General features: G+C 37.3%; 4 protein-coding genes and 1 non-coding gene across 6 annotated transcripts; 2 read left to right on the forward strand and 3 right to left on the reverse strand.

Annotated features, from left to right (window-relative positions):
* Nucleotides 1-16,467: 16,467 nt before the first annotated feature.
* Nucleotides 16,468-19,867, reverse strand: LOC149416249 (uncharacterized). The gene is made up of 4 exons (XM_089641925.1): nucleotides 19,714-19,867; nucleotides 18,939-19,091; nucleotides 18,000-18,153; nucleotides 16,468-16,477 (listed from the first exon to the last, which is right to left on the reverse strand). Exons 1-4 carry the CDS (start codon nucleotides 19,865-19,867, stop codon nucleotides 16,468-16,470), a joined length of 471 nt encoding a protein of 156 aa, XP_089498051.1.
* Nucleotides 19,868-21,580: 1,713 nt separating this feature from the next.
* On the forward strand, nucleotides 21,581-22,833 carry LOC149416250 (uncharacterized). 2 transcript variants are annotated; one of them, XM_089641608.1, is made up of 4 exons: nucleotides 21,581-21,661; nucleotides 21,753-21,937; nucleotides 22,291-22,531; nucleotides 22,678-22,833. In XM_089641608.1, the coding sequence occupies exons 2-3, from the start codon at nucleotides 21,874-21,876 to the stop codon at nucleotides 22,527-22,529; spliced, it is 303 nt and encodes a 100-aa protein (XP_089497734.1). In that variant the 5' UTR covers nucleotides 21,581-21,661; nucleotides 21,753-21,873; the 3' UTR covers nucleotides 22,530-22,531; nucleotides 22,678-22,833. The 2 variants fall into 2 exon arrangements, with proteins under 2 accessions (XP_089497734.1, XP_089497733.1); XM_089641607.1 differs by having other exon boundaries at nucleotides 22,291-22,833.
* Nucleotides 22,834-33,278: 10,445 nt separating this feature from the next.
* On the forward strand, nucleotides 33,279-34,608 carry LOC149416251 (uncharacterized). Its single transcript, XM_089641606.1, has 3 exons — nucleotides 33,279-33,328; nucleotides 33,417-33,578; nucleotides 33,779-34,608. The coding sequence occupies exons 2-3, from the start codon at nucleotides 33,433-33,435 to the stop codon at nucleotides 34,095-34,097; spliced, it is 465 nt and encodes a 154-aa protein (XP_089497732.1). The 5' UTR covers nucleotides 33,279-33,328; nucleotides 33,417-33,432; the 3' UTR covers nucleotides 34,098-34,608.
* Nucleotides 34,609-66,829: 32,221 nt separating this feature from the next.
* Nucleotides 66,830-66,902, reverse strand: TRNAK-CUU (transfer RNA lysine (anticodon CUU)). Its single transcript has one exon. It is a non-coding gene; the product is annotated as a tRNA-Lys (tRNA).
* Nucleotides 66,903-67,370: 468 nt separating this feature from the next.
* Nucleotides 67,371-71,609, reverse strand: LOC149416253 (uncharacterized). Its single transcript, XM_089641926.1, has 6 exons — nucleotides 71,456-71,609; nucleotides 70,945-71,097; nucleotides 69,211-69,363; nucleotides 69,040-69,091; nucleotides 68,013-68,604; nucleotides 67,371-67,592 (listed from the first exon to the last, which is right to left on the reverse strand). Exons 1-6 carry the CDS (start codon nucleotides 71,607-71,609, stop codon nucleotides 67,371-67,373), a joined length of 1,326 nt encoding a protein of 441 aa, XP_089498052.1.
* Nucleotides 71,610-72,089: the final 480 nt, after the last annotated feature.

The raw sequence follows: 72,089 nt of genomic DNA on the forward strand, positions 1-72,089 counted from the left end.
TGGAGTCAGGATTGGGGTCCTTCAGTTTACGTGACGGTAACTGGGAGAACTTCAAGGTCCGTCTCGAGCAGTACCTCCTTGTGAATGATGAGAAGTACGCATCGGATGTTAAAAAAAGAGCTATTTTCCTAAATGCTTTGTAAGATGATTGTTTTTCTCTACTGGTAAATTTGTGCATTCCAAAAAAAGTAACAGAGATAGATTTAATATCTAAGCTCAATGAATATTGTTGTACGACAAAATGTTTTTTTGAAGAAAGGTCGCATTTCTATTCAGCTAAACAAAAGAATGACGAATCAGTTCGCGATTTTGCTGTTCGTTTAAAATCTCTTTCTAGCAATTGCAAATTCGTGAATAGTTTATCAGAGAAATTAGGAGATTTCTTTGTATTAGGTTGTAAACCCGGTAAGATTAGAGAAAAATTATTTCTCGATAGTGAGTCATATACTTTCGAAAAATGTGTGCAAGTAGCAGAATGTATTGAACTTGTAGCTTCAACTCAATCTCAATCAGCGGATAACGGAGTTTTAGCTAATTTAAGAGTCGGCGGAGGTCGTGTCTCACCTAATACGCATGTAAAAAAGAGAGATGAATATAGTTTCAAGCGAAGCAGTAGCTGTAATCGGGCTAGTTCGCCGGTTCATCAAGTTACAAAGCGTAATTGTACGGTTTGTGGTTATAATAATCACACGGCGGTAGAATGTAGATTCAAAAATTATGTGTGTAAAATTTGTGGTACTAAGGGTCATTTAGCAAAACGTTGTAAACAGGTAACAACACGTAAAAACGTGAATATTTTGTTATCAGATGGAATGGTTGGTGATGTACTAAGTATTGAGCCATATTATATTGAAGTTTCACTCGACGGAATAAATAATAAATTCATGGTAGATTCTGGAGCATCTTGTAGCGTAATTCCCGAAGAGTGTTATTTCAAAAAATTCAGCAGTATAGAGTTATTGCACGAAAACGTGAGCTTACGGAGTTTTGACAATACACTCATTGGTGTGGTAGGTACTTTCACACCGATGCTAGAGTATAACGGTTTACGACACCCACTCAAAATTATTGTCGTCCGTAGTTCGGCACCTTCGATTTTAGGACGTGATTTCATGAATCTCTTTAACGTGGAAATAACTGGGATCGTTAATTGTGTAAAACAAAATACATTAGAGGAGCGGTTAGTAAAAAAATTTCCAGAAGTTTTTACGGATAAATTAGGAAAGTTTAACAAGTACGAAGTGAATTTAACATTAAAGAATTCTGCCGTTCCAATATTTCGTAATCACAGGGTAATGCCGTTTGCTTTGAAGGAAAAAGTTGAAAGCGAATTAAATAATTTACTTTCTAACGGTATTATAGAGCAAGTTCAGTATAGTGATTTCGCGAGTCCCATCGTGCCAGTGATAAAGAAAGATGATAGTATTAGATTATGTGGTGATTATAAATCTACAGTGAATAATCAGTTATTAATTGACAAGTATCCGTTACCTAGAATTGAGGAATTATTAACCAAAGTGAATGGAGGCAAGGTTTTTGCTAAAATTGATCTAAAATCAGCTTATAACCAGTTTGTTTTGAAAAAAGAGTGTAGACGTTTCACAACAATCAATACCCACTTGGGATTATTTCAATATAAACGATTAGTGTTTGGGTTATCACCAGCGCCAGCAGTTTTTGCTAAAGCAATGGCTAATTGTTTATCAGGATTGCGGAACATGACGTTCTACTTGGATGATATTATTGTGATAGGAAAAGATGAAGACGACTTAGAAAAAAACGTGTGTCTCGTTTTAGAGAGGTTAAAAAGTTGTAATTTAACGGTAAATAGTGAAAAGTGTGAATTCAATTTAAAAGTTATTGAGTTTTTAGGTTATAAAATAAGTGAGCAAGGGATTCAACCGTGTCAGCGGAATAAAGAAGCCATTTTAAACGCGTCAGCGCCTAGTGATATTAATAAATTGAGAAGTTTGTTAGGTAAGGTTAGTTATTATCGTAATTTTATTCCAAATATGGCAGATATATTGTCACCATTATACGAGTTACTTAAAAAAGATGTTAAGTTTCAATGGGGTACGGAACAAGAAAACAGTTTTGCGATAATAAAAAAAATATTAACTTCGGATAGGATTTTAACGCATTTCGACGAGAATATTCCTGTAAAACTTGTCACCGATGGAAGTATGAATGGAGTCGGAGCAACGTTAATCCACGTCTTTAAGAATGGCGTAGAAAGACCAATAGGGTTCGCAAGCAGAACTTTAAATAAAGCGGAAAAGAATTAGTCGATTTTGGATATTGAAGCAACAGCTATAATTTTCGGAATTAAGAAGTTTTATCAATATTTGTACGGGAGAGAATTTATTTTAGCTGTAGATAACCAGCCTTTGGTCAGAATTTTCGGTCAGAATAGAGAAATTCCTAAGATTGCGGCGTCAAGATTACAGCGTTATGCAGTTATGTTAGGATCGTTCAATTTTACAATTGAATACGTAAAGTCGAAAAATAATTGTTCAGACTTTCTGAGCAGGTGTCCAATAGAAAAGGTTAGCTGTGAAGATAATATAGAGTCTGGTTACATTAATTATTTTGAAAATAACGGGTTTAATTTGTCTTTAGACGTGATAAAAAGTGAGACCGAAAAAGACGAAATTTTAAGTCAAGTAAAACAATTTCTTATCGAGGGTTGGCCAACATCAGTAAAAAAGTCACAAAATAGTAATTTTATTAGAGTTTTCTGGGAAAAAAGGTTAGAATTGTCATTGATAAATGGGTGTATTTTGTATCAACATAGAGTTGTTATTCCTGAGTCTTTAAGACAAGAAGTTTTAAAGATGTTACACAGATCACATTTAGGGGTTTTTAAGACTAAAGGCATTGCAAAAAGCTTTGTCTGGTGGCCAAAAATTAATCAAGATTTGGAGAAAATAACAGAAAATTGTAGAGATTGTTTAGAAATTAAACCAGAATCACAAAAGAGTTCATTAGCAGTATGGCCTTATGAACCTGAAGTATGGTTCAGGGTGCATATTGATCATGGTACTTACATAATAAAAACTTTTTAATGGTAGTAGACTCTTCTTCGAAGTGGATCGAGTGTCTGGAAGTAAACAGTCTGTCTTCAAAAGAAAATATTGAAGTACTTCATAGATTATTTTCACAATTTGGGTTTCCAGCAACTTTAGTTAGTGATAATGGTACGTGTTTTTGTTCTGAGGATTTTGAAAATTTTTGTAAGAAAAATGGGATGGAACATATTACTAGTCCAGTTAACCACCCGAGTAGCAATGGGCAAGCTGAGAATGCTGTTAAAACCTGTAAAAATTTTCTTAAAAAAAATTGTAAAAATAATAGATTTCCTTCAGATTATAAAGAAAAGTTAGGTAACTTTTTAACAGACTATAGAAATACCGTTCATGCAACAACAGGGTGTGAACCATCTGTATTGTTATTGGGAAGGGAAATTAGAACAGTATTTGACTCTCTGATTCCTAGGAAGGTTGATGAAAGAACGAATAGTTCAGGTTCTACTCGACAGCACGAAGTAAAGCAAAGGGTTATTCAGAGTCAAGTCAATCAGAAAAGACAATATAAGGGTAGAAATAAGTCAGAATTGAATGTAGGTCAGAAAGTGATGACTAGAGATTTCAGAGCTCAGGGTAATAGGTTATGGGTCCCTGGGGTTATTGTTGAAAAAAAAGGTAGCAAAATATATTTCATAAAAATTAACAAGTCTAATATGGTGTGGAAAAGACATTTAGACCAGATAAAGAAATTACATGTTTCATGGCAGGAGGGAGATAAGCCGGAATTCGGTACGTCTGACACAATGGAACTGTCGACGGATGAAGTTAATCTCTCAGGTATGTTACGTAATAGAAGTGACTCTAATACTGTTTCTCCATGTTTCAGGTCTAACCCATGGCAGGGAAGACTTCGTCCAAGATGAGGGTACTTCGCAGTCCAGGAGGAGGAGTGGACGGACGACGAGAGAAGAGAAGGGAAGCAGAAAGAAACGCGGCATATGATAGTTAATTTTATAAAAAAATATGTTGTGTTTATTTTTTAGAAAATGAAATATATAAAATAAAATTGTAATATGAAATATGTAGAAATAGGGTATACTATATGTAGCTAGGGACATTCAATTTTAGTAGGGGAGGATGTAAGAAAGGTTTTAGGTGGTACGCCTCCTTTTTGAATGTGTAAGAGCGAGATGACAGATAGAGGTATAAAAGATGACGGATGCATCTGCTCGCTCTCTTTTCCCAACCGACAGCTCAGAAGATAGAAGTAGTCAATCCGTACTAAATTGTTAATAAACATTATATTTGAACACGCGTTCTATTATTGAGTACCACCAAGTCTGTAAATAACACGTTAATATTCATGTTGTTGTGTGTGACAGCCCTGCTTGAGTACACAATGTAATTTATTTGATGCGGTAGTATATTTGCATCTTGTTGTGCGCACCGTTACACCAATACATGCGAGGTAGGTACTGTGAACTGTGATTGTATGCGTCCAAAATGAAATGTTATTATCACTTGTTCTGTCACTGTCACTGAAGATTATAATTTCACTTTAAAATATTTGAATATTGTTTTGTTTTAACCTATTATTAATCTTGTTTATTAGTTGTCCCTCAAGGGACTACTTTCGATTTAAATATATGCTTTAAGCGGACTTTTTACCGGTTTTAATACAAATTTAACACGGAGCAAAGACAACGTGTGTCTTTCGATATTATTGTTCACGCGTAATTAAAGGAACCGGATTACTGTCAAAGGAATGAGGTAAAATGGGAGACAATGGACCTATGGCCTAAGTGCTCACGGGAACTATATGTAAACCGTCTGCGCTTGATAAATAAATAAAACTTTTTTTCCATATGTAATGTATGATACTAAATTGCGTTAACTAGAAATAAAAAATATTATTATCTATTCTTACTTGCAACTTGGACAGTTTCATAAGCACTAGTAAAGGCCTATATTTTTTTCAAATAAACAAATAGAAGAAACGAAATAAACAGGCGATTGCTAGAATTGGATGATAATATTTATACCATTAAAAAAGATATTTTTAATTGAGTTTATTTAGGAAAAATACAGTTGTACATGTGAATTAATTTAAATTTAAGTTGAATGTAAAATAAATTATTTAAGTTCCATAAACAATAAGGAAGGAAGGAAAATGGGATGACTAATCACTTACCACTGTATCTCAGCAAAAGAGCACACAACACAATCACAATATAGTGAGTTCGACCGCGATACCTCCTGGTAATTATCGCCACAACAAAAAGAATGATCACTTAAAGCGATATTATGCACTTCCAAGAGGGTCAACTTTTGTATTTTTATATTTCAACGATATTATTGTGATGTATGGTAATAAGTTGGGTATTTAAGCGATAGATGGCGCTAGTCACAAAGCTTATTTCAGAGTCCGTCAGATGTCGCTAGAGTGTAACAGATGCTTGTGAGGTTATAGTGACCGGGAACAAGATTCTCGAACCAGAGAATTACCAACCCTCGGATAATGAACAGTGTAGCTAAATCCAAATCTATTTATTGTAACGTAATAAAAACAATTATAAGTAGAACCTTTTACTTTTTAACAAAGAGTTCCCAACCCTTAAATCTGCTAATTAAAACAGATATAACAATTATGTCCACGAAAAGCACCAACATTTTGCTTTTGAGGTGGTACTAACCCTTCTCCTGTTTTCAAAAATTATACTTACTCAAATTTGAAAAATTAATTTTCAATTGTCATGTTCCATAATTCGAATAGTTTTCCAGTAAGGTAATGTGAACGGAGAGGTGGGCACTAAATAAACATTGCGGTAGGAACGAAGAAAATTCTCATGTAAAGACTTATTTATTTATTTATTTATTATTATTACATTTATTACATACAAGATATACAAATATAAAAGGAAGCTTTGACTGTCCAACTAGGAAGTTTCCCGTTTTAGGACAGTCAAATTGGCAGGTTGCGTGTACATAATTCTAGGTAGGTACATGTAAAATATAAAATAAAATTAAAATATAACATATAAATGTAAGAAAGAAAAATAGAAAGAAAATATTTTTTTAGGAAAATACAATTTAGCAGTAATAAACAATAAAATCCAGATAGGTACATGTAAAATATAAAATAAAAATATAATATACCAATGTAAGAAAGAAAAATAAAAAAATATTTTTTAGGTAAATACAAAATACAAAATCGAAGAAATCAACTCAGACTACGTTTTTTAATAATTTTTCGGAATCTGTCCTACCTAAGTCTTATAACCATTTAGTAATTTTAGTACCGAAGGCTGATAATTCACACAGTTTAAATTGAGAGGGGATTTTGTTGTATATTTTTGGTCCCAGGTATGAGAAAACTTTTTGATAAGCCGCAGTATTGCTAGTTGGAATAGAAAGGTCGTTTCTGCTCTTACTTCTGGTTTGATGATTATGATCGACTGTTATCGTTTTGTTTTTATTTTTGTGGACGCAGATTGTTATTTTTTTTATGTAACACTGTCGAACATCAAGCACATTAAAGTCCTTGAAGAGAGCGTCGCTCGAGTATCTGAAGGGTTTCTTCATAATGACGCGTAGAATGGATTTCTGTGCCTTCAGTAGCGGGTATAATATTGTTAATCCTGTTCTACCCCATCCAATGCAACCGTAGGTTATGACGGAGTTACAGAGCCCGTAGTATATTTTTTAATGTCTTGAGTTTTTATAATTTCCCGAAATGCTATAAATATATAAATAAGCTTGCGCACTTTATTAGCTGTGTTTTCAATTTGTTGTTTCCATTTAAGATGGTTATCCACTATTATACCTAAATATTTAATAGATTTAACACATTCAAGGGTTTCGCATTTACAAGTATGGTTATTATTGCCAAGGCTACACTTAATATTATGTATTGTGAGGTGATGAGGTGTTTTGGGTTGACCTGCAAGGGTAGCGCTAAATGTGAGATATTTTGTTTTTTGTATGTTTAGTGTAAGCAAATTACTGTCCAGCCACTGTTTTACTCTGTTTATACCTGTGTTCGCAAGGTGGTGTGTTTCTTTCCAATCATCTCCTTCAAACAAAATAACTGTATCGTCAGCGAACGTGATAATTTTGCCACCAATGTGTTGGTTACAAAGTTCGTTTATGTATATAATAAAGAGAAGGGGCCCAAGTGTACTTTCTTGTGGTACCCCAAAAGTGTATTTTAGTGAAGTGCTAATAGCCTCGTTAATTCTGGTTTGTTGAAATCTATTAGATATATAACTTTCTATCCATTGAAAAGCTTTTCCCTTTATTCCTATATTTCTAAGTCTCTGTAAAAGAATTTTATGAGATAGTGTCAAATGCCTTGGCCAGGTCCAGGAAAAGGGCAATAGTTTTCTTGCCACGGTTCATATTCCCTGCAATAGTTTCAGTGAGACATGCGATGGCATCATCCGTTCCCTTACCCGACCGAAAGCCGTATTGGTTAGGACTTAGAATGTTATGTTTCTCCACATATTCGTTTAACCTAGTTTTGAAAAGCTTTTCAATGACTTTGGATATCGCGCTTAATAGTGATATTGGCCTATAGTTTTCTACAAGAGATTTAGGTCCACTTTTGTGAATTGGGACAATTATTGATTTTTGAAGTGATCAGGAAATATTCCTGATGCAAAACTTAAGTTGTAAATATATGATAGCGGAGCAGAAATCTGATTTTTAATTTTTTTTAGTATTTGTGTATTTAGACTATCTGGACCCTTTGCATGTGTAGTATTAAGGCTGTTGATTATTTTTAAGACGTCTTCTACAGTAGTTGGTTTAATATTAAATGAAAAAGATTGTTCCTTTGTTTCAATTGTCGATGCTAAAGAGTCTTCCGTTTTTTGGGTTTCTAATAAAAAATTTTTTGCTAGATTTGATCCAACAGATGCAAAATATTGATTAGTATGACATGCAATTGATTGATTGTCAGTTATAATCAAATTTCCGGTATTTAATTCAGTTACAGATGCATTGGTATTTCTTTTACTTTTAGTTATGTCTCTGACAACATTCCACATGTTTTTGCTGGAATTATCCTTATCAAGTAAGAATTTATAATAACTCTCTTTACATTTGCGAATAACGGTTTTGCAAATATTACGGTATCGGTAATAGTTTTGCTGTTTAGTATCGTTCAAAGGGTCTCGTTTAGCTATTTTATGAAGGTGATTTCTTTTGTGTATAGATTTAACAATGCCGTTGGTAATCCATGGTGTGAGATGTATTTTACTATATGGAATGGGTTTAGTTATTGTGTGTTTTGTTATGAATGTATTGATTTCATTAATAAAATAGTTTAGAGCATTGTTAACTTCAGTCTCTTTATAAACATATTCCCAATTTTTATTATTAAGATCATTTAATAAAGCCTCATAATCGATAATCTGTTTGTGATTAATTTTATGTTTTTTGGGTGTTGAGTTTGGGATACTGATTGCAGTGGTGTAATGATCAGTGATTGTATTATGTATTACAAATGCATTTGAATTTGTTATATTTCTGGTATATATATGATCCAAACATGAGCTTGAGCTACCTTGTACCCTAGTTGGAGAATTAATATTGGAAATAAAGTTATTTTCAGCCATAGCACATAAGTAGTCGTCGGACTGCCTATGCAATACTTCTCCTATAGTATTTATATTTATGTCCCCGATCAGTACATACTGTGCATAATCCTTAGTTTTTTTTAACTCACCAATAAGATTTTCCAGGAAATCTTGGATGTCATTGAACGATGGTGATCGGTAGATAGCTAGGATACCTAAATTCTCATTAATGTTGATTTTTAAACAATCACACTGATTTATGTTTATTTCTTGTACTAAGGAATTTAATGTGTTGTCGATATATACTACTACTCCGCTATTTTGGTTAATATGCGATGTTGTATGGTATTCGTTATAGCCTGAAATTTGTTTGGCTATGTATGAATCATTTAACCTGCATGCAGTGAGAATTAGTACATGGAACTTTACCACAGCTTTTATTTCTTCCAAAAATATAAGAAAATCATCCAAGTTTCCCATCGTTCTAATATTTTGATGAACAATATTAATCCTATTAGATTCCCAATTAAATTGCATAATTTTGTTAATGTTTTCAAAAATTATTTCAGTATTTGGCACTAAGATACTATCGATTTCATGTTGAAGATCGTTTATTACCATTAGAATTCAAAAATTAATTGTTGTTTTCTGGGTAAAGTTTTAAAACAGTATTTTATTATCATATAAATACTTGTAGTACGAAATATGTAGCGACAAAACTGTAAACAAAATGATGTAGTTAGGAAAAATAAAATATATCTGAGTAAGAAACAATATCTGAAATAAAATCCAGGAAATAAATAACGTATGTAGTTAGTGTGTGGCATTTTCTCTTTCAAAAGACAGTAAAAAGTAGTATAGGTATGAAAAATAAGTAATATCTGGGTTATATAAAATATGTTGATTAGAGTTCTCTTTTGCCGAATTATTAGTAAAATTACTAATAAATCAAATAATAATCTTATAATAAGTGTAGTTACCATTCTAGAGAGAATAAAGATTAAAATTAAAGTTAAAATTAAAATTAGGATTAAAATTATTCCAGTACAAATTTGAGTTATGCAAAAACCTAGGTGTTCATATAATATAGTGCTGTTATGTAATAGAGTATGAAATGGCGATATAAAGCGGTAGTCAGTAGTTTTATCACGATAATTAAATAAAGAGCAGGTAGTCAGAGCTTCGGTATAGCTTGTTCTGAGTCTATTAATATAGGTCGAGAAGAGTCATCTTTTTTCATGTAGATTAGACCTGCTTTCGTCCAGACCTACCTATATTTACATTCAGTCGCACGTTGGCGGGCTAGATACCAAAGCCGTTTGCCTTTAGACGTGAGGAGTTCTGAGACGTATATGGGTGTAATGGGGCCAGACAATCCGATTGTTCCCGTGTTTAGTTTGTCCCCAATCTTTTCGCAAGACCTGTTATATTTTTTTATAGCATTAAGGAGCTCCTCTTTTAACGGTATTGAATTAAAATTAATTACCACTGACCTAGGTTTAACTGTCTGAGGAATATTTTTGTTTCTTTGTGATACTCTATATATATTATAAATATCATTTGTATTTAGTTGGCAGTCTACTATTTTACTGGTGTTGAATATAATGTCTTTTAAGGTTTGTGATGTTTCCTCTTTGAATTCTGGAAGCCCTCGAAGTTCCAAACAAGTATTGTTAAATCGTCTGTTCATGTTTTCTTGGTCAATCTCGATCGCTATTATTCTTTTTTCTAGGTCTTCATTTCGTTCTGTCAAGAGACAAATTTTTATTTCATTTTCTATATTTTTTTCGCTTTTTTTTTCTAAGTCCTCAAGTCTTGAATTTAAGGCTGAGTTTACTTGTTCATGTAGTTTTTACAAATTATTTAATCGATATTTTAAATCTTCTTGCTGTTGAGATATTTTTATTTATTTTATTGTTTTTATTTTTTTATTTATTAAACGCCATAAAAGGCTTTTACAGTAATGTGATACATTATATTATAAGTTCACAGTGATACATAGGCGAATATTAGTATTAAATTGAAGAACACAACAATATGTATATAAAACGACATTGAATGTGATACAGCTGAAATTTTCTTAAGACATAGAATGCTACAATAATAGAAAACACTTCATTTAAACAGGATAAAATATACAGAAAAGGTGACTTGCCAACAGATATAATCTAGCGAAGTATTATAGTAGCGCAAATAGTAGTGAGTTTATTGTTACAATCAAATTTATATCTCAACTTGGCCACTATGGCCGGAGTGTATGGCAAAGTAGCTTCAACAATTCAGGGCTGTCAGAGACTTTTTTATTAAAATAATACATCCGTTAGCCAACACTATAAGAAATCTCAAGCAGTTTATATTGATGCTATACATATATATTTCACATATATGTATATATGTGGAATGTATATGTATAAGAACACCATACATATGTTACACATAAAGAAGAACATGTCAGTATGATGCAGTACAAACAGACATTTAACATTTCACAAACATATCAGTTACATTCACAACCAAGTATTTTTGCCTTGATGCAAGACGGTGAGGTTTTGAAAATATCAAAAAGGTCTGTATACGTTTTGAGATATGTTTTGAATGGTTTTTAATATTTCATTATTTTGGAGCAGGATTGCATCGTATTTTTTTCCAACAGATTCATTAACTGAGTCTTTGAAATTTGCGAATTCAGTTAAAAATAGATCGATTGTCAGATTACTAGTGCCATCTGTGGTTGTTGGTGGTAAGTTCACACTGGCGTATGATGAGGCGGCAATTGTAGATTTTGGTGTTGATGATGGTTGTTTATTAGGTTTCTCGATAGATGTCAGTTCTAGATTTTTTTCAGACGTATTTTTTTTTTGAGTTTTTTTGTGTTTTTGTGCAAAGTTTGCAGCGCCACTGTAAAATCTTAGTTCCTCGCCGTGAGGTCTCTGCGATATCGGCACAAATGAAATGGTAGTTATCGTCGGAGATACAACATGAGATGAAGTCTGACGGGGTGTCAATGTTTTTTTTACAGATGGAGCATAGTGTATTCATTTTAAAGGTAGTTTTTCAAAGTTTCACACAAAAAGAAAAAAACGACACAATGCTTGTTTCTTGTATGAGAGATGGCAGAGCCTTTGTGACGCTAAAAACGCCTTTGGGATAGGTTTTTTGTGTTTATATAATGATCGAGTCACTTTTGCACTGAGTTGTATTTTGTGGTACAAACACAAAAATAATGACGAGTATTCCGCCTTAGCGAGATAATTTATGAGATAAAAAATTCACTGTCCCAACGGGCACTCTCCTGATTAGACGAGTTAACCACTTTTTTAGTTTGATTTTCTAGTATTATGATTGTTAAAGCTAGGTAAATTGAAGCAGCTGTCAAAATACGTCAACACTGGTAGACAATATGGCGGAATATTGTATATATTATTTTATTATATTATATTTTTATTATATATTTATTTTATTATAAGAACTTGTTGAACATTTATACATATTTGTGATAATTCATCCGCCATGCTAGGGATGTCCCTGTGTTATGGCGGGTGATGGCTACCAAATTCGAGAGTAGGGCGCACTTGCGATTTGTAAAGGGTCAGCAGTTGTGTACTATTAAAGTATCTGCGGGCCCTGTACAGTACGCCCAGCTTCTGAGAGGCCAACTTTACTCTGGCTTCAATGGAGCCCCCGTACCTGAGCTGGTCACTTATCGTTACACCAAGCATATCAATGGAAGGCCTGTTCGGAAGATTGCTTCCGTTGAAGGAGACTAGATTGTCATTTGGATACCTTTTAGACGTAATCAGACAGGATTGGGTCTTTGAAACATTAATTTCGACGAGATTATTTTTACCACAGGAGGAAATACTCTCGAGATAACCGTCCATTCTCTGATTCAAAGCCCTCCGAGCCGTTGGAGTTTGTGTGCCCTTTGGGGGCTTGTCAAACAAAAAGCTATCATGAACTGTACTGTCATCCGCGTAACAATGAATCGGTGCACATGTCAAAAGGTCATTGATGTGCAACAAAAACAAAGTCGGAGACAGAACCGATCCCTGTGGGACGCCAGCATTTATAGAGTGCGAGGAAGAGGTGAAACCGTTAGGAACCGCCTGAATCGACTTATCCCTTAAAAAAGTCAGCAATCCACGTACACAGGGATGCGGGAAGTCCGTAAGAAGGCAATTTGTTGACGAGTCCTCGGTGCCAGACCCGGTCAAAGGCCTTGGATATGTCTAGTGCGACCGTTTGGGTCTCAGCGTGACGTTCCAGGCAACGCTCCCAAACATGCGTCACATACGCGAGAAGATCACCGCACGAGCGGTTCCGCCGGAATCCGTATTGACGGTCGTTGATAATTTTGTTCTTCTCGAGGTACCTATGTGAGCAGTTTGTCGTTGATCACACGTTCCATCACTTTGGACAGAATTGATGTGATCGCTATGGGGCGGTAGTTGGCCGGGTTGGAGCGGTCACCTTTCTTGGGAATAGGGTGAATGAATAATTAAATTAAATTAAAAGTTATTAAATTATACAAATTTAATTGCATTACAAATAATAAAATCATGGTTTCTAAATGTATTTATAGTAATAAAAATAGTATTAAGTATTAATAATAATTGATAATTAGTTGATAAAATTATAATATAATTTAATTTATGTACCAATTTTTATATAGGTATTGTGGTCTCCAAGTGAACTTATCCATTTTGATATTAGTTAAAAATAAAAATGGAACAATTTAAATTCATCGAAAAGTAAAAGACATTGAGATAATCAAAATAGTTAAAACAGATATTTATAAAAATAAAAATGGCACAATTTAAATTCATCAAAAACATATATTTATAAATATGAGACATTGAGATAATCAAAATAGTTAAAACAGATGTATATAAAAATAAAAATGGAACAATTTAAATTCATCGTAAAATAAAAGACAATGAGATAATGAAAATAGTTAAAACAGATATTTATAAAGTTAAAAATGGATCAATTTAAATTCATCGAAAAATAAGAGACATATAGATAATCTAAATTGTTAAAGCAGATATTTGTAAAAATAAAAATGGGACTATTTAAATTCATCAAAAAATATGAGACATTGAGATAATCAAAATACTTAAAAGAGATGTATATACAAATTAAGATGGAATAATTTAAGTTCATCGACAAAATAAGCGACATTGAGATAATCAAAAAAATTAAAACTGATATTTATAAAAATAAAAATGGAACAATTTAAATTCAACGAAAAATAAGAGACATTGAGATAATTGAAAAAATTCAAACAGGTATATATAAAAATAAAATTGGTATAATTTAAATTCATCGAAAAATAAGAGACATTGAGATAAACAAAATAATTAAAACAAATGTGTGTAAAAATAAAAATGGAACAATTTAAATTCATCGAAAAATAAGAGACGCAATAATCAAAATAGTTAAAACAGATTTCACGATTTAAAATAATAATACATTGGAAATGGTTGATACAATTGTTATAATTATAGTCCAAGCGACAGTTAAGAGAATTATAGAAGACTTTAGTTATTTGGAGAAGTAGAGTTATTAAAATTAATTGTATAATAATTACCAAGGGATGTAAGAAAATTAATAAATATACCACATTTAAGAGAATTAGCTAAATTAAAATTATTAAGAAAAGTGAAAAAAGTGCAAGAATAAAAACAATCACTAGGATAGACGGGATCAAGTGGTTTGAAATTATGAAATTTATTAGAATAGTTGTATCCAATTTTTGAATAGCATTATTAAGAGAAGTTAAGTGAGGTAATTGATTTAAGTAAGATAGTTTTATTTGATGATATGATAGGATTAGGATTAACATGGGAATATAAGGAGTTAATTTAGTTGAAATTATTTTATAATTAAAAAAAATTGAATGTATCACATGTATCATACGACATAAAGTAATTAAGAAATTAAAAATATTTAAGTAAATTAAGTTTGGTATAATAATTAGATAAATTAACGAAGTGGAAATAAATGGATGAATTGGAATAGTTGTAGAATAGAATATAGAATAGAACATAGAATATATATAGAAAAGAATATTTGAGTCATTTAAAATGATCAGATAAAGGGGAATTATGGAGCAAGTTAAGATAAATATTTGAAGCAAGTTGATAAGTAGTAAGATTATTAATAATTATAGATAGATTTGTGATGTGAGCAAAGTTGACTGAGAAAAGAAAATAAATAAAAAATATTAAATTATTACAGATAAGCAGATTAGTTAATGGATTTTTTTTGTTGACTTCCAGTCATATTTTTTTAATGTCCGATTCATACGAGATTCTAAGGATTTTAGAGTCGAACGTACACCTGATCATTTTTCGTCCATGCAAATTTATAGTTTTTTTTTTTTTTTTCCCTGTTGTTTTGTTTGAGCCAGGAGGATTTTTTTTCTTGAAGTCAGGTGGTCGGATATTTAGATGGGTGTACTGTGACCCATCTGAGTATGTGGTAGACCTATGGATGAAGCAGTAATTCGGCCTTTAGTTTTAATGTGTTCTTTTAGTTTAGCCAGGAATAAATCTCGCATTAGTTTAGAGCTGAGGGTGATTATTATATCTCTTGGTTTTGGACGAGAATCATCGGAGCGGTTTCTGCCTCCCACCCGCACCACAGAGGTCACGTCTTCGGGCTGTTCTACCGATTTTATGACGTTTGTGGATAGGTTGTGAAATATAGTAACTAGATTTTCATGTGGATTTTCCGGGAAGTTGCGCAGTTCTAGGTTGTTCGACTGAGACTCGTATTCCTGAATATCAATTTTATTCTCCAGGTACTCCACTGTTTTTTTTGAGGTCTTGTTGTTCTTTTTTGAATGTTTCGAATTCAGTTTCAATTTTTTGGTTTTGGATAACGGTTAGATCGATTTTTTTTATTAGGTCATCGTATTGTTTGCAGACCTAATAAAAAAAACACAATCTAGACTGAAAATTAGTTTTTGCTAAGCACATCCAGCAAATTACTTCAAAATCCTACAAGAAGCTAGGTTTCCTGTTAAGAATAAGTAAGAATTCAAAAAGTGCCATGACTACAGAAATGTTATCTATATTGGTCAGAAGTCCTCTGGAGAATGCTTTCACAATAAAATATATACGTAGATTTAGAATATAAGATATACGTAGATTTAATCTCAAATGATCTACCAGGTAAGGATTGTTCTGTATATTATCTCCATATATAGTTCGTTATAACATAGATAATTGTACAAATGTAATATATATTTGTAAAGCGCCCTTCAGTTGATTTTGCACAAAAACGGCGGTAAACAAAAAACGGCGGTAAAGTTTATTATTATCTAATAAAATAAAAATTGAAAAATTTACGTAAAAAATACAACAAAACTACAAATTACAATGTAAATTTACAAAAAAAAAGTAACAAAGTAGACATTGTTTCTGCACCTCTAAATAATAAAATGGATGGTTCGAAATTGCTACCCGTCATTGGTTTAAATGTTCCAACGTGTTGGACTAGGCGCACGACGCTCCTTTATATAGAAGCCAACAACACTAATTCAGCAAATCACTTTCAAATCACTCGCGTAAATCTAATACGAAAAATTACAACTCTTATTTTTTTAGCATGATTATATTATTTTATAAGAACTTAAACTTAATTTTTCAAAAAAAAAATATAAGCAGTCAATTATGATTCGTGCACACATAAACACAGAATCAAAAAATTCTCCTCATCTCTCCAGAAACATTCCTCTTTTTAAATAGTTTTACTCATATAGTTATCTAGGTGAAATTACTAAGACATGGAATATAGATACATAATAGGTTCTCTTATCAAGTATAATTTAATACACCTTACCAATTGTATCATCATTAAGCATTTCTAAAAATAAAATAAAAACATATTATTAAATGTATAAGAATAATATCGCCATTTCCACAATCATCCTCACTATGGTTTACTGTTCTGAGGCGGCATGTTGTAGTTTTTGAAATGATTATCTAAATGTCTTTACATTGTATTCATCATGTTTGCAAGTTATTATTAATTATGACTTAGTTCTCTCAGACATGTTTCATTTTAGTTAGTATACTAGATAGTTGATGTGTTAGGGAATTATATAGTTTTGCACCATGAAAATTAATATTTCTATCTCCAAAAGATGTATTGAAATAAGTTAATACTCGTTATTTTCGATTTTTTCTCTGGTTTAGTATTTATGTTGAGCAGCGGGATATTTAGGTATTTGAAAATAAAGCTTTTTATGGATTGAAAATTTAAAATATTTCATGTGTAGGAGTTCTAAACAGAATGTTTAGAATTGTCTTAAGCGTAAACTTATTTTTGGGCTATGTTGAGCAACTCTAAGTGAGTGATCAAGGCAGGTCTCTATTCATTGGTCCGTAGACTTTCATTGGCTCCAATTCCAAGATATTCCATGTTTATATTAAGTGTGTTATAGTAGGACAGAGGCATGCTAAAACTTGATAACGTACGTCCTCGTACGATTGATTCATTAGAATTCGAGTAATACGGTTTTTCTCCAGTGTGAGTCAGCATGTGGCTCGTCAGACTGCTCTTATGAGTAAATAATTTGTTGCACAAAGAACATTAAAAAGGTTTTTCTCCAGTGTGCGTCAGCATGTGGCACGTAAGACTGCTATTTTGAGAAAAAGAATTGTTGCACAAAGAACATGAAAAAGGTTTTTCTCCATTGTGGGTTCGCATGTGTACCGTAAAATTTCCCTTTCGAGTACACGAATAGTTGCACTCAGAGCATTTAAAAGGTTTTTCTCCAGTGTGAGTCAGCATGTGGCACGTCAGACTGCTCCTTTGAGAAAATGAGTTGTTGCACATAGAGCATTTAAAAAGTTTTTCTCTAGTGTGAGTCAGCATGTGGCACGTCAGACTGCTCTTTTGAGAAAATGAATTGTTGCACATAGAACATGAAAAAGGTTTTTCTCCAGTGTGAGTCAGCATGTGGCACGTCAGACTGCTCTTTTGAGAAAATGACTTATTGCACATAGAACATGAAAAAGGTTTTTCTCCAGTGTGAGTCAGCATGTGGCACGTAAGACTGCTCTTTTGAGAAAAAGAATTGTTGCACAAAGAACATGAAAAAGGTTTTTCTCCATTGTGGGTTCGCATGTGTACCGTAAAATTTCCCTTTCGAGTACACGAATAGTTGCACTCAGAGCATTTAAAAGGTTTTTCTCCAGTGTGAGTCAGCATGTGGCACGTAAGATAGCTCTTTCGAGAAAATGAATTGTTGCACATAGAACATGAAAAAGGTTTTTCTCCAGTGTGAGTCAGCATGTGGCGTGTCATATCGCTCTTTCGAGAAAATGAATTGTTGCACTGAGAACAAAAAAAAGGTTTTTCACTGATGTGGGTCAACATGTGCCTCTTCAGAAGGCCCTTAAGAGAAGCCGTATAATTGCACTCAGAACATGAAAAAGGTTTTTCGCCACTGTGAGTCAGCATGCGGCTCGTCAAATTTCCCTTTTGAGAATATGAATAGTAGCACTCCGTGGTTTCCACTGGTTGTATCTTCAGATCTGACGATAATTAAAAAAAAAGGATAAATAGTTGGATTCATGTGACTTATTACTTTCGTGTCTTACTAAGTGCAGAGAAGCATTCCAAATTAACATAAAAGTAAAAAAATAGGTTCCCACAGGAACAGGTGACTTATTTGTGCTTTGCACTTATTTATACTTTTGAATTGAAACGCCAAGTTGTATATGGATTTACTTTATAAAACATTTTTTTAAGAAATAGTGTTTTCAATAAAGTAAAGAAATAAAAATTATAATTCTAACAAAAACTATTCATAGATTATAGTTTTTAGCTACAGAAAATAGTCATTCAAATTCATCTTTAAATATCTCATCAGTATTTTCAGACGTGTTGCAGCAGAATATATCATATCAGAGGCCGCATATAATAGAACACTCCAATACTGCACGGTTGTTTTTTTTAGGAATGTATGTAAATACGGAAAATCATTTCGACAAGTGTTTATTATTATTTCCCTTTATTTCTGTATTGTAAGCTGTCAGAATTTACTACGAAATTACAGGTTTTAAACAAAATATTAGGTAGCTGAATCGTCATCTTGCTCCCTACATGCTGAGTTAGTTTTCTTTTTACAGAACTAGCGAGCTTCTGCAGCAACCAAATCAAAACACTTGACCATTTAGATTTTCTTACAGCCTTCGAAATGTGATAAAAATAACGGCATATATTATTTTTGAAGTATTTTTTCGTTGACCTTAAAATAATCAACATTCGGGTGTTTTGTTTTGATTAACTGGACTACTAAGAAGGAAAAACATTTTACCTGCTGTCTTGACAGTTCTTTCAACACGTTCTAAGCACTCCTTTTTAACATTCATCAGGTCCAAGTCAATTTTCGTGTATTTAAATCCCCCTTCATCTTCTTCTCGGGGTCCAAGCTCCGCCTTGATGGTAATAGACTCCATATTAAAGCAACCTGAAAAACAATACAACAAAGTATATTAACCGTAAATCTACAAAAAAATGTATTTAATTAAAATTAAAATTTCTTAATTAAAATAAAATATTTTCGACAAAAGATAACATTGATTGACCACACAGGAGCAAGAAAAGGGTGAACAGACTTTAAGCTTAATTTAAGATATAAATGTGTGAGATGTCACTTCAAGGACCGATCTTTCAAGAAGGAAAGCCATTTACTCTTGACTACCTTCAGAACACGGTTTTTTTGTTGTTAAAAGTCAATGAAATGATATTTCCTTTTATAAATATTTATGTATATTTAGTTAATAGATACGAATATATGTCGAAAACAGATGAGGTGAAAATTCAAAGAAACGGGAATTTACTGTGAGCAATACACAAGTTAAAAAAGTGCTTTAGTTTAGCAAAGCTATATTTAAAAGTAAATGCGTCCTGTCCTGCACGACATTTCGAAACGGACATGGATTCCGAACATCTGAATTTAATATTCGACAATTTATACGTATTCAATTATAAGTATTGCAGGACAGGCTGCACGACATTTCGAAACGGACATGGATTCCGAACATCTGAATTTAATATTCGACAATTTATACGTATTCAATGCAACTAACTGGCTGTACGAGTACTCTCCGCATATTCCAAACATTCCTTCTTTATATCGGGAAGGTCGAAATCTATATCCGTATACGGTATTTCATCTCCGTCTTCTTCCTGGGGCCCTGGTTCCGTCTTGATGGAAACAGTCTCTTGATTTGGTAGATCCATGGCACTGCTGTTGTAGCGTTTGGTAATTGGTTCCAGACCAAACAAATATACCTAAAACAGAACACAGTTGTGACGGAACCCACTTTGTTTGTGCTTTAAACATTTGGTTTCACTTGTAATATTCTGTAAAAACAGTGAAATAGTATACATAACACATTATTGGAAATTACGATATATTAACGTTTGTACCTTAACCTATATAATATGAACTACCGTAACTATACTTAATAACTATCACAAGTATGGAATTATACATTTAACTGCGCGGGTGACTGATGAAACAACGGACGGTAAAGAAAACATGTGTCAACAAAATATGTGTTATACATAAACAAAGCCATAAATGAATCACTCACTAGATCAATATCTTCGGGTTTTTTGTACTGAGCCCATGGGTCCTAAATATTACCATAGATAAGCACATGATAAGCCTGTTACTGCAAAATATACGTCACCATACGTCATACTCACCATCGACTAGGATAGAGGAAACTATAAAAAAGGCGTAACCATAGACAATATAATTCTCATTCAGTGCCTACCCCATTCACTAGCCTAAAATCTTGTTCTGAGATGAACAATCAACTTGTCGTAAAAATAAACTAAAATGATTTACAATCCTTCAAATAAAGGAAGAAAATTTATTAGACTATCAAATATGAAATGTGCTTTTTACGACAGTATCTAATTTTGATATTTCTCTGCTTTTAACAGAAAACTGAAACACACAGAAGATTTTTGTATTTCGTTTTAATACGACTTACATTTATACATACATATTTTCCAAGATATTATATGTAAGGTCATGTATTCCTCATCAGAGAATTTCTTTTTGGTCCTGATAAAAAGGGAAACAAGATCTTACTTTGGTTGTTTCGCATAAAATATAAATTTTAATGCAAGTTTTTTTTGAGAAATGATTCATATACATTGTTTAATGATATAGATATTACAGAAACAAGAAATACAATATTATACAAGCATGAAACACATTAAGAAGGTGTACCAAGATAATATAAAAATACATAAACAGGAAATACAAGAATGTAGAAGTACAAAACACATTTTAAAAAAGGTGTTGAAAGATATTCATTATGAAGTCGAGTAAGTAAAAAAAAAACCTAGACAAATAAAATAAACTAATTAGGACAACCATTTCTTCCTATATTGATTATACTTTAAAAAACGTTGCATGGCCATTTTCCTCATGGAATCTCGTCCATCATATTGTCTTGTATCTTTGCCAGTTAATTTCTTATTGAGGTCTGCACACCATGAATTAATTATGAAGGGCACAGTGAATTTAATAATTCCATTTATTACAATTTTTTATGCCCCTCACAATTAATCGAATCGAAACATACATATTTGGCAATAGTTTCTTTAATAATATGCACAAGATTAATATTTTCACAGTTATGATTTAGTACTTACTCGACAACATAATGAATTTCCAAAACGTTAAGGGCAAAGCTTTTCGTAGGATAGTTCAGACAAAATCTCTCTCCGATGCGGTATTCCCTAGTTAAAATTAAAGAATTAGGGGGTATTTCACTATGTCGGGCTAAATATCTGACTAGCTATCCGTTGGCTGGCTTTAAAGATCAGAATAACTTCGTTATTCAACGGCGACCGTTTCACCATTGTTGCGGAGCTTCCGGATAGATAACACTCGAAATGGTCTGGCAACATCGCAAAATGTTTGCAGTTACCCAATCTACTACAACGGCTGTCAACAGCTGTCATGTTTTGCCGCAATGTCTATGGAATGCTAGCGTCAACAAGCAACGCAAAGTAAGTTCATTTTTTTGGTTATGTTATGTTGATTATCAGGTCATTTTAGATTGATTCGTGTCGAATTAATACATTGTTTCTTCTTTTTCAGGATGAACAATAAAGAAGTTAGGGAGCGTGCTGTGAATTTATCCAGAGACGAGTGCCAAAATCTGGTTAATATTGTTTACCAATGAAAGCACGTCCTGGAGAATAAAAACAGTGACGCCGTTATGTGGAAGCAGAAGAATGCGGCCTGGGAGCAAATAGAGAAAAAATATAACTCCTCCTCATCAGGTACATCATATATTACAAATTATTTATGTTTACGCCAAGACGTGGACAAACGTCACCGCATAAACTCGGTTCCTAACTGTCATCGTAAATCGTAGTTCATTGTTAGCTTTCATGTCGTCCAAAACCCATAAAATTAAGTTTGAATGTTCAGTCACAAAATAATCGAGTAAAACCCAATGAATTGAATTCAATTCCTAGAAACAACCGAATCTTATAATGTTTCACTGTTCACTTTTCTGTTTTCTATTATCTCTAATGATTAGACACAAATATTTTCTCAGTTTGGTTCTTATGAATTATGACAAAGTAATTTATGATTTGAGCTGTTCAATTGTTGTAATGAGTTGTAACAGTTGCCTTCAGATCGTCGAAAACTTTGAGGAACAAGTACGACAGTCTGAAGAGGTTGGTGAGAAAGAAGGGCGCTCTCAACAGGAGGGATTCGTACCAGACTGGTGGAGGGCCAAGCACCGCAGCTCCCTTCGACACAATGGAGACCACCGTTCTGGAAATGATCTACCTGAGTGTCGAAGGGACCAACAACAATATAGACAGCGATTCATCATTCATAGTTGAGATTGCCATACTATAACGGTAAACCATTTACATTGCATATTTCAAAATCAACAGGTGCGTATATTAGCGACAAATAGTACAAAAAAATTAATTCTGAGCATTTAAAAGTTGGAAAAGTTAATGCCTTGAAACAATCTTTCAATTCTTGTTATTATTTTTTCCAGTAAATATGAATGATGAAATCGACAACCAGCCCTCCACATCCAGTGCTGCGGTGCATGAGGCCCCCGCTCCAGAGGCCCCCGCTCCAGAGGCCCCCGCTCCAGAGGCCCCCGCTCCAGAGACTTCCACTCCGGAGCCTCCTGCTCCAGAGCCTGCCGCCTCAGACCTTATCCCGTGGGATAACTGGAGCGTCCCGCTGCTTCGCACCCCCAGGCACCCCGCCTTGACGGTAGGGCAGCCAGTGTCGCGTGTGAAGCGGCCACTGTCCGGTGTTAAGCGGCCAGTTTCTGGTGCGAGCCCGCACGTGTCTGAAGTAGGACGCCTACTCATGGAAGAAAAGAGGGAATTCGTGAGTCTCCAGAGGAAGTGCTTCGTACTTGAATTTGAGCAGAAGCAAGAGCTGAACAGACTGGAGCAAGAGCGGATCAAGCTGGAGCAAGAGCGGATCAAGCTGGAGCAAGAGCGGATCAAGCTGGAGCAAGAGCGGATCAAGCTGGAGCAAGAGCGGATCAGGCAGGAGCAAGAGCGGATCAAGCTGGAGCAAGAGCGGATCAGGCAGGAGCAAGAGCGGATCAGGCAGGAGCAAGAGCGGATCAGGCAGGAGCAAGAGCGGATCAAGCTGGAGCAAGAGCGGATCAAGCTGGAGCAAGAGCTGAACAGGCTGGAGCAAGAGCGGATCAGGCAGGAGCAAGAGCGGATCAGGCAGGAGCGAGAGCTGATCGAGCTTCAAAAAGAACATTTAAAATTAATAATTAAAAAATTGCAAGGGTAAAATAGACGTTGTTCAGCTTTTGCTTCTGCTCAAAATCAAGTAACAACCACTTCCTCTGGAGACTCAGGAATTCCCTCTTTGGGGTGGATTATTGTATGAATGTAACCATTTCCCTGTGTTCAAACTACATAACCAAATAACATTTTAAATAACTTGAAATAAGGACAGTAAACAAAAAATATTATTCATTGTTTTTTTTTTTATATGTGTTTATTCAGTTTTTTTTTATTTGTACATTATTTTCTCTTACTTAGATCTTACAAAACTGATCAATCAGTTTAATTGTAAGAAATCTCTTTTTCTATTTATTAGCTTATAACAATATATTTAATTTAAACTTGATATCTTGGTACCACAATATTAATTGTTTTTATGTTTGACGGAGGTAGAACGATCTAATTTTCGTTTTTACTTTTGAATGACATGTCTCATTTTTAATATCTTCTGGTAATGAGTTAAACAATTCCGGAATTTTATGTCTTTTTGTTCTATCTCCGTATACATTTTGCGATATTTTAATAATAAACATTTGTGCTTCTCTATGCCTAGTAGGGTAGTTATGGTTTACAGGTTTTTTGAATTCTGTATTCCAGAATTCATCTAGCGTTAGTTGGTAATCTATCCTACTATGTATAGAGAGCACATTACACAAAGAAAACATTTTTTTATAATCGCCTACACATAATTGTATTTTTTTTTTGCCTGATATCAATTTTAGGAAACGGATTTGTAATTGTTCCATTTTATTTAAGTACGTTTTGTGAATTTATTAATCTTAAATTGTGAATTTATTAATCTTAAATTTAGAGCATAGACTGATAACGGATAATGTTTTACAAACAATAATAATAATAACAAATTATGTTGTTGTGTATTAATTATTTAATATGTTATAAACATTTAACTTATGTTTCATTCATATGTATTGAACAGAATTTGTTACAGACGAACAGTGTTCAAACTAGATAACCAAATAACATTTTAAATAACTTGAAATAAGGACAGTAAACAAAAAATATTATTCATTGTGAATTTATTAATCTTAAATTTAGAGCATAGACTGATAACGGATAATGTTTTACAAACAATAATAATAATAACAAATTATGTTGTTGTGTATTCATTATTTAATATGTTATAAACATTTAACTTATGTTTCATTCATTTGTATTGAACAGAATTTGTTACAGACGAACAGTGTTCAAACTAGATAACCAAATAACATTTTAAATAACTTGAAATAAGGACAGTAAACAAAAAATATTATTCATTGTGAATTTATTAATCTTAAATTTAGAGCATAGACTGATAACGGATAATGTTTTACAAACAATAATAATAATAACAAATTATGTTGTTGTGTATTCATTATTTAATATGTTATAAACATTTAACTTATGTTTCATTCATTTGTATTGAACAGAATTTGTTACAGACGAACAGTGTTCAAAATAGATAACCAAATAACATTTTAAATAACTTGAAATAAGGACAGTAAACAAAAAATATTATTCATTGTGAATTTATTAATCTTAAATTTAGAGCATAGACTGATAACGGATAATGTTTTACAAACAATTTATAATAATAACAAATTATGTTGCTGTGTATTAAAATGTTATAAACATTTAACTTATGTTTCATTCATTTGTATTGAACAGAATTTGTTACAGTCGAACAATGTAGAACTAGGGAGATCCTGTTTTAGGATAATATTACAATACAATATATTTATAAGGTAGAAAATAAAATAAAGACTGAACAGTAATATGTATTTTTATAAATGAATGTTTTTTTCATTTGCAATAAAAATTTTAGAAAACACCTGTATTTTTATTTTCTTCTGTAGTTAACATTGGAATATTAAGCTTATAATTTCCAAGATTTGTTCTCTCAACGCAGAGGCACAAACACACACATCCCAGCAGTAAACCTTTACAACGAATCAACGACCGATCATTGCGATAGTAATACTGCTCAGTACGAGAGGAACGGCAGTTTTGGACATTTGGTTCACGCACTCGGTCGACCGGCCGGTGGTGCGATGCTACCATCCACAGGATTAGGCCTGAACGCCTCTAAGGCCGTATCCCGCCTAGGCAAATCGGGCGGTGATACGTGATGTGAGTTCCGCGAGTCGAAAGGCTCTCTAAACAATGTGACATCTATCAGGCGGCCCCCGTCCGCGGGGGCCTCCGTCGAAGCCCGACGAGGCGAGCACTGTGCAACGTGGTTAAATATCCCGGCGCGATGGCGCCCCGCCTCTGACCAAGCTTAAGTTCGACGTCGGAACTCGGAATCGTCCGCAGACGACCTTCGTACCTGGCAGGGTGTTGTGCCCGGTAGAGCAGCGTCATGCTGCGATCCGTTGAGACTCAGCCCTACGCCAAGAGATTCATTGGCAATCGACACCCTTTTAATTATTCAGAGGAAAATGATTATTTAACATGGGAGTAAAATAATCCAAGATGAGATGTCTCCTTGGATTATTGACTGCATCATCAGGTTGAATTATTTGTTCCTCTATCATGTCAAATTCTTGTTCTCTATCTAACTGAAAGGGCTCATCGTTCATTCTCACTGCCACATTGTGCAACACAGCACATGCCACTATAATAGCTGTGGTGCGTTCCATAGACAGTGTTATTTTCCTCCGCAGTACAGGGAACCTACTTTTCAAAACCCCAAAACACCGCTCTACAACATTTCTGCTGCGAATTTGGGATTCGTTGTAAAGGTTTTCCGCTGGGGTGTTTGTTCGTGCCAGAGGTGTAAACAAATAAGGCGTATTTTGATAGCCACTGTCACCTAACAGAACACCGTTGCCGAACTCGCCATTTTCAAATCTCGCCTTTATGAGGGAATTATTAAAAATAGTTTGATCATGGCTGGATCCAGGCCAACGGGCTACAATGTCTCTTATCATTAACTCTGCATCACAGATGACTTGCACATTCATGGAGAAAACACCTTTTCTATTGCGGTACACCTCAGCATTTTCTCCATCTGAAACAAAGGAAAATATTTTGACTTAGGGAAATGGCTGTTGTAATTGTACAGGTACATGGTGAGAATCCTTTCATGTCGAATCTACAAACAAGTGCCATTAGGCGACACTAAACAACTAAGCTTGTCACTGGTCTGACCATAGTCTTCTGAATGAAGTCTATTTGTGCTTTTATTTTTTATTGTTTAGTAGTCGTGATTGTAATGACTATTATTTGTCTATTATATTACTAGTGTAGTGTGATATTGTAATAGCAAGGGTACTTACTCGGTGACATTGCAACATGAGTACAGTCGATGGCCCCAACGACTCTCGGAAACCTTGCCAGGTTATAAAAGCCCTCTTTTAAGGGAATCAGGTACTGAGGGAATTGTATATATGTGGCACGAAGTTGTCCAATAGCCTCCGAGCACTCCTTGATAAATCTGCAAGCGGATGATCGGCTCACACCAACCAAATCTCCGGCAGACATCAGGTAGGACCCCGTTGCGAAGAACCTCAAGGTCAGTAATAATCTGACAATTGTCGGTACAGCATCATTTCTGAAAACAATTCAATATTATATTACAAACAGTAATGTCATTGAATACACTGCATTGATTGATAAAACATGTGAACAGAGGCGGATTTTCCCTTAGGCCTATGTAGGCCCGGGCCTAGGGCGGCCAGATATTAGGGGCGGCCAATCGTGACAAAAAAGTCACAGATGATAACAAGAAATTACTTCCTAAGTACCTAAATATTCTATGTACGAAATAGCGATATTCAACAGCGTGTTCACACACAGCACACAGCGCGCCCCCACGCCCCACAGCCGCCCTCGCCAGACCTATCATGCTCCGTGGCTCGCCCGCTCGCGTATTTTCAATCCCTACCGTGATTCAGTTGCGCTAGTGACTGAACTGCGTTAGGTATTGTTATGCATAATAGCGTGTTCACACACAGAGCTATAATATGCGTGGGATGGCGTATTTCATACTTTCCAATTTGGAATGTACGTTATGTACACGTATGAGAACTGTTTTAAATGTTTTATTCAAATCCTTGAAACCTTAGAAAGTATTACAAACTAGCAGCTATTATAGTTAACTAAATTTCTGAATCGATTTCGATAAAAGTTGTCGATAAAGTAAATTCATTATGTAGTCTATAGTCTATATCAGGGGTCTCCAAACAACGGCCCGCCAATGTCATCAATCCGGCCTGCGACAATCGACAATTATACAGTAATTGAACTAGCGAATTTAGCAAGCGTATTTTTTTACATTAATTCCACACAGGAGGCTTTGAGGAAAATATTTTCCCACACGACCTATGTCATCTTAGGTGATGCTGTGTGGATGGTCTTTTTAAGGAAGGGAAGGATAGGAAGTTCTGAAAAGTAAAATGTATGAGGGGTGGGTAGGAATCTGGGGATTACTGTGTCCAGGAGTGACATAAGTATGAATACATCCCTCCAACTGCGGTGCAAGGCGATGGGTCAAGATAGTCCGGCTGGAAAGGTCAAAAGGCCTCCCTCACCCAGTCTCTCTCGATCCGGCCCGCCACGCAGCAGGTGGGCAGACGTATCCACCGCCAAGACCTGGACAAATCTCACCCCATGAACCATGAATGATAATGGCAGGAAAATTAAAACGGTTTTGACCCTAGGAACTTACTGAAAAGTTTGGATACTCCTGGTCAATATGATGGGTGCTGAGAAAAGGGCGACTACATGGTCTGGGGCCTAGGGCGGCCAAGACTACAAATCCGCCTCTGCATGTGAATACAACTATTCTGTAATGTATTTTGAGGCTGTATATTAAAATTACATACCGGGTAGTCGTTGGGCAGATTCTCTTCTTGATTTGGTCGTGAATTATAACGACGACATTTTTTGTGAGCCGAAAACGTGAACGAAAATCCGTGTCGTCTAACACCTCCAAAAAATTCATTCGAGCTCTTAAAACTCGCGGCCTTCGCATCGCCGCCCTTTCACCTGCTTCTGCCTCCTCGATCTCTTCTATTAAATCGAAAACCTCGGTATCCATAATAATTCGCAACAAAATTCGACTCACTTCTCCGCTGTCAAACTCGGAATGTTTTGACGCCATCTTTGATTCGAAGAATAGCGCCTAACGTCTGGTTAGAGCACTGATTAGTCAAATCGAACTTTAACCCGAGCGTTAGCGTTATTCAGATATAGTGAAAACGAAAAAATGACTAATCCGCGGTTTAGTGCTTAGTCAGATATTTAGCCCGACATAGTGAAATAGCCCCTTACTCGTGAAAGCGATTCAACCCCCATAATCCTAATTGCTGACCAAGAGGATGTCAACAGGCTATCAACATTGAAGTCAACACAAGATGCACATCCTACCAGATCAACCGGCCCTTTAGGAAATATTTAAATCTAAGATTATTTAATTACTGTACAAAGTCACTAAAAAACACGATTCACACGATCTGTCACTACTCTCATGAATTATTACAACCTGCTAAGTACAAAAAACTATTACACACCATTGCAAGTAATTGTGTTACTACGACACAAATGTTATGTTTACAATCAATTAACGTAATCATTAATGAACTTCTTAACCTAGTTCTGTCAATATCTGATACCATAGACAAAATAATTTATCACAAACAAACAAAAAATTCTCATGTTCAAAATTGCCCCTTTTCAAAGCATAATTACTTAACCCTTTCACACCCGCATTATTGTTTCCACACATATAAAATATGTAATGCTTGATAATACCTCAGAAAATTATTTGAAAATTTTTGGCATTTAATTTTTTTTTTTTTTTAGAAATTTTTCTATGTTAATTTGGATTAACATTGGGCGTCAGAGGGTATTTTTTACATAGTAACGTAAAATAAACATAACACAAAAGTAATACAAATAACTGTTTCATATCAAAAATGCACATTGACAATGTAGTGATAATCACTAAGGTACAAATAAATAACATTTTAACTAAAATTCATTCATAAATAAAGAAATAATCTAGGATAATAAATCTTTAAAAATTCGCCATACTAGTCGAAAACATGTCCCTCACTACCAGTGTTAATTTGAATGAACATTGAGATTCATTTACAATATTCTGGGAAATGACTGTGATCAGTGAATTGAACTGATGTTATTATTATAGAACACATCTTTATGAGTGAAAATATTTGTAATTTGAGTAGAAAATATTGATATCTCACCTTAAATTAAGTAATCAATGACGGCAGAAATTCGATGAAACTTACAATCAGCAGATGTCAAAATATGGATCGTTGTTGTGGCGGGAATAAGGATTTCAACGGAGCGGAAAAAATAGACGCCACAGAAAAGACTACAAACTATAAGAAAACGAAAACATGACTTTTCTAAATCGCTACAGTTACGGTAAAAAAATTCACAAAGTTCATGTTAATTTGAATTAACACTGGGGCTGAAAGGGTTAATAACACATAAACTATTTTCACATCAATTCCACAAAAAGACATATTTAATAATGCTTAATGTATACTTTCAAAATGCATTCTAGCAAAACGGCAATAACATTTTACTATCAAAATGTTCGTGGTTTGAAAAGCAAACTAAATGATTTGCACTGCGAAGTGCTCAGTTGCAATTATGATTTAATTTGTCTTACAGAAACATGGTTAGACTCCTCAATTTATGACCATGAAATAGTAGATGATCGATATAATATTTACAGACGAGATAGGGACACATCGAGTTCTTTTAAAAAATCAGGTGGTGGAGTTCTAATAGCCTTAAGAAAGAAATGACATCTATCACAGTCCCAACACACAGCTCAAAATTTACAGAAGATTTATGGATTAAATGTAAATTGCATGAAACATCTAGGCAAACCATCAACTTATGTTTGGCGTATTTGCCTCCAGATATACCAATCGAAAATCTCTCAGATTTTTTCGAAAAGTGTCAAACAACACATAATAATTTATCATCAGAGGGTGTAACAATAATAATGGGTGATTTTAATGAACCATCTATTCAATGCCCACTAAATGTCAATGAAATTCACACCAGACCAGTCATATTTAATAGCCAAAAATCAATAAATCCTACTAGATTTTCAAAATTTGACTGGACTTAATCAGTTCAATCAGGTCTCTAATAATATAGATCGAATTTTAGATTTAGTGTTTTCCAACCATCACCTTGAAATTCAAATTGCTTCACATGTGCTATCTAAAGTTGACTCCTATCATCCTCCCATTGAATTCGATTTTCTAATGTCTAAATACAGAACCCTACCCACCAACACAGATCACATCAAATATAACTTCAAAAAAACGGACTACACTAAATGCTATCACTTAATAACTGGAACGATTTTAATACTCTGAATTGTAATGACTCCCTACTACATTTTTATAACTTATTATGGCTATCGATTGAAAAACACACTCCGCGCTTAAGAAACAGCAACAAAAGGTTTCCAATTTGGTTCTGCAGTGCTTTGATCCACCAACTCAGAGAAAAAGAAAAGTTTAGAAAGAAGTGGAAAAAATACAAAAATCAATGTGACTATGACAGTTTTTCCATCTTGACGGCTAGAGTAAAATTATCCATACGTACCTGCCTTAAAGCCTATGTAGATTCAATAGAAAATTCTCTCCCTAACAGTATTAAAAATCTGTCAACCCTCATAAAATCGAAAAGAGTTTCTAATTCCCTCCCAAAAATCATGCATCTCCACGATAAATCAGCAACAAATGGCAAAGAAACTTGCGAACTCTTTTCTACTTACTTCTCCTCTGTATTTAGCTCACCATTTAATTATAAAAGTGACTCTAAACTTTCTCTCCCACTCTATAACTATCCACTATCTCATATCAAAATAACCCTAGACGAGGTCAAGGTGAAGTTGAACGCCCTCGATATCAATAAGGGTTCCAGTCCAGATGGTATTCCTCCACTATTCATTCGAAATTGTGCAGATCAACTTGCAGCACCTTTACACAAATTATTCGTCAAAAGTCTGAACGAAGGAGTATTTCCAGATCTGTGGAAAGTTGCCCACGTCAGTAAATAAGTCTGGCAGTAAAAACGATGTAAAGAACTACCGTCCTATCAGCCTTTTATCTTGTTTTGGCAAAATATTTGAGTCCATTGTAAATAAAGACATATTTAATCATGTAACACACATACTTAGCCCTTTTCAACATGGCTTTGTAGCTAAACGATCCACAAACACTAATTTAATAGAGTATATGGACTTTCTGTGTAAATCAATGAATAAAAAAACACAAGTAGATGCCGTATACACCGATTTCAGTAAGGCTTTCGACAAAGTTAGTCACCCTATCTTAATGAATAAACTGGATAAAATCGGCATACACGGAAATCTGCTTCGTTGGTTAGAATCATATTTATCAAATAGATGTCAATTAGTTACGGTTAACGGTTTAACTCTTCCCCAATATTAGTTACGTCGGGCGTTCCACAAGAATCACACCTTGGACCCTTGCTTTTCTTAATCTTCATTAACGACCTTACATGTAAACTCCACTGTAATTTTTCTCTATACGCTGACGACCTCAAGATATATAAAGCAATTAAATCTAAGGAAGATTGTGAACTCTTACAACAAGACCTTAACACATTATCTGCCTGGTGTATTGACAATGAAATGGAACTGAATATAGCCAAGTGCAAAGTTATAAATTTCACCAAGAACACCAACAAAACTCTATACTCATATAGCATATGTGGTCACAATCTGGAAACAGTTGAATCGATCAAAGATTTAGGAATTATATTCGACAACAAACTAACGTTCAACCAACACATAGAATACATTGTAAATAAATCAAATAAAGTACTAGGTTTTATTGTAAGATCAACTAAACTGTTCAAGAACTCTAAGAGCCTACCACTCGAGCGAACATGTCGAATAATTCGACGTTTTTTTTTCTTCTAATATTGAGCATGTCGAATTATTCGACGTTTATTACGTACCACTCGTAAAAATTAAATATAATATTATTTAAACCAGTCCCTGTCCAGTAATTTATTCCGTTGTAAAGCTGGTAAAATTGGCTTCTTCTATGGCAACACCGATTATCAATAGATGCTTCTGGAATAAATATTTGGCGGTTTTAACTGACAGTTGTTTCCAAAAATTTTACTTTCGAGTTTTGAGTGATTGGTTATATTTACACATCTTTTAAAATGCCGTAAGTAATTGTGTTTTTTGCGTTTTAACGCCATAATATATATTAGTGTAATCGTGATTCAATTATTAATGTGTTTTCAACTGCTTTGATTAAAAAAACGGTTTTTTTTTAGCATATCTTCGATACGAAACTATAATTTCTGGCGGGGTTAGGTTTTTTAAGTTATTAATTAGCAATTCAATTCCTAATTACTCCACTTGTGTATTTGAAATAGTGTTTTTCTATTAGAATGATTCATTACCAAGAGATAATTATAAATTTTATTTAGGTGTGGTCATTTTTTCTCCAGATATTTGTAATTTTATAACTCAGTAGAAATGTCGAAAAAATCGGAAAAATATTAGATGAAATTAATTAAAAATTAATGTAAAGTTACCATCACACAATGAATATGGGATTATTTCGTTTCGTTTTGTAAATTATTAATTTATTTACTTATTTCAAATTTCTACAGAGCCAATAATCCACAAGAAAGTGTTCCACAATCCATGTATAAATATCTATTTTTTATATGATAAGATATATAAAAATCTATGATTTTATTCAAAATATAAAATCTACATGAAATATTTTTAATTAGAAGTGTACCGATGCAGAGAGGCAGAGGAAGAGGCAGAAGGAGGGGGGCTGTACGAGCTGGACGTGGAAGTCAACGTGGAGCAGCTCTGGCAGCTCGGTCTGGAGTGTTAGTATTTTTTAATGTTTTTAAAGAAGGTTTTTTTTGCTGTGGATAAGGGGTAGAGCTCATCATATATTTTAATTTATTTTAACAGTGACCCTGCTCTGGTTATGGTGCGGGAAGATCGCGTCAGGGCCCTAAAGGACGTTAGGGCCCTGCCTGCTTCTTTCCAACTGGAGCTGGAAAACCGTAAATTTAAGAAGCAGGCGGCGCGGATTTTGCTCCCCACCGCGCCTGCAAGAAAAGCTAAACGAAAGTAAGTTATCGTCTTTAGATGCATTACACAATATTATTTTTTTTCCCTGAGAGCTTTCCGCCACCGTGAGAGTTGGTTGGATCAGCGCTATGTGCATTATTATGCAGTAAAATCAGCGCTATTCCAATTCTTATTGTTTTTTATTTACTGTTTCACGTGTGAATGACAACGATTCATATGATTTATGTATATGTTTTCAGAATTCCATCTCCGGAGAGAGTAGCGTGTCCCTTTTCACAGGGCACGCCTTCAACGCTGCCATCGCCTATTCCCCCACCGTGGTTGTCCAACGAGCAAGCTGGCACAACGACCCAAGCAACGGCTCCCGCTGTGCCAACGCGGGCGACTTCTCCGTTACCTGGGACATCGCGGGATGGGGAACGCCAGTGGGGCGATCACTCTCTGGAGCATGGCTACCATAGAGAGCTGTGGGTGGACATGCCGTTCTGCCAGGAAGTGTCTGTGTTTAGAAACAGTGAGATTATTGTTTTAAAACGTCATATCAGAGGCGTTCCGTAATTGAAATAAAGACACATTAAATCAATTTGTGTTATATACATTTCAGACCCAGGCATGGACAGAGCGGGTGAATTTGAAGCTGCATCTCTTCATCATGATCAGTCGGCATTTGAAGACCGTAAGTTATAAAACTAACTAACAACGCCATTTCGCTACACGGGTAGGCAGAGGATGGACCGCCATACAACTCGGTCTTGGCACACACACTCTTTTCTTCATTCAAACTCATTTATACCTGCCCTTGTGTTATTCTGACATTGCGCGCCTCAAGTATTTGATTAACTTGATCGAGCCAAGAGTTCATTATCTTAAAGCGTTGTACCAAAGGGAGTAAGTATTAGTGTAATGTAGTAAGTAGAAATGTTAAGTTAATTTGTGTTTTCTGTTGTTTTAGAAACGGATCTGGACGAAGGGAGCGACGTCGACGAGGATAACTTATGCATGCCACCAAAACCTTATCATCGTATGAACAATGCACTTAACCCCGGTATGGCCGTAGACCTAAGACAAGACCAGGTAGATAGAGAAGCAATGCGTTCGATTCTGCCATCTGATAGTTACTCTTTCGATTGGTCCAGCGATATCTCACATTTTAATGGGATAAGGGAGATATTCACAGGTACGCCGGGACCAACTTTCAATACCGACGAAATGGGCAAACCTGTGGATGCCTTTCTTAAAATCTTCGATGCCGATTTCGTTGAACTGATCGTAAGAGAGACTAACAGGTATGCAGAACAACACATTGCGCTAACCCAATTCAAGCGCTATGCGCGTATCAATAGATGGGCTCCCACGAATAAAGAGGAAATGTACGTATTCTTGGCACTTCTAATGCATCAAGGTATTTGTCCCCTTCCCGTTGAAAAAGACTTCTTCTTTTCAATTGACGTCACCGCCATGCCTTATTTCAGCAAAACCATGGGCTATAATCGTTTTCTTCTAATAAAAAAATTCCTTCACTTCACCAACAATGAAACTCTTTCTTCTGATGTACCGTTATCTGTGCGAAGGTTACAAAAGATTCAACCCGTCTTGGACCACCTCTCCCATAAGTTTGAGAGTTTATACCTGCCCGAGCAAGACATCTCTCTAGATGAATCCTTACTCCGCTATAAAGGCCGTTTGGGATTCGTCCAGATGATCAAATCTAAAGCGGCAGGCTCGGGTATAAAGTCTTACGAGCTTTGTGAGTCCAAGTCTGGCTATCTTTGGAAATTCCAAATTTATACGGGGAAGACCATTTCCAGACAGACTGAATCGACAAATCCAGACCAGGAAGACATGACGGAAGACGACATAACGGAAGACATGACACAGGCCAACTTTTCTGGTGCTCACAATATCTGCCCAGTTGGGGCCACTGCAAAGATAGTATACGATTTGGCCAGCCCTCTGTTTAACAAAGGGTACACGCTAATAATGGACAATTTTTACAATAGTCCATTATTAGCGCGATGCCTCAAAAGAAGTGGGATGGATTGCATGGGCACATTGCGGTTGAACCGAGAATTTATGCCCAGTATATTTAAGTCCAATCTCAAATCAAAACTGAGGGAAGGTGAGCTCGTATACTCGAACTGCGGGGACCTCAATGTTATGGTTTGGTTGGACAAAAGCTTGGTAAGTATGTTGTCCACCTACCATAAAGCAGAAATCGGGGCAGTTGAAAAGTTTGGTGCTTGGAAATACAAACCCCAAATTGTACTAGACTATAACAAGGTGATGGGGGGAGTTGACAGAAAGGATCAGCTTTTGGCAGGCTACCCCGTTGAACGACAGCGAAACCTGGTCTGGTACAAGAAGCTTTTCAGGAGACTACTAAGTGTTTCGGTGCAGAATGCGTATATATTGTACAGTTCAAAGCTCCGCAAGGAAAATAAATGCATTTTGTATCGAACATTTAGGAGTGAGGTTGCGAGGAATCTCCTTCAGCTGTTCTGTCACAGGGAAATTAACCCGACTCCGACTGTGATCATTGGCCAAATAGCTCAAGGAAAGATTCTGCGTACTGTCCTGGAAGGCAACCACTTCTCGGTCCATAGCGGGCGAACGTTGAATTGTGTGTGGTGTTCAATTAAAAAAATTACCAAACGAACTACAAAAAAATGTGACGTGTGTGATGTGGGATTATGCAATGATTGTATGGTCCCATATCACACCACCCCACTCTCCATATTGAATAACTGAGGGTTTTTTTTATTTTATTTTTCTTTTCTTGTTTTTAGTTGTGAAATTATAATTTATAAATTTAATGAACTTTCTTTGGACATCAATAACGATGGCCTGGATGACAGGACCAAGTCATTTCTTTTTACATCTCATAAAAATGTTATAACGACAAAGGACCCAAAGGTACGAGTTCTATCTGATAAGGTTTGGTGGACATTTAATATGTATATTTCAATTCTGATCATTAAAATATACATATTAAAAAATGCATAGGTATTCTCATTCTTTCCTGCTATTGTACACATTAAATAACTTGTTTTATCAACATGATTTGTTTTTTAGGTGTTATGCCGTCTCGCTGTACCTTTTGTATCTGTAACGTTTTGGGCAGCGTTAGTTATAGAAGGAGGTAGCGCGACACGGCATAACACCCCAAAAACAAATCATGTTAACACTTTTGGCCATGAAAATCTCAAATCACACTAGTTTTATTTTTATGTCTTAATTATATATTTTGTTAATTTTTCTGTAAAGAGGCTTTTTTAGATCTAGTCACTTTTTCTACAAAACTAAGCCATTTCAAGCAATGTTTAAATCTGAATGGTGGTCTCTCACCAGAGCGATACTGAGAGTATCACTCGAGTCTAGAGCGAGGCTAAATGTATTGATTTACTGACAAAAACCAACATAACTACCATTGTAATTATACATCTGTAATTTTAATTAAATGAATGTAATAGCCCATTAGGGCGTAAATAAATAAATAAATCAATTATTTGTTCCCTCAATTATTTTCCTCTCCACTATTTTTCTTTAGATTTCCAACTTTTAGATAAAAAAATATCACTAAGATTTAATTAGCCGATCGACGCTGATACAACAGGTTTGATATATAAGGTTTAATCATCACCATCATTTTAGCTATTATAATTTATCCGGTGTGTATCGACCTTAAACTAGCTGTCATCTCGTATTTTCCCAAACAAAATGGCAGAATTCCACAGGATTTTATCAAATTACAAAGTATATCCTGAAAGATTGGCAAAGCTTATTGCTATGATATGGGCTTTTTTTTAATCTTTGTTTCTTGTTCTATCACGAAACACAAAAACATGGATAAAAATCTCCAGTTCTCAGTCACAATTATTTAAAAAGCAGAACTCTGATTTTGACATCGTGAAATAGGCTATCTGTATAAAACGATCAAATGATTTAAATAAAGCAAGTAGGGCAGTTATTCTTATTGGTAATTGTAAACAGTTAATGTATCTTCCTAATGTAGTACCACTTCTTTGTGGTAAATGTATAAAATATCATAATTTAGTTCATTCAAATTTAACAGGTTCACGTACCAAATAACACAAAATAATTTTCACGCATTATTTTTATCTTGATGGTGCCGACAGACGTAGCTATAAAAGATCAAAAGATATTTGGCTTGGCGTATTTCGGCATATCGCTCGCCGTACATTTCCAATTGAAATGTATGGCGAGCGATATGCCGAAATACGCCAAGCCAAATAACTTTTGATCTTTTATAGCTACGTCTGTCGGCCCCCTGATGTCAGCATATAAAAAAATGATTTTCTAGAATATATTTGGATCTGTGGTTGTAGAACAGGTCATAGAGAACATAAAACGTAGAAAATATTCAATGTGAATATTCAAAATATCCACTGGCGGCAATTTCAAATATACTCACGCACAAAATTCGCGCATTTACAAAGTTTACGATTTTTTTATAATTTTTCTATCAATTATACAAATACAAAATAATTATTAAAATATAGGTGAGTTTATTGGCTACATAGCAGTATATTTTTTTTTATATGTTCACATATACAAATATGGAGTAATGATTTTTTTAATGTGGTCGAAAATTTTTCCAAATTAACTTTCAAAGGTGGCGAGCAACTGAAGTTATTTTTCATTATTCTCTCTGTCGCTCCAGTGGTTAATTCTATTCAATTCGTTAATCCGTAGTGTTCTTGAGTACGGGTCAACAGTCTGGAATCCACATTACATTACACAGGTATCCAGACTTGAATCTGTCCAAAGAAAATTTACACGGATTTTGTCTTATCGATCAGGTGTCCACCATCTTCTAAATGGGTATGAACAAAGACTTACATATTTCAAACTAGAGAGTTTAGTTAAAAGACGAAATATAAATGACTTCTTAATGCTTTACAAAATTGTGAATAATGGTGTAAATAGTAACTTAGTCAATCAAATCAATTTTTATGCCAGGCCCAAATAAACAAGAAATATGAACATATTTTGGACCGAAATTTTTGCCAATAACACTAGTTATTTTAATCCTATGTCTAGAATGTCTCGATCATACAATGATCTTGCTAAAACACACACTGTCATAGATATTTTTGCAAATAATATAACTTGTTTCAAGAAATATCTCCATGATTTCTGTATTTCCATAAAAAAAAATTAAAAAAATAATAAGAAAAAAATAAAAAAAAATTGTTAAGTGGTTTAGAATTTTTTTAATATATACCTTTAAATTTTTCTACTTATTATGTGCTTCAATCTTTGTAATTAAGTTTTAAGTTTTGTATATAAATACTGTCATTATTTTACATGTTTGCTTATGTGAATGTGCAAATGTGATTGCTGCAGACACATTAGTCTAGGGATATTTATAATTGTATTTTTTTATATTTTGTAATCCATAATTAATGTTTTTATAAATATCCTGTTTGTGTCTCGAATAAATAAATAAAAAAATAAAAAAACTGTATAAGGAAAAGAGATGATATACATTTAAAAGATAAAAAAGACCCTAACGATATATTTAAATTAAGATTCTATAAAAGATACAGAAATATAAGTAAAAATGTTATTCGCAACGCCAAAGAAAACTACTATAAAAGGAAAATAGAAGAATGTAACAATGACTCCAGAAAAATATGGAAGATTATAAAAGAAATCACTAACTCTGAACCCTCCTACAACAAGAAAATGATTGGAGAATTAAACATTGACATGATTCCAACTTCCTTTGCAGAGCATCCTGACAAAACTTTGGAATATATTAATACTTTTTTCACTAACATAGGCTCGAAATTGGCAAATAAAATCACAAAACTAATTACTAATTAAAAGGAAATAGAAAATAATGAAGTCTCAATCCAAGATAGCACACTCAATCTAAACCAAATAACTAGCAACGAACTAAGAAAAGTGATTGCTTCACTAGATAACAACACTTCTTCAGGAAATGATCCTATCTCAATCAAAACTATAAAACATCTCCAAGAGGAGTTGATCCTCCCCCTGACATACCTTATAAACCTCTCTATATCAAAGGGGATATTTCCTTATTGTCTAAAAAATGCCACAGTTTTACCAATTTATAAAAATGGAAGCAAAAATGACATAAATAATTATCGCCCTATAAGTATCCTAAGCACTTTCTCAAAAATCCTGGAAAAAATTTTGAAAAGCCAAATCGTCCACTTTCTGGAAATTAATAAAAAATTTTCCCCGACACAGCATGGATTTCGGGAAAGTTTGAGTACCGTGGACGCAATTGAACATTTTACAAGAATAGCCATAAAAAATTAGACGATGTAAAAAAATGTCTGGCTGTTTTTATAGACCTAAAAAAAGCCTTTGACACAATAGATCATAAAATTCTTCTCACAAAACTTAAAAAAATTGGCATATCTGGCACTCCACTAAATTTACTGATGACGTACTTGACAGGACGAACACAACAAGTACAAAAAGGCCAACAAAAAATCAATCCTCTTCCAATAAACTACGGCGGATCAAGGAAGTGTCTTGGAACCAATCTTATTTCTCGTCTACATAAATGAAATTACCAAACTTCCCATCAATGGAAATATAATTAGTTTTGCCGATGATACTGTTATGTTATTCCACGAAAAGGACTGGATGGACACTTATAAAGAGGCTGAACATGGACTAACTGCACTTCAAAATTGGCTTCTGATGAACTCTCTTACGGTAAATATAATTAAAACTAATTATCTAGCCTTTTCAATAAACTCAAGAGGTCAACCGGGTAAAGAATACACTCTAAAATTGCACGAGTGTCAAAACAATAAGTCACATTGCTCTTGCCCTATTATAACAAAGGCAAAAAGTATTAAGTATCTAGGAGTGGAAATAGACGAAAACCTTAGATGGGACATACACATAAATGAACTCACTAAAAAGCTTACGAGACTTGTATATTTCTTAAAAAACCTAAGAAACATACTACCTAGGAAAGACATCAAAATAGTATTTTATGCTTTAGTTCATTCCCGTCTTGAGTACGGAATTCTAGTATGGGGATCTGCTACAGCAAATAGTATTAACCACTTAGATATTGCTCAGAAGAGCATTATAAAAACCGTACTAAAATTACCCATCAGAACCCCCTCAAAAGATATTTTCAAGTGTTTTGACATTCTAAATTTAAAACAAATATATGCCAAGAATATTTTAATACATCATTTTAAAAACAGAAAATCTCCTAATGAAACTCGGATACATGATACAAGAGCCTCAAAAAGGGATATACGAGATGTTCCAAAATTCAAGACAAGTTTTGGCCAAAGAAACCACATATATCTGGCAACCAAACTTTACAACATCTTTCCTCCAAGTTTGAAAAATATATAAAAGATAAATAAGCTTAAGGAAAAAATCAAAACATGGGTGAAAGAAATTAATGCAGACATACTAGAAAATGTACTAAAAACATCATAGAAACTAAATAACAGAAAATCAAAGAAATCTACCAGTCCGCCTCAGCACAGGACTACCTAGTGAGGAGGACTAAGAACAAACTATATAAATGAAATATTATAAATTTTTATATAATGTAACTCTCATCAAACCTTATTAAATAGACACTAATAAAAAATAAAAATAAAAATAGCCAAATAATTTAAAAAGCCAATACTGAACACTTGATGTTACGCTGACAGCACTTGAAGGAGATTGCGATGGTTAAGCCATATATGACCGCAAGGTCTTTAAATATTCCCCTGAGGAACTTTAAATATTCATCTGAGAAAAGAAATTGCTCGCTTGATTCATATAGAACACGCATCAACTTCAAAAAAGGAAGGCAAATTCAGTATATTTCCATCAAAGAAAAATAGGCGCACAAAAAAAGGATGTTGCAGATGCTCAAAATTGCTGTGCAATGAACATTTGCACATACTTATGTGGAGACTTTTTCGCCAAAGCATATCCTGTAGATTAAGAAAATATTTAATGTTATTTTTTAACATTTTTTAAAATACTTTAGAAGAATAATGTAGGATAATTATGTTAAGTGAGCAGGTATAAATATATTCAGGTGCTCTTATCCTTCCTCTTTTTATCTACTTACCCTGTCCAGGTCCTTCAGATTGGGGATGCCTTAGTCTGACTAGTACTCCTGTACTGAATACACACGAATGAATTTATAAATAATGTATTTTCTGTTTTTTTATTTTTTATTTCAGGTTACCCTCAAACCGATGTCACGAAAACTTACCCTTCCGAAAGGATAAGCTGATTTCGTATAACGCGTTATATAGGTACTTAATTAAACCCTTTTCTAAATTTGATTCAACTAGTGCCGTGGAGGACATGCTAATTGGCTGCATAAAACCTATCGTCATCAAACAAGAGACTCTTCTTGATGAGGCAGATGGCCAAGATAAAGATGACCATAAAGACAAAGACGACGACGATGATGCAGAAGAAGACGAAAGCGATGAAGAAGTCGTTAAAATTGTCAAAAGAGAACCGAGACGCCACGCATACTTCTGCGGTCAATGCCTCAAAACCTTTTCGCTTGTAATCTCTGCATTTAGGTACACATGCTCTCCAGTCTTGGAAACTTAAGGCGTACATAAACGCTGTAATTCTGGAGTAAAACCAAACGTATGTACGGTGTTTGGTCAAACATTCGCTAGAAATAGACTTCTACAAAGACATAAAAGACGCACAGCGGGTAGCGGCCGTTTTCGTGCGACAAATGCGCTCATACCTGTGAAAATACTAGCTATCTATCCGCGCATAAAAAGACGATTCTAGGTCTCAAATGTCACGCGTGTTTAGTATGCGGTAAGAGCTTTACAAAAGCTGGGTGTTTGGATGTGCATATGTACATACGCTTGTAAAGAATCTAGCTCCCTCAGTAAACATGGAAGAATTCGTGGAAAGGAAAAACTAAAGAAATGTGATGACTTTAACTATTCTACGCAAGATTTTGGCTTCCTGGGTTACGAATAACCCATCAATATTTGAAAATCTCCTACTACCACTACAGTAAGCGGAAAATGTTAGTTTTGTTGTGATGATAGCACAGCTCTCACTCTATGGAAACGCTGTGATAATACCTAGTCTCGGCAGAAGTCCCTAGAACAAGGGAGAAACAGATAGCTGCAGGGAGAATTGTAACGAATCCGTTTATGTCTCCGGTAACGAGCTCAGAATTATAATGATTTTTAAATAAATTGCAGTTTTATACTTTACCTCTTCGGTCGTGTACTTTCTCCACTCTGCCTTCTCACCAATTCGGGTGACGTCAGTTGGGACGAGGGGGATAAATTTAATCATAAAGAGATGTTAGATATTTAGGCATTTGGGTTATAATTTGTTTTGGCCAGGTTTTAATACATATTCTTAAATATACTTAGATCTACTTATTTCTAAATCTAAACTAGTTGTCATATGGTTCGGGGTTGCTTCTCCATTGTTTACGTCGCCATTGTTAATTAAGCGCATGATATTGTTTACCTTGTCGTCACTGAGTTCTCTGCGTGACCTTAAAAAAGCCGAAGTTTAGTTCAGCAGCTCAGGGCCTCCGAGCCGAGACTCCAGCAAAGTCTCCCACCAGCGCCAGCGCCTTTGTTATATGCACTTTGGCCATTGGCCGTGTCAGGTCACCACTCTTCTTTGGCTCATGCCCAGCTTTATATTGTCGAACCGAGAAACATATCTCGAACTCAAATTCAAATTCTTCATCCACCGCCCAGCATCATACCGTCAGGCGAGAAACGCATACTTGGTGTTCCACAACCACTCCCGTCTCGGTCTTAACTGTCGGTCCTCTATGAACTCGTAGAACTGGTGACTCTCCCTCACCCAACTTGACCTTGCGACACTTTTATTTAAAAAATACTTTGACGCAATTAATTTGTTACAGTATCGTTAATCTGAAATGTTGGTATCGGGGTGTATATATTTCGTAATAGTTGCTTTGGTTAGAAAATCATAAAAAAAGTTATTATTTACCAGTTTTACCAACATCATACTACAGTCAACTATCTGATGTAACGATCAATTTACGATTATAACAAGACCAATATTGAATGGAATAATCTACAAATATCAACTAACAGAGAACCAACGTTCACTCGCGTTACTTGTCTTCTTATCTTTTGCTCAATTTAACCAGTTACCTAACAAATATGGATGCATTTTGGACCTAGTTCTATGTGACACTTTAGCTAATATATCGCTTGGCGATTAAACATTTAGTTAAAGAAGATGCTCATCACAAATAATTGATCATAGAACAAGAATTTCTAATAATGCAGCTTCTCAAACAATAAAATTATTCCAGGAGAATACACAGAGATTAACGAGCGAAAGAAACCGAGTGGTCAATCGTGTGCACCGGATGTAAAAGCAGCGTTAAAATCGTTTTTACTTTATAAATGAATAGATCTAGGTGTAAAAACTATTTAGATAATTAAATTTTAAAAACTAAGTTATTTCTTCAAAACCACCCGAATGCCCTCAGTGAAAAGACATGGAGAAATATACATGCTCTTCGCCAATCGCTCTTAATATACGGAATTATCGGAATGATCAGTGCAAATGAAAATATTTTAAAATCAACTCATCAAAATCTAAAAAACCTCTATAAAAATTATTCTGGAAGATAAGGAACGAAGTTATTCAATGCTCATAAACTTTACAAAAGAATCCCACTCTTATTCAACAGAGGGCGATCATAATAACCAAACCATAACCAAATACATTACATACAATATCACCCACACACAGTTTTACCAATATCAACCTATGTTCTTAATTTTTTATACCTTTTTTCTGTACTTTTTTCTCTGTACTACAATATAAACCACAGTAATCATTTGTAAAACGTGTATTCAAGAATAGACATAAATAAATAAAATACAGACTGAAACCGAATCCACTAACCGAATAAAAAAAACACAATGTAATATATTTATAACTAACTGACGTGTACCCGGCGTAGATCGAGTTTTCTCTTCTTTCAATAAATATAATATCCATGTATCATGCACATATATTTATAATAAATACATATATGTAAAAACCTTCGGGAAGAAATTTTCTAAATGTAAAATTTAGAAAAGTGTTTTAATTTTTTATACCTTAAGTGAAAACACTATCAAACATCGTTGCATAGTTTAGAGGAAATAAGCGCACAAACAGAGAACCATGGATGTTATACTCTAACGAGACACAAATGTATAGTCACGATTAGGAATTTACTAAAATTTTATCGGGAAACATCCTGTTATCCAGTTTTAGGGCGACTAATTGAAAATAGCCTTGAATATCCCAATCTTAAAAAATAATTTCTCAAACTATCTAGATATATCTAAATTATCGATTCTAAGTACAGTATTGGGAAAAAATCCACAACACAGGTGAACTCTAAGCGTGGAGGACAATAAACTATACCTTTGTGATGCTAATATATTTAAGAATAAAAAAAAAAAAAAAAAAAATGGTGTTTACTATAAAATTATATTCTACTAAAGCTATTAGACATTTTGAAAGTGTGTTATAGTAAGACAGAGGCATGATAAAACTTGATTACGTTCTTCGTACGATGGAAAGCTTGGAATTTATATTATTTGAGAGTAAATTCATTCCTCTGATCTCTTCGGGATGTTAAGGAAACGTCAAATATTTTGTTTAAATGATTCAAAGTGTAGTGAGTCAAAATTTGGTTCGTCAGATGCTGCTTTCGATAACATGAATAATTGCATTCGGAACATGCAAAAGGTTTTTTTACAGTGTGAGCATGTGGCTCGTCAGACTTCTCTTTTGAGAAAATGAATAGTCGCACTCAGAACATGAAAAAGATTTTGATCAAGTATGAGTCAGCATGTGGCTCATCAGACTGCCCTTTTGACAACTTGAATAGTTGCACTTGGAACATGAAAAAGGTTTTTCTCGAGTGTGAGACAGCATGTACCGCTTCAGTTGCCACCTACTTGAAGATGAATAGTTGAACTCCGAACATGAAAAAGGTTTTTCTCCACTGTGAGTCAGGATGTGGTTCGTCAGAATGCTTTTTTGAGAAAATGAATTGTTGCACAAAGAACATGAAAAAGGTTTTTCTCCAGCGTGAGTCAGCATGTGGCCCGTCAGCTGGCCTTTTCGACGACATGCATAGTTGCATTCGGAACACCTAAAAGGTTTTTCTCCAGTATGAGTCAGGATGTGGTTCGTCAGACTGTTTTTTTGAGAAAATGAATTGTTGCACAAATTACATGAAAATGGTTTTTCTCCAGTGTGAGTCAGCATGTGGCTCGTCAGACTGCCCTTTTGACAAAATGATTTGTTGCACAAAGAACATGAAAAAGGTTTTACTCCAGTGTGAGTCAGCATGTGGCTCGTCAGTTGGTCTTTTCGACAACATGAATAGTTGCACTCAGAACATGAAAAAGGTTTTTCTCTAGTGTGAGTCAGCATGTGTCTCGTCAGTTGGTCTTTTCGACAACATGAATAGTTGCACTCGGAACATGAAAAAGGTTTTTCTCCAGTGTGAGACAGAATGTGGCTCGTCAGATTGCCCTTTCGACAAAATGATTTGTTACACAAAGAACATGAAAAACGTTTTTCTCTAGTGTGCCTCAGCGTGTGTTTCTTCAAATGTCCTTTTTGAGAACTTGAATAGTTGCACTCAGAACACATAAAAGGTTTTTCTCTTGTATAAGTCAGGATGTGGTTCGTCAGACTGCTTTTTTGAGAAAATGAATAGTTGCACTTAGAACGTGAAAATGGTTTTTTTCTAGTATGAGTGCAAATGTGAAGTTCAAAATTTGACATACCACGGTAGGATTTGTTACAATCGTCACAAGAAAATCGTTTTTCCACAGGATGCGACTTCAGATCTGAAGATAAATTTGAAAAATATACGCTAAAGATGGTTTACAAAATTCTTATTTTAAGGTAATTGTCATTATTTTGAAAAAGAAGCCATTGGCTATGACTCAATAATTAGATTATTACTAATTAAAAGTGGTGTTTACATAAGTATACAAGTGTTTTATGGAAGGCCTTATGACTATGTTGAGAGCGTGGCCGGCCTGTTTTGTCTTTCCGTTTCCGCACTCTGGTTTGGACAGCGGATGGTGCGGCCCGCTGTTAAAACGACAGTCACAGAATTTAAAATTGCAAATGTGCTAATGTAATAAGAAGTTCGGAATTGACGACATTCGGGCGAAGAAAATGTCAAGTTATTAATTAAAAAGTATTTCTGCATTCATCCGCGTAATAAGCGAGATTTTTGGACTGGGATTTTAAACACGAGATCAGTGCCGGCCCGGCTCGTATGTTAAATATAATGTTCCGGATTAATAAAAAGAATCGTTCTACTGAGTAGGCGTTACGCCCGCGAGTTTAGATAACTGCAGCAAGAGATTTCCCGTCGGGAACACATTTAAAACGGATGCACCGCCAACACGATACGGGCTCTCAATCTTATCGGCTGGAAGTCTGGATGATAATCACGCACACAGAAGGTCTAAGGGTCCCTTCCTACCAGCTGGTCGTCACGGAGGACGCTTTATCTTGATGCCGCGGAGTACAAGGCGTCAAAATCACCACGAGGAGGCGAGATGGGCCTCTTCAACTGCAGATTTACCGCCGTGGATGATTCATAGTTAGTTTAGAGTAGGGAAAGTGTACTAATGGTCCCGGGGTGAGTCCTACTTTTTTAATTTGTAAAAATACTTATGAGCACAATAGAATATTCACAATTATCTACCTACCTCTGGTTTTTATTTGTAGAGAAACCCTGATCAAAACCCTTACAGGAATGTCATATTAATCAATTGCCCATGCTCTGAGACGGGGTATTCGTGCTCTCCGCATTTTAACATACTCTGATTTAGTCAGAGTTTGGCGTCCAAGACTCCCCTGGACGGGAGTCAAAGTTGATTTGCGGGGTCCACAATCTGTCACAAAGTGACGCATTATATGGTTAACAAGGTCAGCAGGTAGGTCAGCAGGTAGGTCAGCAGGTAGGTCGGCAGGCAGGTCAGCAGGAAGGTCAGCAGGTAGGTCAGCAGGCAGGTCAGCAGGTAGGTCAGCAGGCAGGTCAACAGGCAGGTCAGCAGGTAGATCAGCAGGTAGATCAGCAGGCAGGTCAGCAGGCAGGTCAGCAGGCAGTTCAGCAGGCAGGTCAGCAGGTAGGTCAGCAGGTAGGTCAGCAGGTAGGTCAGCAGTTAGGTCAGCAGGCAGGTCAACAGGCAGGTCAGCAGGTAGATCAGCAGGTAGATCAGCAGGCAGGTCAGCCGGAAGGTCAGCAGGCAGTTCAGCAGGCAGGTCAGCAGGTAGGTCAGCAGGTAGGTCAGCAGGTAGGTCAGCAGTTAGGTCAGCAGGCAGGTCAACAGGCAGGTCAGCAGGTAGATCAGCAGGTAGATCAGCAGGCAGGTCAGCCGGAAGGTCAGCAGGCAGTTCAGCAGGCAGGTCAGCAGGTAGGTCAGCAGGTAGGTCAGCAGTTAGGTCAGCAGGCAGGTCAACAGGCAGGTCAGCAGGTAGATCAGCAGGTAGATCAGCAGGCAGGTCAGCCGGAAGGTCAGCAGGCAGTTCAGCAGGCAGGTCAGCAGGTAGGTCAGCAGGTAGGTCAGCAGGTAGGTCAACAGTTAGGTCAGCAGGCAGGTCAAGAGGCAGGTCAGCAGGTAGATCAGCAGGTAGATCAGCAGGCAGGTCAGCCGGAAGGTCAGCAGGCAGTTCAGCAGGTAGGTCAGCAGGTAGGTCAGCAGGAAGGTCAGCAGGTAGGTCAGCAAGCAGGTCGGCAGGCAGGTCAGCAGGTAGGTTAGCAGGCAGGTCAACAGGCAGGTCAGCAGGTAGATCAGCAGGTAGATCAGCAGGCAGGTCAGCCGGAAGGTCAGCAGGCAGTTCAGCAGGCAGGTCAGCAGGTAGGTCAGCAGGTAGGTCAGCAGGTAGGTCAACAGTTAGGTCAGCAGGCAGGTCAAGAGGCAGGTCAGCAGGTAGATCAGCAGGTAGATCAGCAGGCAGGTCAGCCGGAAGGTCAGCAGGCAGTTCAGCAGGCAGGTCAGCAGGTAGGTCAGCAGGTAGGTCAGCAGGTAGGTCAGCAGTTAGGTCAGCAGGCAGGTCAACAGGCAGGTCAGCAGGTAGGTCAGCAGGTAGGTCAGCAGGTAGGTCAGCAGTTAGGTCAGCAGGTAGATCAGCAGGCAGGTCAGCCGGAAGGTCAGCAGGCAGTTCAGCAGGCAGGTCAGCAGGTAGGTCAGCAGGTAGGTCAGCAGGTAGGTCAGCAGTTAGGTCAGCAGGCAGGTCAACAGGCAGGTCAGCAGGTAAATCAGCAGGTAGATCAGCAGGCAGGTCAGCCGGAAGGTCAGCAGGCAGTTCAGCAGGCAGGTCAGCAGGTAGGTCAGCAGGTAGGTCAGCAGGTAGGTCAGCAGTTAGGTCAGCAGGCAGGTCAACAGGCAGGTCAGCAGGTAGATCAGCAGGTAGATCAGCAGGCAGGTCAGCCGGAAGGTCAGCAGGCAGTTCAGCAGGCAGGTCAGCAGGTAGGTCAGCAGGTAGGTCAGCAGGTAGGTCAGCAGTTAGGTCAGCAGGCAGGTCAACAGGCAGGTCAGCAGGTAGATCAGCAGGTAGATCAGCAGGCAGGTCAGCCGGAAGGTCAGCAGGCAGTTCAGCAGGCAGGTCAGCAGGTAGGTCAGCAGGTAGGTCAGCAGGTAGGTCAGCAGTTAGGTCAGCAGGCAGGTCAACAGGCAGGTCAGCAGGTAGATCAGCAGGTAGATCAGCAGGCAGGTCAGCCGGAAGGTCAGCAGGCAGTTCAGCAGGCAGGTCAGCAGGTAGGTCAGCAGGTAGGTCAGCAGTTAGGTCAGCAGGCAGGTCAACAGGCAGGTCAGCAGGTAGATCAGCAGGTAGATCAGCAGGCAGGTCAGCCGGAAGGTCAGCAGGCAGTTCAGCAGGCAGGTCAGCAGGTAGGTCAGCAGGTAGGTCATTTTGGAGGAGGCCCACCACTTCCCCGCCCTGTTTTAGGTACTGATGGTACCCCTTCAGAGCTCTCGCAAGGACGCTAATTTTTTTAAAAAACGAATCTACATTTAAAATTTCAAAACAAGACCTCCAAAATGTCCATGCATACGATGTTATTCGCAGTATGCAAGTGCTGTGTTTTAATAATTTTAGTAAGTTCTATTCTACTTGGTTAATATAATAAAAACACATTTACAAAATGTCAACAATAGGTAGAGAAGAATTAAAATAATACACAGCCACCTACAAAGAGAACAAAAAAGAAAAATGGTAAAGTATGCGCCTCTTTCTGTGGTGAAGGGGGTGTCGATACCCACTAACAGGCAGACCTAGGGAGAGAAAGCTGGGCGTTGGATTGGCTTCACGAGAATCAGGTTCCGCGCCCCTAAGCCAGGAAACCGGTTGTGCCTCGACGAGAAGTGTGAGTTGGGGTTGGGAATATCCCGAAGACCATGAGGAGAAAGCGTCGGAATACCTGGAGGCAGGGCGGAAGGTTGCCGATCCACGTTCGGCCCATCCTCAGTCCAGTTCCTGACCTCAGGGGAGGCGCTGCGAGCAGACGATGACACAGATCCCTCATCGTGATTTGATCTTGAAGTTTGATATGCACGGACGAGGTCTTCTGTCACCCCAGAGTTGGGGTACGCCGGACTGACACAAGAAAAATATAAGTTCAGTGCTACTACCAGCAAGCAGGTCACTCTATAGTAGAAAAGAAAGAACAAGATACAAAGCAGTGTATAAAAATAAAAGAAAATCTTAAAAAAATTATAAGCAGAATCAGTCTGTTACAAAATATCCAAAATAACCTGCAATAAGAGATAGAAAGTAAACATTAGATGCAAATAATAAACATTAGTATAATCAGGAACAGAAAATTTGTAGAATGCTAATTAATACAGTAAATAAACAGAAAGAAAAAGAAAAAAAAAACAGTTATAAATATGTACATGAAAACAATTGTCTCGTAGTCCATTGTGTCCAGGAGCAACACCTGGCGTTAAAGCTATCGATTTTAGTCTAGTACTCGACTCTAAGATCAGACCATCTCTCAACCCAGATCTTTGTATACTTCCTCAGACACTCGAAATTCACTTTGTTCGAGACGAGATCGGAGTTCCAAACCGGTCTCGTTGTTACTTCCAAACCGGCCAATAATTCATCTCTTGCATCCATCATAATCTCACAGTGCCACAAAATGTGCTCAGCGGTTTGATCAGAACTACCACACGCGCAGTTTGGATGTGGGGACAGGGAGAGTCTATGTAGTCTCCCCCTGAACTCACCATGTCCTGACAAAATTTGGGTCATGTGATGATCCAATTTAATGTGGGCTCCTTCCATTCTGATTTTAACTGATGGGAAGAAGGAGAAAGTCCATCTTCCCATATTCGACCTATCCCAGCGAGATTGCCACTCGTTGAGTGACAAATCACTCATTTGTCTAAGCAGTCCAGGAAGAGTCCCGACACCGCCTGGCGTAAGAGTTACGCCGAGATGGGTAGCGGGGAGTCCCCTGGTCAACTTTTTCTTCGTTAAAACCTCCCTAATTTCTAGATCGATTGGCAAAATACCGGCCAACACGGGCAAAGCGTCTGAAGCAACGGTTCTATAAGCACCGGAGAGCGCCAGCAAGGGGGTTCGCTGACCCCTCTTGAGAGCCGAGAGTATAAGCGAATTCCCCAAACGGTGCTCCCACACAGAGGCAGCATACGAGACTTGCGCCACGTATGTACCCCTATAAAGTAGTCGCAGCGCTGGGGATCGCAACCCCCACTCAGCTGTAGAGATTCTTCTCAGTTTCAAGAAGAGGGCCTGGGCCTTGCTGGAGACCTCTTTAACATGAGTTAAAAAGGAAGACGATCGATCTAGTGTTACACCAAGATATTTGACAGAGTCTGCAAATTGAATAGTGGAGGCTCCCATTCTGATGAAAGGATTTCTTCCTCTACTGAGGGTGCCTTTCATCAAGAGTCCCACGGTCTTTTGGGGGGCAAAGTTCAACTTGTTCCTCTCACCCCAACTGAGGATTGCTCGCAAACCTTCTTCAGCCTTTCTTTCCACTTCCCTTCTGCTGTCCCCCGAGACCAGATACAACTTATCATCAGCGTAGTCGACCGATGTGCATCCTTCAGGAAAGGGTAACCTGGAGGAGTCATCAAAATTTATATTCCAATATTTAGGTGCCAATATGGAGCCTTGTGGGCATCCCTTATCAACCTTACGCACTATTTTCTGATCACCATAAACGATCTCTATTGTGCGATCATTTAAGTAATCGCAGTTGATTTTAAAAAGGTCTGGTGGGCAGCCTCTATTTTTAATTTTGGTGATCAACATCGGCCACCACGCGTGATCGAAGGCACCAGTTATATCTAAGAAGATTCCAATGACATACTTCTTTGGACAGACCTTCACCCATTCAAGCGCATACATAATGGCGTGCTCGGTAGATTTCCCAGGGACGAAGCCAAATTGTCGCTCACATGCTGGTGAAAGATATTGCTGCAACCTGTTATTTATTAGTGTTTCCAAAATTTTGCTGAAAACAGGCAAAAGGGTGATTGGACGGTAGGCCTTCACGTCCGTCCTGAGTTTGTCGTTTCCCTTTGGGATAATCTTGAGCACACCTCTCTTCCATTCCGTAGGGAAAACTCCTCTACGCAGACATGTTTCCATAACCTGGAACAACTCTTCCTTGGCATGGATCCAGACGTTCTTCGCTATTATACCATTAAGACGATCGTGCCCTGGTGCCTTCTTCGGACCCAAACCCTTAATTATAACATCAATTTCAGCCTTAGTTACTTTTAGCGTTCTATCCTCACTGGCGAGGATCCTAGGTTGAAGCCGTGACAGAGCTCTTATCTGTTTGTGGTGGTCGTTTTCCCCGATTACTGAGTCTAATGGAACTAATTTATCCAACAAGGTGTTTAGTGTGCTGGTCACATCGGTACTCTCAGAGTTCCCAGAGGGATTATCCGATATGACGCTAGTCAAATACCGGTCAGAACCTTTTCCCGTTTTTTCGATTGCGCTGTGGATTTCCCACGGGTTGGCGTTACCCACTTGTTTTACCCAATTGTGCCATGCAGTTCGTTTTGCCGAGAGGATAGATAATTTGAAAGCTTTCCTGGCCCTACTGACACGAGTCTTAAGAGATGTGAGCATCTCTTGCGTGCCACCAGTCCTCTTTAGGGATCCAAGTGCCCTAAAAGCCCTCTTATAGTCCCCCTTCAGCAAAGTCAACTCACTCGACCACCACGGCGTTCTAATAGCGGTTTTTGGGTTTGATCTTCCCAAAGACCGTTCAGCAGCTGACACAACGGCTGCGTTAAAGTAATTCCCCAAATTATCCGGATCGTTTGCTGCTACGTTGTGAAATCCCCTTAGAGTGTCACGTAGAGCCTCCCCAAAGTTATCCCAATTCGCCCCTGTGGTTTTGAAGTTCCAGGAGGTTTTCGGAGCATGGGTCTTCTGGACCCCCACAGCAAAAGTAATTAATCTATGATCGGAGACAATTGCGCTATCATGGACCTTCCAGTTTGACATCCTGGTCGCAACTGATCCAGAGCAAAGAGTTAGATCTATGTTGCTCTCCCCATGTATGTTTGCGAATGTGGTTAAGTGACAGTTTTCATTTAATAGTAATAGACCTTGCGCAGCAATTAGATCCTCAACGGCGTCTGATCGTTCCGTTCTATGATTATTATCGTCAAACCACATTGGGGAGCGAGCATTAAAGTCACCTCCAATAACTATGTTACGGCCTTTAAGCGCGTTAAGGGCGCGCGTCAAGCTCAGAATGTGTGGTCCGACAGGGTTGCTATATTTAAAGTAGACTGAGATTAAAATAATCTCTATCTGGCCAAAATTAATAGATACACAGGTTTGGTATTCGTTCGACAGGCCAACCAGGAGGAGGGGGCTGATCAATGTGGTATTGACCAGGACACCCGCCCCCGGTGATCTGCCTACTTCAAGCACCGCCCCTGGATGACTTACTGGTGTTCTCCCTTGCCAGGTGTATTGCTCCTGGATGAGCATAAGGTCGATTTTCAGGTCGGACATGACCTTCAGCGCCTCGAGCGTAGCTGCCCGAGATCTCTGGAGGTTGATCTGACCTATGGTAAAGAGAGGGTTAACGGCCATAATCAGTCATTCTGACCTGAGCGTTTATGGCAGCCAACTGGGCCGGGCATTGTCTGTCACCTGTTGTGTGGTTGGACGGCTTCTTGAAACGGCTACAAGTAGCACAGACAGCCGCTTTGCCTTTGTTGGGGCAGACTTTGAAATCATGTCCAGTTGTTGCACAATGTCTGCAGATGGCGGCTTCCTGTGTACAAACCTTCGAAATATGACCATACAAATGGCATTTGAAGCATCTAGTGGCTCCAACGAAATCTCTAACCCTACAAGAATTCCAACCAAGGAAACAATGGCCACTGTCGATTAGAATTTTCCTGGCCTCGGGATGGCAGGTTAAGATCATGTTCATATACGGCCCGTCCCTCTTTCCGAAGAGCGAGACTCGTCGCATGGTCCTTATGTGATCTTCCTTGGTGAGGCTACCTTTATCTGAAATGTTATTAGTATAAATTTCCTCAAAAAGGGCTACGTCTGAGCTTGCTTCTCCTCTTGGGACGTCATACAAAACGATTTTGGGTAATCTGCCTTGGGGGGAGATCATCTTAATTCCTTGGGCGCTTAGTTTTTCTTCAGCCTTTTTGATGTTATCTAGACCTCCAAGAGAGGTGGTCTGTAAGGCCAGGCCAGCTCCCTTTATCTTACGAGTGCGCACCACTTGAAAGCCGTCCTTTTTAGGATCTAGAATTTCTGTGAGCGCTTTCTGTAGTTGTTCAGAAGTTTTACCCTCCGCGATCGAAGGGTAAAACAGCACCGTAGGTTGTTTTTGAGGTGTTGGTCGCTCTAACCCATTAAGTACAATGGTCTGTGATGCTGGGGCTCCCGAGGCTACACTGACATAACTCCTTCTTTGTGGTACAGTGACAGGCGGTTGTACTATGATTTTGTCCATTTTATCTGACATCTTTTGTTGAGCTTCCAAAAGTTCCTCAATGGTTGCACCTCTCGTTTTTACTTTTGTAAGTTCAATCGTCATGGAGGTCAAATCCGTCATGAGTGCATCTACCAAGGTGGTAATTTCCGTTTTGTCGGTTTTATTTAATCTATTGCTGCCATCATTAATAATTCTAACAATCCTCATCAGTTTTTCCATAGAGGGGATAATCCGTTCTTGTTCGCTATTAGGTGAATCATTAATTCTGGCACGTTTCCTATTTTCCTGGTTAGGTGAGTTTTCGATCGAAACTATGGTAGGGTTTGGTTGGTCATCAAGTAGCACGACTTGCTTGTCGCCTTTGTCTCTTTTATCACTCTTATTTTTTTTTCGTGGTTTCTTGTTTTTTTTATTGACAAATTCCATGAATTCTTTGATATTGTGAGTGGATATGGTTCCAGTAGACGTACCAGGTTGTTCTGAACCTGCGACATGCTTGTCACCATTGTCTTTATCATCCATTTTGTTCTTTCCAGAAATGAATTCCATAAACTGACTCAAACTGAGCTCCGCTTCTTCATCGCTTGAAATTTCATTCGTTGAGGACATTGTTTTCGAAAATTTGGGGAAAAATTTCCCTAAAAAAGGGAGAAATTTTTTCACTAGAAATCACATAAAATGTTCAAATACTTAATATCATTAAGCGAAAATATATTTACTAAATATGATAAATGGAAGCACCAAAAAAAAAATATATATATATATTTATTAAAATTAATTAAATAACTAAAGAGAGCCTGTCTAGTTCACTGGTTTCTGTGGAGAAAAAAAAAACATGGCCGGCGCCAAAAATGTCGAGTAATTAAAATCTTAAAAATAAGATTAAGTGTACAATCACTACACCGAACTGGGTATGGGGGGTGTCAAACGACGCAGGAAAATTTCCCGGGTCCGGATGACCGTAGTCACAAGTTAAAAAGAGCACTTAAAGGTAATTAAATTATTTAAAAAAAAACAGTTTTAACACAAGTGTGATGAATTGTCATTGTGATGAATTGTCTGAAACACTCAACACAATAAAAACAACACTGAAATTGTATTAAGAGGATCACACGCAGATTCTACCTGCGTAGATTTTGACGGCTTTTTAGTGTTATATTTGTCTCTCTAACACTATTATTACTAAAGTTATTACACTATTTATATTCGTATATCACAAGGATTATATTAGGCCCTCTATTTTTGAGGACTTAAATTGTTGATAAAATGCACAATTGTTGAATCGGTTTTCAAATAATTTTTTCCTATGCGTACCCGGGAAAAACGCGCACACAAGGGTTACCCTTAGGGGAACCTAAGGGATACGGGGGCACTTGGATGGCAACCCAAACGGGAAGTTTGAATGCCAAATTGTTACTTTGAAAACTAAAAATACTAAAAAAGCACGGTTTATACACTTAAGAGAACTGAAAAAAAAGCACAAGGCTTTAAGCCCATCACTTATAATCCCGGTAACACACTTTTTTGTTCGATTTGCACGATATTAATGTTTTTTATGAGAAATATGGCGCTGAGCGAGAGAAAGTTTGACAGATCTGCTCAAAGGCGAGAATTGAACTCGAGCAGGTAGGTCAGCAGGTAGGTCAACAGTTAGGTCAGCAGGCAGGTCAAGAGGCAGGTCAGCAGGTAGATCAGCAGGTAGATCAGCAGGCAGGTCAGCCGGAAGGTCAGCAGGCAGTTAAGCAGGTAGGTCAGCAGGTAGGTCAGCAGGAAGGTCAGCCGGAAGGTCAGCAGGCAGTTCAGCAGGCAGGTCAGCAGGTAGGTCAGCAGGTAGGTCAGCAGGTAGGTCAGCAGTTAGGTCAGCAGGCAGGTCAACAGGCAGGTCAGCAGGTAGATCAGCAGGTAGATCAGCAGGCAGGTCAGCCGGAAGGTCAGCAGGTAGTTCAGCAGGCAGGTCAGCAGGTAGGTCAGCAGGTAGGTCAGCAGGTAGGTCAGCAGTTAGGTCAGCAGGCAGGTCAACAGGCAGGTCAGCAGGTAGATCAGCAGGTAGATCAGCAGGCAGGTCAGCCGGAAGGTCAGCAGGCAGTTCAGCAGGCAGGTCAGCAGGTAGGTCAGCAGGTAGGTCAGCAGGTAGGTCAGCAGTTAGGTCAGCAGGCAGTTCAACAGGCAGGTCAGCAGGTAGATCAGCAGGTAGGTCAGCAGTTAGGTCAGCAGGCAGGTCAACAGGCAGGTCAGCAGGTAGATCAGCAGGTAGATCAGCAGGCAGGTCAGCCGGAAGGTCAGCAGGCAGTTCAGCAGGCAGGTCAGCAGGTAGGTCAGCAGGTAGGTCAGCAGGTAGGTCAACAGTTAGGTCAGCAGGCAGGTCAAAAGGCAGGTCAGCAGGTAGATCAGCAGGTAGATCAGCAGGCAGGTCAGCCGGAAGGTCAGCAGGCAGTTCAGCAGGTAGGTCAGCAGGTAGGTCAGCAGGAAGGTCAGCAGGTAGGTCAGCAGGCAGGTCGGCAGGCAGGTCAGCAGGTAGGTTAGCAGGCAGGTCAACAGGCAGGTCAGCAGGTAGATCAGCAGGTAGATCAGCAGGCAGGTCAGCCGGAAGGTCAGCAGGCAGTTCAGCAGGCAGGTCAGCAGGTAGGTCAGCAGGTAGGTCAGCAGGTAGGTCAGCAGTTAGGTCAGCAGGCAGGTCAACAGGCAGGTCAGCAGGTAGATCAGCAGGTAGATCAGCAGGCAGGTCAGCCGGAAGGTCAGCAGGCAGTTCAGCAGGCAGGTCAGCAGGTAGGTCAGCAGGTAGGTCAGCAGTTAGGTCAGCAGGCAGGTCAACAGGCAGGTCAGCAGGTAGATCAGCAGGTAGATCAGCAGGCAGGTCAGCCGGAAGGTCAGCAGGCAGATCAGCAGGCAGGTCAGCAGGTAGGTCAGCAGGTAGGTCAGCAGGTAGGTCAGCAGTTAGGTCAGCAGGTAGGTTAGCAGGCAGTTAGAAGAAGTTTACTGATGAAAATATATGCTGGTAATCGAGATTGTTCACGCCAGTTCCGAATAATTTGTTACTCTGTGTGCGATTGTACTTGTCATTCCCTTTCGCGTTCCCCTTACTAGTTCCTTTTGAAACAACTACTGTTTATATCGAACCACACCGAATCCGCTTTTATCGCTACAATAATAATAATCTTCATTTTTATTCCACTATCTCGGGAGGTTAGTTTTGTCCCAAACGTCCCATAAAAATATACAAATTTATTTTACAATAGATATGTGAAAATGCAAAAATAAATTACCCATTTAGGACAACTATGTGGGGCGTGGCTATAAGTGAGCTTGGTGCTGGTAGGCTGCGGTCACCACCATGTTCGCTGAGGCAATTGTATAATATAATAGGAAAAATAAAAAGTTCACTTCGAAAATCCGCAAATTTGTGTGTTTTATCAATTATTTCTAACAATTCCATTACTCTGGTTGCGATTAGTGGAGTTCTAACCCCAAGGACGCTGTGTTAGGTACTGAGAGCGATTTAGATTCTTGGCGCATTAACAGGTCGGCGGCCGGAACGGACTATTTCATTTGCGCCAGCACAGGCACAGGCCTATCCGCGTCTGTCTGTTTGTGCGCTAAGTTCTTCTAAACTTCGCAACGGATTTTGATAGCGTTTTCAATAACATTTAGAGATTTTTTTCCGGAAGGTTTATATATAACATGCGTATTATGTTTATAGAAAGTAGAGAAAAGTCGATGTTTTGTAATCAAGACGAAAAAAAATATTTTCGGGCGCTTACATTGCTAACGCTGGCTAAATCCTCTGAGATGCATCAGAATAATGTACTACGGAATTGTATATCTTAAAAAGGCCTACAGAAAAGTTGGCCATGGTATATGTCTATCTCCTAAGGATAACCCCCAGCAACGCCGGGTACACGTCAGCTAGTCTGCGATGGTATATGTCTATCTCCTAAGGATAACCAGCAGCAACGCCGGGTACACGTCAGCTAGTCTGCGATGGTATATGTCTATCTCCTAAGGATAACCAGCAGCAACGCCGGGTACACGTCAGCTAGTCTGCGATGGTATATGTCTATCTCCTAAGGATAACCAGCAGCAACGCCGGGTACACGTCAGCTAGTCTGCGATGGTATATGTCTATCTCCTAAGGATAACCAGCAGCAACGCCGGGTACACGTCAGCTAGTCTGCGATGGTATATGTCTATCTCCTAAGGATAACCAGCAGCAACGCCGGGTACACGTCAGCTAGTCTGCGATGGTATATGTCTATCTCCTAAGGATAACCAGCAGCAACGCCGGGTACACGTCAGCTAGTCTGCGATGGTATATGTCTATCTCCTAAGGATAACCAGCAGCAACGCCGGGTACACGTCAGCTAGTCTGCGATGGTATATGTCTATCTCCTAAGGATAACCAGCAGCAACGCCGGGTACACGTCAGCTAGTCTGCGATGGTATATGTCTATCTCCTAAGGATAACCAGCAGCAACGCCGGGTACACGTCAGCTAGTCTGCGATGGTATATGTCTATCTCCTAAGGATAACCAGCAGCAACGCCGGGTACACGTCAGCTAGTCTGCGATGGTATATGTCTATCTCCTAAGGATAACCAGCAGCAACGCCGGGTACACGTCAGCTACTCTGCGATGGTATATGTCTATCTCCTAAGGATAACCCCCAGCAACGCCGGGTACACGTCAGCTAGTCTGCGATGGTATATGTCTATCTCCTAAGGATAACCAGCAGCAACGCCGGGTACACGTCAGCTAGTCTGCGATGGTATATGTCTATCTCCTAAGGATAACCAGCAGCAACGCCGGGTACACGTCAGCTAGTCTGCGATGGTATATGTCTATCTCCTAAGGATAACCAGCAGCAACGCCAGGTACACGTCAGCTAGTCTGCGATGGTATATGTCTATCTCCTAAGGATAACCAGCAGCAACGCCGGGTACACGTCAGCTAGTCTGCGATGGTATATGTCTATCTCCTAAGGATAACCAGCAGCAACGCCGGGTACACGTCAGCTAGTCTGCGATGGTATATGTCTATCTCCTAAGGATAACCAGCAGCAACGCCGGGTACACGTCAGCTAGTCTGCGATGGTATATGTCTATCTCCTAAGGATAACCAGCAGCAACGCCGGGTACACGTCAGCTAGTCTGCGATGGTATATGTCTATCTCCTAAGGATAACCCCCAGCAACGCCGGGTACACGTCAGCTAGTCTGCGATGGTATATGTCTATCTCCTAAGGATAACCAGCAGCAACGCCGGGTACACGTCAGCTAGTCTGCGATGGTATATGTCTATCTCCTAAGGATAACCAGCAGCAACGCCGGGTACACGTCAGCTAGTCTGCGATGGTATATGTCTATCTCCTAAGGATAACCAGCAGCAACGCCGGGTACACGTCAGCTAGTCTGCGATGGTATATGTCTATCTCCTAAGGATAACCAGCAGCAACGCCGGGTACACGTCAGCTAGTCTGCGATGGTATATGTCTATCTCCTAAGGATAACCAGCAGCAACGCCGGGTACACGTCAGCTAGTCTGCGATGGTATATGTCTATCTCCTAAGGATAACCAGCAGCAACGCCGGGTACACGTCAGCTAGTCTGCGATGGTATATGTCTATCTCCTAAGGATAACCAGCAGCAACGCCGGGTACACGTCAGCTAGTCTGCGATGGTATATGTCTATCTCCTAAGGATAACCAGCAGCAACGCCGGGTACACGTCAGCTAGTCTGCGATGGTATATGTCTATCTCCTAAGGATAACCAGCAGCAACGCCGGGTACACGTCAGCTAGTCTGCGATGGTATATGTCTATCTCCTAAGGATAACCAGCAGCAACGCCGGGTACACGTCAGCTAGTCTGCGATGGTATATGTCTATCTCCTAAGGATAACCAGCAGCAACGCCGGGTACACGTCAGCTAGTCTGCGATGGTATATGTCTATCTCCTAAGGATAACCAGCAGCAACGCCGGGTACACGTCAGCTAGTCTGCGATGGTATATGTCTATCTCCTAAGGATAACCCCCAGCAACGCCGGGTACACGTCAGCTAGTCTGCGATGGTATATGTCTATCTCCTAAGGATAACCCCCAGCAACGCCGGGTACACGTCAGCTAGTCTGCGATGGTATATGTCTATCTCCTAAGGATAACCAGCAGCAACGCCGGGTACACGTCAGCTAGTCTGCGATGGTATATGTCTATCTCCTAAGGATAACCCCCAGCAACGCCGGGTACACGTCAGCTAGTCTGCGATGGTATATGTCTATCTCCTAAGGATAACCCCCAGCAACGCCGGGTACACGTCAGCTAGTCTGCGATGGTATATGTCTATCTCCTAAGGATAACCCCCAGCAACGCCGGGTACACGTCAGCTAGTCTGCGATGGTATATGTCTATCTCCTAAGGATAACCCCCAGCAACGCCGGGTACACGTCAGCTAGTCTGCGATGGTATATGTCTATCTCCTAAGGATAACCCCCAGCAACGCCGGGTACACGTCAGCTAGTCTGCGATGGTATATGTCTATCTCCTAAGGATAACCCCCAGCAACGCCGGGTACATGTCATCTAGTAATTGTATAATCGTACTTACTCTGCTACAATAATTTTTAAATCTTTATTTACAAATAACTCACCCGCCATATAAATGGGTTGGTACTGCGGTTCCAGTTACTTGCAACCGATATGGAACCGACTCCTTTTCTAGTTACTTTTGAACCTGGGTTTACTAGAAAATGTTATTATATGCTTAGGAAATAGTTGACCATAATATTTGAGGTGTTATAATATATATTTTTAGGGTAGTAAGCCCGCCTTTGTCGGCTCACGGCACTCCGTGATTATAGTTGACGTGTGTGAATTCAAACTGTACAGTTCATAATTTGACCATACTATTGGTCAGCACATGGACTGTCAAAAGCAAACCGGCGTGACGGAACACACTGCTGATATTCTCCACTGTATCAGAAAGCGTGATAAGATTCACAGCGCCTGTAGAATACATCCCAACGATTATGCATCTCTCTTATTCTTCAAACGCTATAGAAATAACTGTAACAAATAATTGACAACGTTAAAATGAAATACTACCAAAAACAAACCAGTGAAGCTTCCGACGACAAAAAAAATGGAATATCATTAAAGATATTGCCATTATAATTAAAACCAACTCACCCATTGTTAAGATTAATATCGAAGATCAAACAATACACGTCAACTCTGACCCGGAAAAAATATCGGACCTAACTTAGCAAAAAATATTTTAGCCAAAAACAACGACTCGGAGAAAGATCTTGCAAACAATACCTGTCGTTAACCTCAGCTAAAACCTTTTTCCTTTCACTCCCACTACTAGAAGTTATAGAACTAATCTCATCTCTTAAAAACAGTTGATACAACTTTACTTAGGGGAGTCTAATATTAACACCATGCATGTAAAAGAAAAGGAGGAACGAGTAAAAATAAAAAGAAGTTACGTAGTTACAATTTTTTTAAACATTTATTAAAAAAAAAGTGTATAAGGTTGAGGATTCGTTTTAATCTAGGTTTAATACAAGTCTTAATTTATAATTCTTAAAATTAACTGTCCTTTTTCTTAATTCTAATTTATTGTTCATTCAATGTCTTTTAAAAGTTGGGTAGCGTTATGAAATAAACATACAAAAATTGTTCAGGCACTCTTTACGATGATTTTGGAACCGGTAATCTCCACGTTCGCACTTATCACTGATAACACAAGCGGCAACTTGGGCTGGTTTGGTTATTCATAAAGGAGATTTATTTATTTATTTATTTATTAAACGCCATAAAAGGCTTTTACAGTAATGTGAAACATGGGATTATAAGTACACAGTTCAGGGCTGTAAGAGACTTGACAATTAGAAATAGCATTTTTCATTAAAATAATACATCCACAAGCAGTTTTTATTGATGCTATACATATACATTTCACATATATGTATATATGTGGAATGTATATGTATAGAACACCATATATATGTTACACATAAAGAAGAACACAACAGTCAGTATGATGCAGTACAAACAGACATTTAACATTTCACAAACATATCAATTACATTCATAACCAAGTATTTTTGCCTTGATGCAAGACGGTGAGGTTTTGAAAATATCAAAAAGGTCTGTATACGTGTTGGCAGTGCGGTGAAAACGCGCCAACGGTGAATGATACAAATAGTTAGTGCTATGATTGTCACTGTGGAAAAGATGGTGGAGTCGAGTTGATTTAACAGGGACACGAAAATTTATAACACTTAACATTTGAGGGCAGTCTATGAGATTGTTCAGTAATTTAAAAAGTATAAGAATGTCATTAATAGTTCGCCGGGTAGAAAGAAGTGGTAGATTTAGACCAGACATTAATGTATTATAGCAGATATCAATTACAGGCTGTCTCAATTTGAATTGAACGTATCGAAGAAATTTTCTTTGTACTTTCTCCAAGCGGTGTAAGTTACAGGTATAAATCGGAGACCATACAGATCAAAAGGAAAGGTGTCGGTAATAATGCTAGGTACCAACACTTATTTATTGTTTTGGTGTTTAATTTGTAGAACTCCATTTAATTTTTTTAAGTAAATTTAAGATAAATCAAAGACAGTTTGATAATGGCCTCAAAAGCCGAAAGAGCTGTCACATAAAAAACTGGAAAATTAACAGAAATACTTGCAGAACTTAATAATTATTATAAAATTATTAAATTTGATTTATCTTAAATTTATTTATAAAAAAAAAAAAAAAAAAAACCAACACTTATATTTCATTTTCAGTTTCCTTATTCTCTTCATTATCTTTATTTTTTGGTTTGGTTATTACAACGGGCTCGTGGTTTTTTATCTTATTATGCATAAGTTTCAGGAACAATATTTTTTATGTCTCATGTTGACAAACAATGAATTAATTTCCTGTATAATTTTTTTAACTTCGTTCATATTTTTTGTTCACCGTTCATTTAATTGTTTTCGGCTACTAAATGGGCTAAAATGTCGAATAATGAGTCCATGCCTTAATTTACAAAAAAAAAATTGGCTTATTATTATCTTTCCTTTACCTTCTATGATCGTTGCCTTTATACAATTTATTTTTATTCGTGCGTTTGTCAGGGCATTATTTTCCTTACATGCCTCTATCTTTTCTTCATCCTCGCTATCATTGTAAGAGTCATAAGACATTCCCTCCTCGCGCTGGTTTAGATCTTGCGGTCATACATGATTTTGTAGATGGGTCAGGATTTTTTTCAAGTAGTTTTATTTTCGTTCTCCGTGTTTACAGATTATCATTCAAAATTGTTTGTATTGCCATCTGTTGACTATTAGCTATATAAATTATTTTGTTTTGGAATTTTTGACTTATTGCCATCTATTGATGAGTAGCGGTAACTAGATAATAATATTTTTAGGTAGTAGACATTATTTAAATCTATCAACATTCACCATTAGTTGACTTTATATAAAATACATTTTCTTAATAATATAGTTCACTTACATAGAAGAAAAATGCTTCAACACTATTACAACATTGTGAGGTTACAGTTACAATTGTTTATTCATTGATTAAAATCATTTTTAGTACTAAGTTTCACATAATTCTACCGCTGCAGGCATTATAGAATTGGACAAATACATATCTTAACCACTCATCTATCGCCACGAGGACTCTCTCTTAGACTGGTGGCACCAAAGAAAAGCTATTTACCCCCGGCTTTAGTTAAAAAAAAGACTACCTATGTATAGCAGCAACCTCAGTGCCCTGTGAAAGAATATTTTCGAAAGCAGGTCAAACTCTCACCCAAAAAAGGTCCAGAATGAAATCCTCAAAATTGTCAGATGTGTTATTTTTAAATTAAAATCTATAATATATGTTAATACTATCGAAAAATTTCTTTAAATTAATTTTAAAAATCAATTGGTGAATCGTATTAAAATATAGAACAATTCAAATAAACAAATCTATTTAACATTAATTGTGTCCTAAATAAGTGTGAAAATAATATAAAAAATGTGTTGTGAAACAAAATACTTCGGTGTGAGAATAATAGCTAAAAACGTGGTTCATGTAAGTACTCAACACCAACATTACTTTTTTTTACGATTATTTAGATATCAATGATTAACTGAAAATAAACAATGAACATAATATAACTCGTCCTTGTTCCTGTTATAGTAAACTAAATAAGTGCCGACACAACAACTAAAATGTTATCCAAGCGGGAATACCAATATTATTATTATTATGTTGTAGCTATGATCAATTCGATCAGTACCTCAGTAGTGACCCGCGAGCCGTGAGATCCGTTGAACGATGTATGCGAATCTTCGTTCGCGAACGGGTGAGTCGGCTCTTCGGGTATGGCGGGTCACCTGCTCACCGGCTCACCGTTCGCGAACGAGTGAAGCGGGTCACCGGCTCACCGTTCGCGAACGAGTGAAGCGGGTCACCGGCTCAACGTTCCCGAACGGGTGAAGCGTGGTACACACGCAAAGCTCACATCAAAAGTTAATGTACAGCGCATCATCTTTTCTACCGACACACGACGCTATCAAATATTTCTTCCTATGGTAGGAGAGGGGGTCAGTTGAATTCGAGAGCGGCCGAGGAACATAATTTCATCTGTCAAAGTGACAACTTTACTTACTGACAGCTTGAGCACGCCTTTTATGTTTCTAAATTTACTAGCACACATGACGATATGAGCTAACATAATAAATAAGAAATGCATTATTAGGCCGCTTATGTCATGGCTGTCAAAGGGAACACGGAACTTAGTTGGTAGCTCCGTAATTAAAATGACCCCTCTCCTTTTTACGGCGGAGAGGGGGACGCATATCTTTTCAAATATCGCGTCGGGAGCGGTTACGTAAAATAAATTCGGTTAGCGAAGTTCAGAACCACACTTATAGCGCGTTATCTTTTTACGTGTGTCGGGTCTGTATGGGATTGTATGGCGAGCGCTATTGTGCTTTATATTATCTGTTGATGTGAGCTTTGCGTGTGTACCAGGCTTGAGTCCCTACTGATCCGCGAACGAGTGAGCGGCTGATTTAGGAACCGGATCTTACGGATCCGTGTAGAGATCCGGCTCACTGAGCCGACTCGTTCGCGAACAACTCACTTCTAGTACCAAACGGGCGGCGGTCAAGGAAACACTTTAAAACTAGAAGGATTGGAGCGATTTCTCCAGGAGACATTATGGGAGGAATCTTGCGGACATATTGTTCCTGTTTAGCTATCTGTTGTAATCGCTGGTCATCACGTTATCCTTTATAAATTTTGCAGAACAAATCTATGAGTCGCATGGCGCCCTATTATGAAACAGGTTAGATTATAATCGTTTTATTTCTTTGTTACTAACTAACTTATAAAATTGCTACCATTTAATTCCAACTGTGCTAGTGATCTTCGTTCGAAGCACACACCTTGAGATATTGTTATCTATCCTAAGTTATGAGTCTCATGTTCTGGTTAAATCAAATCCTAAATAAAAACTAAAATAATCATTGTTTCGTTCTTTGACAATAAATGATTTCTTGTGACATACTTAAGTTGTTTCAATACTATCTATCTCACACCTACCTCAAACTATGGTATTATTGGTATTTGTTGTTCTTAACTTATATTTTCTGTTACAATAGCATAATTGGCATAATTAACATAAATGATCCTTTTTTTATTTTTTATTGTTCATACATTATTTTACAATATTTCATATTTTAATTCAGTAATGTTGGCCTCACTGGGTTGTTAACACGTGCTGAGGCCCCCATTTTAAAATATAAGAATTAATACATTTGAAAAAAGTGAAGAAAAACAACATTAAAATAAAGATTAAAAATTAAAATATAATTATCACACTAAAAGAAAAATATTAAAAGAGAATGTAAATCGGCATTTATGTGTTTGTGCGTGTTTTATATATTTTTTTGTTTTGCGTGTATATGTTTTATTTTTTTATGTTATAGAATTTTGGTAATATTGTCTTTTTGTTCTTTAATCTATTTTTTTATTTTGTGTTTGAATTTATTTTTACTTTCCTCAATTTTTGTTTCAAGTGGAAGACTGTTGAATGCTTTAATAGCGTGGTATTTATGGTGTCTTTGTCCAAAGGTAGTGATTATCGTCGGAGTTTTTATGTTTTCTTCGTACGCTTGTCTGACCGGTCTATAAGTGATATTTTGTGTTGTGTATTACTCTGTAACAATAGCGCACCAATGCCTCTTTATTAATTTTAGCCATATTATTCTATTACAATGGCGCCCAACGTGGGGCTCGAACCCACGATCCTGAGATTAAGAGTCTCATGCTCTACCGACTGAGATATCCGGGCATAATAATGAATACGCACGTGTTTATACAAATATCTCTTTTGAGAACACGAAAAACTGCAGTCGGAACACGAAAAAGGTTTTTATCAACTGTGAGTCAGCATGTGGTTCGTCAAATTTCCCTTTTGAGTACATGAGTAGTAACACTTCAAACATGAAAAAGGTTTTTTTTCTGTGTGAGTCAGCATGTGGCTACTCAGATGACCTTTTTGAGTAAATGATTTGCTGCACAAAGAACATGAAAAAGGTTTCTCTCCAGTATGAGTCAGCATGTGGCTACTCAGATGACATTTTTGAGTAAATGATTTGTTGCACCAAGAACATGCAATAGGTTTTTCTCCAGTGTGAGTCAACGTGTGGCTCATCAGAGAGCTTTTCTAATAAGATGAATAATTGCACTCAGAACATGAAAAAGGTATTTCTCCAGTGTGAATCACCATGTGCCTGATTAGATGACCTTTTCGAGGAAATCAATTGTGGCACAAAGAACATGAAAAAGGTTTTTCTCCAGTGTGAATCAGAATGTGCCTGATCAGATGAACTTTTCGAGAAAATGATTTGTGGCACAAAGAACATGAAAAAGGTTTCTCTCCAGTGTGAGTCCGCATGTGGCTACTCAGATGACCTTTTTGAGTAAATGATTTGTTGCACAAAGAACATGAAAAAGGTTTCTCTCCAGTGTGAGTCAGCATGTGGCTACTCAGATGACATTTTTGAGTACATGAATAGTTGCACTTGGAACACGAAAAAGGTTTTTCGCCACTGTGAGTCAGCATGTGGTTCGTCAAATTTCCCTTTAGAGTACATGAGTAGTAACACTTCAAACATGAAAAAGGTTTTTTTTCTGTGTGAGTCAGCATGTGGCTACTCAGATGACCTTTTTGAGTAAATGATTTGTTGCACAAAGAACATGAAAAAGGTTTTTCTCCAGTGTGAGTCAGCATATGGCTTGTCAGATAACCTTTTTGAGCGAATGATTTGTTGCACCAAGAACATGCAATAGGTTTTTCTCCAGTGTGAGTAAACATGTGGCTCATCAGAGCGCTTTTCCAATGAGATGAATAATTGCACTCAGAACATGAAAAAGGTTTTTCTCCAGTGTGAGTAAGCATGTGGCGCGTCAGATAACCTTTTTGAGTAAATGATTTTTTGCACAAAGAACATGAAAAAGGTTTTTCTCCAGTGTGAGTAAGCATGTGGCGCGTCAGATAACCTTTTTGAGTAAATGATTTTTTGCACAAAGAACATGAAAAAGGTTTTTCTCCAGTGTGAGTCAGCATGTGGCTACTCAGAATACCTTTTCGAGTAAATGATTTGTTGCACAAAGAACATGACAAAGGTTTCCCTCCAGTGTGAGTCAGCATGTGGCTACTCAGTTGACCTTTTTGTGTAAATGATTTGTCGCACAAAGAACATGAAAAAGGTTTTTCTCCAGTGTGAGTCAACATGTGGCCCATCAGAGCGCTTTTCGAATGAGATGAATAAATGCACTCAGAACATGAAAAAGGTTTTTCTCCAGTGTGAATCAGCATATGCCTGATCAGATGACCTTTTTGAGTAAATGATTTGTTGCACAAAGAACATGAAAAAGGTTTTTCTCCAGTGTGAGTCAGCATATGGCTCGTCAGATAACCTTTTTGAGTGAATGATTTGTTGCACCAAGAACATGCAATAGGTTTTTCTCCAGTGTGAGTCAACATGTGGCTAATCAGAGCGCTTTTCCAATGAGATGAATAATTGCACTCAGAACATGAAAAAGGTTTCTCTCCAGTGTGAGTCAGCATGTGGCTACTCAGAAGGCCTTTTTGAGTAAATGAATTGTGGCACCAAGAACATTTAAAAGGTTTTTCCGCAATGTGAGACAGCATGTGGCTCGTCAATAATCTCTTTTGAGTACACGAGTAGTTGCACTTCAAACATGAAAAAGGTTTTTCTTTAGTGTGAGTCAGAATGTGACTGGTCAGACTGCTCTTTTGAGTAAATGAATTGTTGCACAAAGAACATGAATAAGATTTTTCTATAGTGTGAGTCAACATGTGGCTCATCAAAACGCCCTTCCGATAAGATGAATAGTTGCACTCAGAACATAAAAATGGTTTTTCTCCAGTATGAGTGCGAAATTGGGGTTTAAAATTTGACATAGGATGGCTGGAGTTTCCCCTAGGATGCGTCTTAAGATCTGGCGACAAATCTGGAAAAGAATACGGACAAAAAGGGTTAAGTGTAACTTATTATCTCCACTTACATTAGAAAATTCATAAAAAAGTAGAAAAACAGTAGAGCAGAAATATCTAAATCTTATGGTTTTACCTGGTGTCTGGGTAATTCTTTCAAAGACTTCTAAGCATTCCTTTTTAACACCCGGTAGGTCTTTATTAAATTCCATGTAAGAAAATCCCCCTTCATCTTCTGCTCGGCGTCGAAGTTCTGCCTTGTTGGAAACAGTCTTCATAATAATGCTACCTAGAATAACAAAGAAACGAAACATACGTTGGACATTGATATACATAAAAGGTATTATTTTAATTAAATTAACTTGAAATTTAAACATGTTTTTACGATTGAAGATTTAATTGATTAACAATGTGGAAGCGTGAATTTGTGACTTTGAGGTTAATTTAGGAAATCGGAATGACCCCAGATGTCTGCTTCCCATGCATTCCCATGCATTCCCATACTTATCCTTCAAGAACGGAAAACCATTTTGAGCACCTCCAGTTGTAGTTGGCTAGTTAAAAGTCGATAGAATGATGTTTTCTTCCAACAATATTTATTTATGATAAATGCATTATAATACAAAAAAAATGTTCATGTTCCAAATAAGATGAGGTAAAAAACCGGGAACCTTATGGTAGAAATGGCGATTTCCGAATTCGAGCCGTAAGGCTCTCGATTAGTAATCCGGTGGTCGGGGTTCAACTAAATATTATTCGATTAGTTTGTGTTATTTCACAATTTTATCCTTCAAAATAATATACAACCTTCTTGCGCCACGTTGCAGTGGATGTTGAGTGGAAGATACTCTGAGTATCGTCCAGGAGTAAAGACACAAGTCACAATTGAAATGTTGATTAATATGGCTTTGGCCGTGTTTGGTGACAAGAGGTGAATAGCCAGGTAAATCTCACTTTTGACTTCCCTAAGTTGAAGATACTCTAAGTATCGCCCGGGTTTAAACATATAAAATACCGATAGAATATAACTATAAATAGATTAAAAATATTTAGGTATAGATATATTCTTATGAAAATAATTTTCCAATGAAACGTGGCTGAAATAGCTTTGGCCATGTTTATTCAACTTCCACATCTTTATCTCCTTCCCCTTCCCTTTACCATCAGCCTCACAACATACTCCAATTGCCCCAAGATGGTACGGAGCAGTTTTGACTTTGATGCGGTATTTACAAAAAACAACTCAGCAAGCTTAAAGTGTGGTGTAGTTTAGCAGTTTCCAGCAAAGTCATATTTTATGGCAAATACCAAATATGTGTAAATACGGCAAGAGAGGACGTCGTACACAAGCAAATGTCTTGCCTGCATCACAATTCAAACACGAATCACTGTTTCGTAAATTTCTAATGACAAAACTATATTTATTTTTCCACGATATCCATGAGGTAGTTTAGCATCAAAAACTTTTTTTTTCTCAAATTACAATCTTCCATGAAATTTAATTTATTTTCTGTCTTAGGAATGAGTTTATTAAATTTAGCAAAATAATTCAATTTTATTTTATTTTTACAAATCTTATTCGAATTTACTTAACTATTGAAGATAGTAAATAGTTATATATGACATTATTTTTGGGTACTGTTGAATTATTTATGGAAATAACTTTCTGACGTTTTGTTTTAGTTTAGGAGACATAATGGATTAAGTGCAACTTTTGTAAAAATACTTCCCGTATTAGATTCTTTTCACCTGCGAAAATTCATATTCTATATGCTTTATAAATATTCTATATGCTTTATAAGCATATAGAATTTCCAGTTTGGGCCGCTTTTGTATAGATTCACCGAACTATTTAAAAAAATGATTTTACCTGCTCTCTGGTTAACTCTTTCAGAACGTTCTAGGCATTCCTTTTTAATATTCGGCAGGTCTATGTCAATTTCCGTATAAGTAAGTCCCCCTCTATTTTCTTCTCGGGGTCGAAGATCCGCCTTGCTGGTAACAGACTCCACTTTAAAGCAACCTGAAAAAATTAAATAAAGTTAATTAATCATCGATGTACAAAAAATGTTGAACAGAACTTGAAAGTGAACTTCGAAATTTGTTGAATTGTTCAAATTCAGTGACACAAACCATCCCAAGAGACTAGGTTAATTTAAGAAACAGTAATGCTCCCAGATGTCAGCTTCAGTGATTTGAGTAACTTAAGTGCGGAGTTTGTTCGGCGTCAAAGGAGTGATAAGGTAAATACCAAATATACTTATACGCAACAAGAGAGGAAGTAGTGAACACGCAATTGTCCTGTTTGAACGATATTTCATAAAGGACATGGATTCTGAACATCCGAGTTTAATATTTTGTAAATATGCATTGCAACTAACTGGCTGTCTGCGTACTTTCCGCATATTGCAAACATTCCTTCTTTACATCTGGGAGGTCGACATCTATATCCGTATTTGAAATTTCACCTCCGCCTCCTTCCTGGGGTCCTAGTTCCGTCTTGATCGTAACAGTCTCTGGATTTAGTAGATCCATGGCACTGCAGTGGTAGCGTTTGGTAATTGTTTCAAGCCCAAACAAACATACCTGAAACAGAACATAGTTGTAATGTAACGGAACTATATGAATAAGCTTTGAACATTTGGTTTCGCTTGGAATAATTTGTCAAACCAATGACGTCGTATAGTCGTCAAAACACCTAATTCGAAATGTGGATATAATTGCGACTGTATCTTAGACTGAAGTTAAGAAGTTTGAAAACGGTTAAAAAAATTGTCTTCGATTGTCAGGTAACTAGATAACTCAATAACTAAAGATAAAACCGTATTGTAGTTCTGCCTTTAACAAATATCTGTAATCTGCGATTATTTTTAACCAATGCCCTTGGAATACTAGACTTAAAATAGAATGTTTGACGTCTTGACGTATTAGTTTGATGTATTAGTTTAAACGTTCCTTACAAAACACACAAATAGATTACTTAAGTTAGGTGTACCGATTGGGTAAAGTAAAGCT

This window comes from Hesperophylax consimilis, chromosome 17 (assembly GCF_061612785.1).
Source record: "Hesperophylax consimilis isolate HC1 chromosome 17, BYU_Hcon_1.0, whole genome shotgun sequence".
Taxonomy (NCBI): Eukaryota; Metazoa; Arthropoda; class Insecta; order Trichoptera; family Limnephilidae; genus Hesperophylax; species Hesperophylax consimilis.

Coding starts and splice junctions, on each gene's coding strand:
- LOC149416249 (XM_089641925.1), bottom strand. CDS start 19,867: ATGGATCTACCAAATCAAGAGACTGTTTCCATCAAGACGGAACCAGGG. Junction 19,092..19,713: donor GGAGAGTACTCGTACAGCCA/GTTAGTTGCATT, acceptor ATTGTTTTTCAG/GTTGCTTTAATATGGAGTCT. Junction 18,154..18,938: donor AAGAACTGTCAAGACAGCAG/GTAAAATGTTTT, acceptor AATTATCGTCAG/ATCTGAAGATACAACCAGTG.
- LOC149416250 (XM_089641607.1), top strand. CDS start 21,874: ATGTGGAAGCAGAAGAATGCGGCCTGGGAGCAAATAGAGAAAAAATAT. Junction 21,938..22,290: donor ATATAACTCCTCCTCATCAG/GTACATCATATA, acceptor GAGTTGTAACAG/TTGCCTTCAGATCGTCGAAA.
- LOC149416251 (XM_089641606.1), top strand. CDS start 33,433: ATGGTGCGGGAAGATCGCGTCAGGGCCCTAAAGGACGTTAGGGCCCTG. Junction 33,579..33,778: donor GCAAGAAAAGCTAAACGAAA/GTAAGTTATCGT, acceptor ATATGTTTTCAG/AATTCCATCTCCGGAGAGAG.
- LOC149416253 (XM_089641926.1), bottom strand. CDS start 71,609: ATGGATCTACTAAATCCAGAGACTGTTACGATCAAGACGGAACTAGGA. Junction 68,605..69,039: donor GGAAACTCCAGCCATCCTAT/GTCAAATTTTAA, acceptor CGCTCTGATTAG/CCACATGTTGACTCACACTG. Junction 67,593..68,012: donor AAGGTTATCTGACGCGCCAC/ATGCTTACTCAC, acceptor CTGAGTAGCCAC/ATGCTGACTCACACTGGAGA.